The sequence below is a fragment of the Taudactylus pleione genome, unplaced genomic scaffold (genome assembly GCF_031769625.1).
Source record: "Taudactylus pleione unplaced genomic scaffold, aTauple2 ptg000791l, whole genome shotgun sequence".
NCBI lineage: Eukaryota > Metazoa > Chordata > Amphibia > Anura > Myobatrachidae > Taudactylus > Taudactylus pleione.
This window is the reverse complement of record NW_028285193.1, coordinates 650,386-722,474: the sequence shown is the minus strand read 5'-3', so window position 1 is coordinate 722,474 and position 72,089 is coordinate 650,386.

The following is a 72,089-nucleotide window of genomic DNA, read 5'->3' as shown; positions in this document are numbered from 1 at the left end:
AAGGAAAATTATTTGAGTTCAGATAACCCCTACCCCTTCCCCTTATGACATTAATAGACATACATTTATTAATACTTATTGCTATGGGACTACAGATGTGTCCTCACTTACTGGTTTTCCGTTTGCTATGTGAACTGAGGGCCTGATTCAGGCCCATGCGCGAGCGCTTAGCGCTCGCAAGCGGTTCCATGGCCGGACAGTGTTGATCGACAGCTCGCCCCGTTTGATAGGTGGATCGGAGGGGGGGGGGTGGCGGCTGGCCAAACGGAGGCGTTCCCGAAGGAACACCTGCCGTTTGGGGGCAGCCCTATGAGTGATGTCAGTAGTGAGCTTCCGGCTCTATTAAAGCAGGAAGCTCACTGGGGCTTGCGGCAGACAAGACCCTACCACAGGGGTCTTGTCGCAAGCCCGATGGTCGCGATGGTCACGATGGCCGCTCGCAAAAGCTATGGCCGGCTCCCAAAAAAAAAGCCGCCCTGATTCAGAGCGAGCACACTGAAAGAGCATCCAGCTCTGAATCAGGGCCTGAGACACCAGGTGCCAGAGGCGTCACTGTGTGTGGTGACACCCGATGCAGCAGTTATGTACCAGTTGTGCGCGCCAAAGGTGTTCGCATGCAAAAGGGGGCATGTCCCTTCGTCTGTGAGGCCACGCCCCCTGGTGTGTAGTTTTGGGGGCATTGCCACGTGCCAGATTCATTATGCTGGGGAATTGTTCAGCACTCCAGGAGCTTGTGGGCAGCCTCCAGACTTCACAACTGCACTGCTGTTCGGTGACACCATCCGAGAGTGTGACAAAAAAAACAGCAGAGCAGCCCTGCTATTTTGGTATCACCCACTCGGGTGGTGTCACCCGGTGTGGCTCACACCCCTCTAGTGACCCAACTGCCCAGTGCGACTGAAATTTTGCATAAAACTCTATAAATGTTTCCAGGGGCGTCTTAAGAAAGGAGGGCCTCCGTGTGCACTCACCGTGCGGGGCCCCCTCCTCTCCCCCTTGTGGCCGGCAGCTGACTGACGCGGCTGGCCAGCCACCGGAGCATTAGTGCCCGGAGTCTACTGCGCATGCGCAGAACACCAGAAAATGGCTGCAGCGGCCATTTATCCGGTGTTCTAAGCAGCGCTGACAACCGACGTGGGAGCACGGACAGGTAAGCTTAAAGTAATATGGGTGCAGGGTGTGCGGTGTGGGGCACTCTGGACCTTGGGGCCCATGTGCCCCGCACACACTGCACCCATTATAGATACGGCACTGAATGTTGCACAATTAAGTGGCTATTTGGCGTGACTGAAGCAACTGTACGAAAGGACACATCTGTACTCTACCTATTTCCAGGAGCGCCGAGAGGGGGGGGGGGGGAGCGGGTCCAAATTACCCGGGCCCGGGCCTACTGGAGGGGCCCATCGCCACCCCACTCCCTTCTACATCAAAGCAGCTCAGCACACGCTGCTGTGCGCTAGGCTGCACTGGGAGACTGCTCGCGGCTCCTATGCCTGTGGAGAGATCGATCACACTGATCACGCCCCCCACTGGCTATGCGCCGGGCTGAGGGGCTCACAGCCATGCGACACAATTAGGCCACGCCTCCTTCTTCCCCTGGGCCTGGCTGTCGGCGCCCCTGCCTATTTGACCGAACTTACAGACTCCTGTTGAATCACGGTGTATTTCTATGTGCATGATAAACCTCCACCTACCCGACACATGAGCAAGAGAGCTATTCTATAACTAACTATAACCTTGGGGGAATTTCAAAGCCCAATGTCATTTGTTTCTGTCTTTTGTAAAGCAGAGACCGTTGCTTTCAGAACTGCTAGCATTCATTGTTACAATATTGTAAGTGTTACATTGTTGTCTGCTGAATTATATTCTTAAAGCTCCAAGCACTTGTAGGTGTAAATCCTATCCATCACTCTGTGACTGCTTTCTGCATATTTCCTCACAGTGACATGATACCGATTCGCAGCCTCGGCCTTTGTTTATTGAGACTCCATTGTCATGTAACTGCTGTTTTCATTGCCTTTACATTGTCATTCAAAGCCTTTGTATTGAAATGCATTTTCTGTGGTATGGTGCATGCAGGTATTATTATTACACCTGTACTCTTGCCTTTAAACTGCCTTGGTCAGTAAAACACCACAATTCGGGTTTATATAAATTTTCTTCCGATCCCTAATCGCTTTGTGGTTATATCTAGGGATGAGCGGGTTCTGTTCTCAGAGAACCGAACCCACCCGAATTTTGCAGATCCGAGTCGGATCCAAGCAGGCTCGGAGTTTCCCGCCTGACTCGGTTCTCGAAACCGAGGCAAAACCATAGAGTCGGAAATCTTGCGGTTCGCGAGCTTACGCCTCTATGATCAATGTAGTATATAAGGAGTGGACCATGCGGCGGATGCCATTTCACTCCGGCTGTGGGAGACTGAACAGGGAGGGTGGGTAGTGTAGGGCTGGGAGAGTGGTGCTGTGCTGTCTGCTGATCCATTCTGGGCTGGTGCTGCTGAGTGCTGATCCATTCTGGGCTGGTGCTCTGCTGTCTGCTGTGTCCATTTGGGCTGGTGCTGCATCCATCTGGGCCCAAGTTCTGGACTCCCAAAAATCCCCCCCCCAAAAAAAATATATGTATATTGTAAAAAAAAATATTTATATATATAAGTGTCTTTTAGTGTAATATTTTTCTGTGTGTGCATGTTAGGTTTAACCGCACAAGATCCAGCCAGCTACGCAAGTTGCAACCTAGTGCTGCCTGACTCCAGTCGTGATCAATCGTTGCTCTGGGCCCATGATCTGGAGCATAAAAAAATAACAAGAAATTGTCTTTTTTTAATCTTAACTTTAACTGTGTGCATGTGTGTGCATGTATCCAGTCATCAATCACTGCTCTGGGCCCAAGTTCTTGAGTATAAAAAAAATTAAAATCAATTGTCTTATTTTTATCTTTAACTTTAACTGTCTGTGTGTGTGTGTGTGTGTGTGTGTGTGTGTGTGTTGTGTGTGCGTGTATCCAGCCAGCAAAGAAACTTGCAACCTAGTGCTGCGCCACTCCAGTCGAGATCGATCACTGCTCTGGGCCCAAGTTCTTGAGCATAAATTTTTTTTAAATCAATTGTCTTTTTTTGATCTTTTACTGTCTGTGTGTGTGTGTTAGGCTTAATCGCACAAAATCCAGCCAGCAATGCAATTTGCAACCTAGTGCTGCCCGACTCCAGTCGTGATCAATCAGTAATCAGTGCTCTGGGCCCAGGTTCTGGAGCTGAAAAAACTAAAAATATATTGTATTTTTTTTGTCAATTTTTTTTGGGTGTGTGTCAGCCACACCTGGCTGTCACTATCATCAGCATAGGTGTGCAGGGGTGCTGTGCTACTGTCTGTTGAGGGGCTGCTGCCCAAAATAATAAATAAACAATTTTTATTGTGTGGATGTTAGCCACACCTGTTATCGGCATAGCTGCGCAGGGGTGCTATGCTGCTGTATGAATATTGCAATGAAAATTTATTGGGTTATTGGGTTACAAAAAGTTGTTTTTTTTATCTTAAACATAGCAGAAATGTTATCCTAACAGCTTATAAAGTTATATGCTCGAAAAAACTAAAGCCTATATTTATTTACAAATCTATATAGAGTGGACATCCTAAATTCTAAAACTGTTCTATTCAAAAATGTAAATAAAAGCAAAGATTATAAGTCTAGTGTATTATAGTATGTTATTAGAACAAGCAGAACAGAGCATTAAATGCAACATTTCATTTTAAGGTTTAAGTTTTACGTTGAGTCTGGAGATCATTTAGAAAGCAGAAAAAGAGCTCCACCACAAGCGGCAGATGACTAAACTCACACCCAAAGGTTTAATAGAAATAGATACAACACCAGATCAGTTGTTTACCCTTGAGGATCTGTCTGATTCATCCTGGTGCCCCCAAGACCAAGATTGTGCAAATTCTGCCAAAAGAGAGACTGACACCATGGATAAACATAAGAGTCACCTTCTGGATGTGAATTGTCTCATTTGCATGGGGAAAACCCAACCCTCAGATGAGATGGATCTCAGCCAGTGGACAACATTGAAATTACCATTAACAATTCACAATGGAAGACTACAGTGTGGAGAATCTTTCGTCACAGTCAGGAGAGGCCTCAGAGAACATGAAAAAAGATGCTCTAGGTGCTGAACTTCAAGGGATTTCTCCATCATGTGCTGCAGTGTGGAAAGGTTTCATTCACATGTTTTCTATAAAGCAGTTCAAAGTTACAGCCTTCAAAGTGTCTGGCTATAACACCCACCTTTGCCAGGAATTACAAAAGATTATTACAAGCAAAAGATTAATCTGTCTGGAATCTGTCTGGGAATTCATGGATCATATTTGGCCTGAATGCACTAAGACATCCAGTGATTCTGTCACTGTGTTCTGTAGCCGACTTTATTCCTACCTGAATCACAAACTGAAATACGGAATAGTAAGCACAGACAACATGGAGGCCTTTGTTATTCCGCTGCCTGCATGCCAACCAATACCTCCCAGATTACACCCACTGGGGGGACCAGGTCTTGATAATGACCATCCCCATCTGTTGCTGGGCCTTCTTCTTCCAAACCATCCATCCTAGACTTCCTGTCCAAAAAGGGTGAGCAGGGTACAGAAAGAGGACCAAGATGTCCCCAATGACATTTTTTTCATCTATAATAGATGATGTGGAGAGATAAGAGCTTCAGATGTTGGAACAGGGGCTCCCACCTACTTGGCTTCCCTCCAGAGAACAGAGCTCTGTTCCTCAGGAAATGTCTATGCCTGAGCTGATAGGTAGGTAGTCTCTGTCTGTTGGTAAACACCCTTCAGGAGATGGCAACCCAAAAAAACAACTATAATAATAATAATGTGTCCACTGATGAAGATAACCAGCCTGATCCCTTAACAGCAACATACCCCATATGGCCAACTCATAACATGACACCCAGTTTGCAGCCTCCTCTTCCTTATGACACTAATCAAGTTGCCATGGTTGATCAATCAGCCATGTGTGGTCCACCCAATATTTGTCCTTCTACGTTTATTTCTAACATCATATTCACATATCTAAGAAGTGGATAGTGGGAACAATGGCAATTTGAAGGCCACTAACTAAATGTTTTTTTTAATGTCCCTGTACAGGTTGGAAAATGCCTTTACAGAAGGTTTGCAAAGAATTATTTAAGTCAATTTTTTTTGGAAGCACTCTTCCTGGTCCCCTTCTGGGATGAAAATCCACTCCTAGCTGCAGAAGCAGGCACAGGATTCTCAAGAAAGACACAACGTAAGGCCTTAAATCAGGGGCAGCCAACCTCGGTCCTCGAGAGCTCACGTTTTCCAGATGACCGAGCTGGTGCACAGGTGTATTCATTACTCACCAAAGCATTTAGAAAGATCCACAGGTGGAGTTAATTATTATAGTTTTGATTCTGTGAGGAGACCTGGAAAACATGCACTGTTGGTAGCTCTCGAGGACCAGGGTTGGCTACCTCTGCCCTTAATCTGTGCTGGTTAAGTGGCACTTTGAGGCCACTAACTACGTTTTTTTTATGTCCCTGTACAGGTTGGGAAATGCCTTTATAGAAGGTTTGCAAAGCATTATTTAAGTCAATTGTTTTCTTTTTTTTTGGAAAGCACTCTTCCTGGTCCCCTTCTGGGATGAGAAAATCAACTCCCAGCAGCAGCCATGCTCAAGGACTCTTCTGTGGCAAGGACTGATGTAAATGTACTGTACCACATTTTTTTGTAAATGCCTCCTCCCCTTCCCTTCTCCCTCATACATTTTCTTTGGAATCAAAAAATGAAATTAAATTTACTACCAATCAACCTTTCCTGTCCCTGCCCTACCTTCAACTACATACATACTCCAACTCCCTCAGGCCTCTCTTGAATAATAAGTGTTTCTTGATGTGCCATATTTGAAGTTGAACTGCCATGTGTTTGTGCCGCCCACTGCTGCAACTCAGCCAGCTATCTTGGTGCAAATTTTGGGCCTAAACTAGATGAACAAATCAAAATTGTGAGCTGTGAGGTGGTCAAAACTGACTGGAAACGAGTGGAAATAAATGTTATTGAGGTTATTAATACTGTAGGAACAAAAAAAGGCCCATTTTATGTGATTTTAGCTGTTTTTTTTATTTTTTAAGAAAAAATCCAGATCCAAAACCAAAACACGAAAACAAAACACGGAGGTGAGGTTTTGGCAAAACCGATCCAAAACCAGGGGAGATCCAAAACCAAAACCAAAACACAGGGGTCGACTCACATCTCTAGTTATATCCAGCCTTTTCCAACAATGCTATTTTGAAACAAAAACGTTTTTTCGGATCCCACTCACCACTTATTGGGTTCCCGATCATAAGGTTGTTTGGCAAATTCAAAAATAGGCCATTTCATTCAAGTGGTTTAGTGAATCAGGTACAGTAGGAGTTTTCCAGCCACGGTGCCATGACCCATGGCCTGAGGAGAGAAACTGACTTGACTGGAGGCACTATCGTACATTGAGAAGAATATTTGAATAAGGTAAGGAACCATAACTATGAGGAGTAACATCCCTACTAGGTGCACATAGGCACTGGGTGGCCTGCATTTTACAGTTTTGCAGGGTAGATATAGAGAGATAAAGTGGACGGAGATAAAGTACCAACCAATCAGCTCCTAACTGCCATTTTACCAACACAGCCTGTAAAGTGACATGGGCTGATTGGTAGGTACTTTATCTCTCTCCATTTTTTCTCACTCCAAGGGTTATATTTTCTAAAGTGTGGCTTTTTGGAAGTGAAGATGCTGCCCATAGCAACCAATCAAATTCTGCTTATCATTTATCTAGCACCTTCTGCCGACGCGCGTTTCACTATACAAATAGCTTTGTCACAGGCCAACCCTTGTTACAGAAAGTCTTGTTGGCCTGTGACAAAGCTATTTGTATAGCGAAACGCGCGTCTGCAGTTCCGCTGATGCTATGCACCATCTTATCAAATATTATGTGCTGAAAAAAACCATACTAATTTACTCCGTATACGGAGACGCTGGGGAGTGCAGAGCGGGGTTATATGCATGTCTGCGGGAGGCTAATATCACTTAGATCCCGCATAATGATAACAACACACATTACACATGGGGATATCATTCCACTGATCAGCTTATTGTATATCCATGCTGTGAAAGTTTATATCTGGTGATATGCTGATCCGGCTGGAAGCCAGGTCCCTGTCTACAGCAATTGTAGGAGCTGCGTGATATCATTTATATTCCAGCGGGATGTAGGATTGATTTTTCATATAAGAGGATCTCAATCTATACTGAATGGATGCCAGTGGAATTTATATCTAAGCATAGTGGTATTTATTATTAGACACTACGAACATCATGCATATGTAACAGCACAACATAATCTGCAATCTATGTAATGATCTAAATATAATATTGTTGCGATTATAAGAGTAAATTCTGCAACAATTATATTGCAGGATTACTATAAAGCAGCTGCAGTCAACACACTAAGAATAGCATATTTATTATTAGTTATTATTATATGGTGACAGCATTAGGTAAATTTGGGATGCGAATGAATTTAAGCATCAGCGGTATCATATTTTAATCACTTTCTCATTTCTTTACACATTCTTTTTCTATTTTTGTTCTATTTCGCTAGCTTCACACGTGGTATTAAATATATACATTATTATTTTATCATATGATTTAATAAAAGTTACATTTTATTTTTGATTTATTGCCGGAGTGCACCTAGTCCGAGATTCTTTTCCCACTCACCCATTCCTTGTTCTAATTCAATTTATCTGCATGAAATCTTTGGTAGCACCCCCACTCATTGGACATTATTATTATTATTATTATTATTATTATTATTATTATTATTATTATTATTATTACTATTATTTTGTTATATGTTCAATGAGAGGTGAAGCAATTAAGACCCTCATTCAGACCTGGACGCAAGTGGCCGTTCGTACGTTGGGCGAACGTAAAAAAATATTTAAATTTAGGCACACGCTCGTATTTTTGTTCGCATCAAAACATCCTCCCCAAACTCAGGCGACCCCTCCTCTAACTAAGGAGCGTGCCAAATAGCGAGCGTACATCCCCGAAGTGGTTTGAAGGGAACGCACGCACTAGTACTACCCGGAAGTTGGACTGTGACATTTCGATTAACTGCTCGTTTATTCTGCCTACCTCCCTCAATCGTAACATGCCAATCAATATATCAATTAGCTTAATTGTTTTTTTGTTTTTTTTTACAAAATGCAATAAACTTTATTTATGTCCGTGTTTGTGTTTACCCGCAGAATACGTACGGCTTAAACATTCGCTTTTAATTGTCAAAATACATGTTAGCCCTTATTAAATAATTGGTCTATTTGTTTTTAGACCCTCATATTTCCTGGAGTTCATTTCTTTATGTAAATTTGCTTACGCATGTCACTGCATTAAGCCTATCATAAGTCTCCACAGAATTCTGGCCCTGTCGAACACATGACTCATACACTAACCAATAGAATTGCTCCTGTTAATTTCCTAAATACATTAGCCAATCATTAAATTTGGGAGCACTTTATCAAAATTGATTTTTATGAAAAACTCCATTGCCATCATGAGAGCCTCCGCATTCACCAGGCGCAAGCTGCTGGTGCTTACGGAGGTGATGGATAGGCGGATCACCAGCCAGCCTCCACCCATCACCAACCGCGAGAAGCGATCCGCATATGCGGAGGTTTGGGCCCGCCTGCGCTCCTTCGGCTCACGCCGCCATATCGGGCAGCTGGAGCGCAGGTGGTCGGACCTGCAACGGCGGACGCCCCGCTTGCTGGCATGCTTTCGCATGCAGATCGCTGAAAGTAAGTTTAATGGATTGTGGTTTTCATGTTTGTCTTTGCGGCCCTAACTGCATGGCCATGTTTTCCCTGTCTTTCATATTTATTCATTCTCCTCATATCTGCATGGCCATGTTTTTCCTGTCTTTCATATTTATTCATTCTCCTCATATCTGCATGGCCATGTTTTTCCTGTCTTTCATATTTATTTATTCTCCTCATATCTGCATGGCCATGTTTTCCCTGTCTTTCATATTTATTAATTCTCCTCATATCTGCATGGCCATGTTTTCCCTGTCTTTCATATTTATTCATTCTCCTCATATCTGCATGGCCATGTTTTTCCTGTCTTTCATATTTATTCATTCTCCTCATATCTGCATGGCCATGTTTTCCCTGTCTTTCATATTTATTCATTCTCCTCATATCTGCATGGCCATGTTTTCCCTGTCTTTCATATTTATTCATTCTCCTCATATCTGCATGGCCATGTTTTTCCTGTCTTTCATATTTATTCATTCTCCTCATATCTGCATGGCCATGTTTTTCCTGTCTTTCATATTTATTCATTCTCCTCATATCTGCATGGCCATGTTTTTCCTGTCTTTCATATTTATTCATTCTCCTCATATTTTTTTTCTTTTTTGTTTTTGGGGGTGCATTTGAAATTGTTTTTGTGCGCGGATTTGTGTTGGAACTAACCCCAATTTGTTTCCCATCTTTTAGGGGCCCAGCGAAGACTACGCCGTCAGCGTCCCGCCAGACGGCGATCACGGCCACTCTCCCCCACCCCCAGCCAACACTCCAACTCCACTCCTTCCCCTATTCCCCACTCCTCCCCAGCCTTCCTACACCCTCATCCAGATTTTTCTGGACTCCTTCCCCTCCGTCCCAATTCCCCCTCTCCTCCAACCACCCCTCTTAGAATGACCCCCTCCCCGGAGTCGGTCATTACACCGCCCCGATCTTTGGGGAATGGACCCACCTCCGAGGAGGACGATGGAGGGCCTTCTGTAGCTGGCGTTGGGTCTTCCGGTATGTATTTTTTTGCACTTTTTTATCGTCACAAACAGTTTGTATGTATTCTTGTTTTTTTTGTTTTTTTGTGTTTATTTTCCAAAATTAAGTGGTTTTGGCCGATTGCCGTAACCTGTTACTGCTGTTTTCAACATACACACAGCACACCTGTCGGAATTTGGACATAGGCCTTGTATTTTTGCCCTACATCATTTTAGTGTGATGAGTTTGATTGCAGTTTTTTTAAAATGTTTTTTGTTGTTTTTTTTTTTAATTTATTTTTTTAATGTGGTTTCACTATTGTTGTATTAATCCCCAAACTTTTCTCACCCACAGAGGAACAGAGGCTTCGGGCCAATTTATCCGGCTGTGTGGCCCAGATGCACAGCCAAATCATCGGGGTGCTGGTGGTCCTTGACCGTATGTCGGTCCTCCTTAGGGAGTAGTTGTTTTTTTTTTCCCCATTCTGTAAATAAATTGTTTTGTTTGAAGTTACGTTCTGGCTCATTCGTTTTGTCAAAACCACATATTGTTTACCCTGACATAAGTAGAGTGTTCCTGCAAGGATTTCAAGTTTTGGGCAATAAGAGTGTGTGTTGTATTTTTTTGTCAAACAGCCACAAGAAACACCTAACAGTACAAATCTGATTTTCCTTTTTTGGTGTAGTCACAATTAGATATTTTGACATTTTACAGGTTCCTAGTTGGTGTGCAAGCAGCTTAGGGCAATATTACGAAGCAAAAAGATTGTACAGGCTTCCTTTTGGTGTTGGTTTGGACCCTGAAGAAAGAAAACATTTTTGCTCAAATGGCGTCAGCACTGGATTACCCCTTAGTCAAATGTAACGTGTGTGAACCTGGTTACACTTGGTGGTAACGTTCCAAAAAAGGGACAACATTTCACTCTCAAAACATTTATTAGCAACATAACTGAAAATTCAAAGTGGTCACTCACAAACAAAACACACAGTGATAATCTCAAATACAACACATACCAAAAAACCAACATCACAAAAAAAAAATCAAGAACTGGTTAACGAAGGACCATGCCACATATATGGCATTGCAATAAGTGTTCCAGAATATATCCACAAAATATCCACATACAGGTTTTGTAAGGGTAGCAGGAAGTAGTCATCGTTGGAGTGCCCAAGATTATGTTAAAAAACAGAAGAGGGAGAAAAAAATTAGCCAAAAATTAGATGTTCTCAAACAAACCCAACCACATTAGGTATAAACACTGTTTTTTGGCAAATAATTACCTAAAAAATCTGGCCACCACATCATCGCGTATGGCCCCCCCACATACTGACCTCCGACCAACCTCGGGGGGGCCATCCTCAGGTAAGGCATCCTCTGGCTGCATTGGGATACCACTCCTTATGGCGATGTTGTGAAATATCCCACACAGGACCACAATATTCGAAACCATATCCGGCAAATACATGAGTTCGCCACCAGAGCGGTGGAGGCATCTGAATCGGCCTTTTAAAAGGCCGATACAGCGCTCCATCACTTGCCTGGTGGCTGTAAGTGTGGAATTATACTCACTTTGTGGCCCTGGTGTGGGAGCCAAATAAGGAGTGAGCAGCCAGGGCGTGCAAGGGTAGCCACTGTCTCCTGTGAAAACGAAAAGACAACATCAGGCTCACTCTGTATGAAGCTTAACATTGTTATGTACTAAAGGTCTCCACTTACCCAGAAGCCACGCATCACCAGCTTGTAGGTTGGTTAATTTGTGCCATATCCCTGATTGCCGGATGACGAAGGAGTCATGTGCACTTCCTGGTAATTTTGCATTCAGGGACAGGATCTGGAGGGAGGCATCACATACCACCATTACATTGAGGGAGTGATAGTGTTTCCGGTTTCTAAATATTGCCTCCAGCCGTGCTGGAGGCTGAAGTGGTATGTGAGTACCATCCACAACCCCTATGATGTGTGGGAAGCCAGCTATTTGGTAAAAATTGGCCTTGGCCACACTAAGGGCACCCATATCCAAAGGCATTTGAATAAAATGATGGAGGTGCTTGAAAAGTGCCTCCATCACAGCCCTCAGGATCCGGGAAAAGGAGGATTGGGAGATGCCCGCCACTATTCCCACCGTTGTTTGGAACGATCCTGAGGCACAGAAATGTAACACCGCCATTAATTGCGTAAGTGGTGGAATTGCTGTAGGACTGTCAATTTGCCGCTCAAGATCACTCTCTATTAATTAGAGAGTGTCTATGATGATTTTTGGAGGAAGACGGTATCATCTTAAAACCTCATCATCTGGCATTCCAAAAAGGGTGACACGTGTTTGAAATATCTGGGGCCTTGCACGCCTACGATGCCTACGCCTGGGACGAGATTGAGGTTGGTCGGCTTCCGGGAGCAGGGCCAGAACAATCCGACCCATATCAACCTGAAATGACAACATTGGAATGTCAGCCTTTTTACCCCACCCAATAAAAATACATGTAACTTTGCTTGAAAATACCATCCATTGATGCTTACATGCCGGGGTATTGTCATGATTTGTTGTAACTGCAAATAATAACAACAAAAATATACATCAGTTTATGCTGGCCATGTCATTATCACAAATTTAAGCAAGTCAAAACATAAAAGGGGACACACACACATTTGGGCAAAGAGCAAAACGACGTTATGCACACTACGTCAAATAGAGGCCAAATGTAAGCAACCAATGCTCCAGGCAAAAAAAAACATTTTTAAGGGATGAAGACACATTTCACAAAGCGCTAATTATTTCGCAAATACATGGCACAATAGGAAGTAGTAAAAATGCGCTAATTATTTCGCAAATACATGGCACAATAGGAAGTAGTAAAAATGCGCTAATTAGTTCGCAAATACATGGCACAATAGGAAGTAGTAAAAATGCGCTAATTAGTTAGCAAATACATGGCACAATAGGAAGTAGTAAAAATGCGCTAATTAGTTCGCAAATACATGGCACAATAGGAAGTAGTAAAAATGCGCTAATTAGTTCGCAAATACATAGCACAATAGGAAGTAGTAAAAATGCGCTAATTAGTTCGCAAATACATGGCACAATAACGCCGCATAAATAATGTTCAAAAAACACAGAGTTCGATTTTGCAAAAAAAAACGTTACATGTGGAAGGCCAACCAAAGTTGCGTACAGACAAACAAGAACATTTCCTAAACAGTTTAACACATGAACTTACCAAGAGCTAATATATAAGAAACCGGACCAAAATGTCTTTGGGGCAGAGCCCAAAAAAAACCTAAGAGAGATGAAATGACGGGAAAAACTTATTAGAAAAATCAACACCAGAATGAGAGACAAATTGACCCAAAGTTATACTTCCCCAAACTTACCAAAACTGGAAACAACCAAAAAATTCAAAATGGGAAAAAAAGGAAAGGAAAACAAAGAAAAAACGAAAAAATAAAATAAAACAGAAAAAACGCAATATCCGAAACCAGCCAACAATCAACTCCAACCAACGTAACCTCCAACATTCAATAAACGCCACCTCGAGTCGAGACGGCCCAAGCCATAAATAGTGTTTCGTTTCCCGCACAAATTAAGGAAGGATCAGAGGAACGCCCAATCAATGATGCGGCCGCAAAATAAGGACGCATGTATAAATACGTCACGAGACAAAAACACAATTCTGGTGTATTTCTAGTTTGAACATCACACATGGCTACAAACCAGGGAAACAATGGACAACAGTCAGGCGGTAAGTATTTCATGCATTTTGACTCAATGATTAATTATAAACATAATATTGTGCAAGTTGTGAAGTTGAGAATTCTGCAAATTTACCCAAATAGGTGAGGAGGATGACATGGAAGAGGCTGCTGGGCCCAGTATTCCGGGCAAAGCTGCCAAAAAGAAAAGGCAGCCACAATTCACAAGAAAGGAGATGGAGGTTTTGATTCAGAAGTGTGTGGACATCCTGCCACAGGCAGACAGGAATATGACTGCAAGCCAGAAGTGGAGAATGTGGGAAGAGGTAGCCGTGGATGTCAATAGGGTGGGTGATTATTTCCGTCTAGCCCGGGATGTTAAACGGCGGTAAGTAAACACTTGACCACCCTAAAACCAAAAACCAAATCAAATAAAAATTAATGGTTCCAATTTAACCCACAGATGGCAAGACTTCAAATATCGCCTGAAACAAAAAATGGCACACAGGGCTAGGCATGCAAGGGGGACAGGTGGAGGTCCCACCCCTGTTTCATTGGAGTTTAATGATTTAGAAGAGCTGGCACAGGGGTGTGTGCAGCCTGTGGAGGTGTTTGGCGTGTCCAACATGGATACGGACATGCCAGACTTTGCGGCTCCTCATGTTGTCCCAGGTAAATGTTGTGATGTCACCAACTCTGAAATGTTATTGTGCCAATATGTCGATTCTAAAGTGAGTCTTTTCTCATTTTTCCAACAGAGACACAGGCGGATGAGTCTGCTCCAGAGGGGAGCCTTGGCCACAGAATTTCTGCTCACTCTGCAGGGGAGGAACCAGTACATCCGGCTGAGGACCCTGCAGAAGCCAGTCCAGGGCAATCCCCCTCGCAGGCAGTGTCCCTCCTCACAGAACTCAATTTAAAATCGGATTTCCATACGGAGATTCTGCAGAGGATGGACGCCAGTCTGGTACGGGTGGCTGAGGCCCTGGAGCAAAATGCTGCGGCCAACGTGACCATTGGTCAGGCCCTGGCGGAAAATACCAGGGCCAACATCCGCATCGCCACTGCCCTGGAGCAGCTCGTTCGCCAGCACATGGTGGAGCCGACCTCCCTTCCTGCCGGAACATCAGGATCCTCCACCTCTGGCACAACATCAGCCAATCCTCCAAATGTGCCTAGCCCTGTGCCTAGTCCAGAGGCCACAACATCTGCCTCTGGACAGGCCAGCCCGATGACATCCCGGACCCGGTCTGGCGCCCTCCCTCCCCCAGCCAAACGGGCGAAAAAACGGTGACACCATTGGCTACTTTTCCCACACTCCTTCTGTGCTTGCCTCATATTCCTTTCTGGCCAAAACTTCCCTCTCCTTTCTTGTGAATTGTTTTTAATTTTTACATTTACGTTTAATCAAAAATTATTGTTTGCACAATTAATAAATATTGTGGAACACTGCCCAAAATGTTGTAGTTCAATATGTTTTTTTTTTATGGGTGGATACAAATAAATTTTGCAGAAATGTACGACTTTGTATTCTGACATTCTTTACAAAATGGGTTACTTTTAATCCGGGCCCACAAGCCAACAACGTTCAAAAACACAAATTACACATTGTAAAAAAAGTGCTCGTTAAGGAACGTTTTAAACATTACCTAAGGAGGAATAAGCACCTTGCAAACACAAAATGAGGGACCAAACCTAAACATGATGACATTATTGTTACAATAGTCCAAAAACGAACACATTGTGGCCAAAATACACCCCCTAAGCTGTGCGAGCATTTTGAAGGGAAAGAGGATCATTCAGTGACGTATGAGTTGGTATGAACACATTTGACGTTCGCATTTGTTAATGTATGTACGCCCCAAAAACGCCTCGCCACGCCTGCGTTTTTCCATCTCCACCCCCGTCAACGCCCAAAAACGGCCTGTTCTGTCAATCACATTTGACATGTCACTTCCTGTATGCTATTTGACGAACGACACAAAAAAAACTCGCAATCTGCCGCACGCACATGCGCAGTGTAACACCGACGCATGCGCGGTTACTCAACATCGGAACGCAACGAGCGTACTGCCTCTAACGAACGGCTCTGAATCAGGGCCTAAGTTCACTATCTAAGTTCCAGTGCAGTGGACATACCCATGGTTTCTATTTTCCAAACAGCCTGTAAAGTGGCAGTAAAGGTACATACACGGGAGACGATATCTTTGAACGATATGAACGATAACAATATCGTTCAACGATATATTGTTCATATCGTTCCATGTGTATGCAATGAACGACCAACGATGCGCGCTCCCGCTGGATGATAACGATATCGTCCATCGTCCATGCATGCAGGCCAACCTGGACGATATTGTTCATTTTCCATATGGGAGAACGATCGTTGGTTGTTGATGATATCTTTGGTGTGTGGATGAACAATATTGTTCATCCAGCACACCGGGAATTTCAAGGGAGATCGTTCAGCGATATCGTTCGCTAAACAGATCGTCCCGTGTGTACCCAGCATTAGACTCTGATTGGTTGGTACTTTATAACTCTCCGAGCTTAGATATATCTCCCATGATATGTATCAATCCTTTGAGAGAGATAAATTGGAGAATCGGCTTCTAGCACAGTCTATAAAATGTGATTGGGTGCTATGGGCAACTTCACCACTTTGTATCCCATAAATGTTTGATACATCTCCCCCTATAGAAGGTAAAAAAAAGTATAATCCAAAAATTTGATAATCTATAAAAAAAAACCTGCCAGATGGCTAGATAGTACTGCCATAAAATATCTTTCTGTCAGAGAGGAAGCTTCCAGGGGTCCTGTTCAAGCTGCCAGAGGTAGAGAGGCAGTCAGGGTCCAGCCAGGAGAATACAGAAAGTCCAAGTTTAGACTGTTACTAGATGAACAGAGGGAGGCCAGATCCAGCCATTGGTGTACCCAGCACATTTCATTATAGCATTGGTTCTCAAACTCCGTCCTCAGGACCCCACACAATTCACGTTTTGCTCGTCACCCAGCAGGTGCACAGGTGTAGTCATTACTCACTGACACATTTTAAAAGATCCACAGGTGAAGCTAATTATTTAACTTGTGATTCTGTGAGACCTGAAAAATATGCACTGTTTGAGGTCCTGAGGACCGAGTTTGAAAACCTGTGAATTATACCCCTTTTCCACCTAAATTCCGGGTCTGAATATCTGGATCAGACCCGGAATTTTGCCGGTGCTGACTCGGGATATTCCCGAGTCAGCGCCACACACACCGCAGTCGGGTCTGCATAGACCCGGCTTTTGCGGAGTGAAAGTGATCGCTTGGAGATGACATTATCTCCAAGCGCCACTGAAGCCGAACCAATCGGCCGGCTAGCAGCGCACTCCAGGTTATCGTGACCCGGAGTGCGCTGTTCTCACAGCAGGGTTTCACGGGCTATGCCCGTGTTAAACCCTGCTAGTTACCTGGGTTGGATTGCCGGGTCACTCGACCCGGCGATCCAACTCTCTCCCCTTTTACACCAGGGAGCTGCCCGGGTTAACCCTTCAAAAACCCGGGTTTTAGCTTCGGTGTAAAAGGGGTATAAGAGTATGCACCCAGGGATCTCTAAAGAAGGATACTTTGCATAGTGCCACCAATTCATACTATGCAAAATAGAACTGGACAGTGTTTTTAGTACATGCACCGCTCACTGCTATTCTGAGGGTGGAAATAACTAGGGAGCAAAGTGAAGGGGAGTGCGACTCTCTGCTGCCGTGTTTTGTGCCCATGGAGTTGCTCATGTCCTGGTGTGCCTGTTTATAAAGGCTATGCTGCATAAAGGGTTACACTAGTTTCTACTAATTAGATAATCTACTGGGTGATTTTTCCTATTTCAGTAAATTGAGGATCTTGCTGTTAACTCTTCACTACCAGGGAACCCTGCATTGTATATTGCCTCAATTTAGACTCGCTTTCTTATACTGTATGTAGTACTTATGTAGCTCTGCTAGTATTGCTAGTCTTAAAACAATTCTTGCTGATGTCGTCCTGCTGGTGTATGTAACGAGAGGGTAATTCTGATAAACTTGTCTGACGTTCTTATTCCAGGCTGTTTTTTTCTCCTTGTTTACTAGACACCTGTCACTCTTTTCATCCCTTCAGCAGGTAAGCGGTCCCACAAGCTTCTCTCCATTTTCCAGCTAGCACCCTCTGCTCATTCACTTCTCGTACTGCCCAGTGCTTCACTCCCAGCCTTGACTCTCTCCTTTCCGCCTGCCGTTCAACTGCTGCTCTGAATGACTCCAACTGCCACTCAACTGCTGCACTGCCACCAATATTTTATCAAGAGTCTCTGCTCAGTGCACTGATTCCAGCATCTTCACAAGCATGAGGGCTTTTGCCCTGTCCATAGTATATATATATATATATATATATACATATATATATATATATATATATACTGTATATATATGTATTTATATATATATATATATATACTGTGTATATATATATATATATATATATATATATAGTATCCACTGAAACCAGCACTCCTCCTATGTATAAAGCAAACGCTCAGGTACCTTCCCAAATGATAATATATAGACCACAGAACAGGCGGCACTCGATGAGACTTCACAATAGACAAAAAAACAACAACTCAGCAATACTTAGCTTCTTAAGTTAACGTTTCAGTGTTTCCACTTTTATGTCTTGATAAAAGTGGAAACACTGAAACGTTGACTTAAGAAGCAAAGTATTGCTGAGTTTTTTTTGTCTATTGTGAAGTCTCATCGAGTGCCGCCTGTTCTGTGGTCTATATATATATATATATATAAATATATATATATAATATATATATATATATAATTATATATATATATATATATATATACAGGTTGAGTCTCCGATATCCAAAATGCTTGGGACCAGGGGTATTTTGGATAACGGTATATTCCGTATTTTGGAATATTTGCATATCATAATGAAATATATTGGGAATGGGACTCCAATATACACACAGAATGCATTTATGTGTTATATACACCTTACACACACAGCCTGCAGGAAATTTTATACAATATTTTCAATCATTTTGTGTCTCAAGCAAAGTTTGTGTACATACATGAAATTCATTTATGTTTCATATACACGTTATACACACAGCCTGAAGGTAATTTTATACAATATTTTTAATAATTTGTACCTTAGACAAAGGTTGTGTACATTGAACCATCAAAAATCAAAGGTTTCATTATCTCAGTCATGCCAAAATTATTCCGTATTTCGGAATATTCCGTATTTCAGAATATTTGGATATGGGAGACTCGACCTGTATATATAATATAGATATTTAAGTAGAGATGTGCGGATCTGAAAATCCCCGAAGTAGAGGTTTCGAGTCCAAACCAGGCGCTGACTCATTTATTCCTGGCAAGCTTGCAGATCTATTTGCTAAGCCTTGGATGAAGATAAAGTCGACGGAGATAATGTACCAACCAACCAGCTCCTAAATGTCATTTTTCAAACACAGGCTGTGTCATGGCATTTAGGAGCTGACTGGCTGGTACTTTATCTCCGTTCACTATATCTCCCTCCAAGGCTTAATAAATAGACCCCCTAGAATCTGAAACAAGGCAAAAATGGCATCTTCCCAGCATCGGATCGTATGTGATTTGAATTGTATATAAAATCCCTCCCTTGTGATCGGGCGCCATTTCACACTGGAGGCCGGAGGGAGAAGGTGTGTGAACTGGGATGCAGTACGGGATTCTGAAATGAATAAATAATATGATTTAGGAGCACTGACTGTAAATAACAGCCACTGGGCACTGTACCAGAGGCACTGTGTATAACTGTATACTGTGGGTAGGCTGCAGCAGGAGAGGGTGTGGGCTGTAGCACTCACTAAAGGGGCACTGGGTGCTGCTGCAGCACCGTGAGGCACAAACAATTGAAAAAAAAAACACCATAGAAGTGTACTGTAGGCCTGATTCAGACCCGCTCGCGAGCGCATAACGCTCGCAAGAGGGTCGATGGTTGGGCAGTGCGCACGGGACTCTCTACAAGACGGGGCGCCTGTTGATTGACAGCTCGCCCCATTTTGTAGGCGGGTCGGGGGGGGTGGCTGCACAAATTGAGGCATTCCTGAAGGAACGCCTGCCGTTTGTGGGCGGCCCTACTGACATCACACGTGATGTCAGTAGTGAACTTCCTGTTCTATTAGAGGAGGAAGTTCACTGGGGCTTGCGGTGGACGAGACCCTACCACAAGGGTCTCGTCGCAAGCCCGATGGTCACGATAATCGTGACCATCGCCAGGCCGCCCACACAAGCTGTGGGTGGTCACCCACAGCTATGCGAGCGGCCTGGAGGCTGATTTTTTTTATAAGAAAGCGCCCTGATTCAGAGCGAGCGCTCGTAAATAGCAAGCGCCACTGAATCAGGACCATTGTTTCTTAAGTCTACTGGGACATTTTTTTTTTAATCCAAAAAACAAATAATGATTTTCCACCCTTATGCTAGGGGAGCTGTCAGGCAGTTTGTTGTGTGTTCAGGACCATTAGACACAGTTAATATTATTTTTTTTTTTTTAAATTGTGTTTGTAAGCTTTGTACAAAAATATGTCATTAGGGTGCCACCCTTATACTAGGAGCACTGTTACTCAATATGGATCCATTGATAGAAGAGCAGGAGCAGCAACCCAGTACTAGTGCTGCGACTGCTGCTAGCTGTCTTGATAGTAGTAGTACTTCAACATCTACTAAAGGTGGTCCAGGAGAAAAGTTTAAGAAAGGGCACCTGAAATCTAAACAATATTTCACAATGTTAAAGAAAAAAACATCACCTCTAACAATAAAGGGAACACTTCCTGCCGAAAGTGTAACGTTGCCAATATTCCATACACCACACGCAGGGCAAGGGAGGCCCATGGACTTCCTTTGCTAGTGGTGGTCCCGCTACTGATATTTCATGCACTAGAATGCCTATTGCAGAAGCCTGGGCCGAAGACAGACATCTTCTGAAATGTCACATGCAACACCTTCTTCCTCTAATTCTACATGTGTCACCTTTAAAACAGGCAAACCAGTTTACCAAAACTAAGGCTGAAGAACAAACTGTGTGTTCATAAACTTCACAAATCCCTATGGAGAGTCTAAGTGTGTCCACAAGTGCTATGCCTGATGATGACTCTGTGTCTGACATTTCTGACCCTGTAAATGTAGAGAAGCCTCCTTTCACCATTTCCACACCCTCTGTATATGTTGGGATGAGCATCAGTAAAGATGTTCACTGTTACGGTTCGCGCACAGTTGTGTAAGACCTCTAGAGCCAAGGAGAGGATCTTCCACCAATAACAGCGACCCATAGTGCCTTTAGTGATAGATATTCACACCGGTACTTGGATTTAAGCCTCCAGCAGGAGAGGCTTACACAACCGATGAGGTACAGCAGGATTGCTGACTTGATACAGGATAGAGCTGAGAAGTACCAGTCCTTCCACTACAAAAATTAGCTGGAGTGAGGCTGCAGACAGATAGTAAATTGCACTGGAATAATGGACAAGGTTCACTAGCTGCGGCAAATGGTGATGGTCTCAGGTGTGTCTAGGGACTATGGTGCAAGTGGGTCGCCAGGCATGAAGTGGCTAGACAGTGGGTGATTATTCACTAGCTGTGGAGCAGGAGTGATCTGGACTGTGGTATTGCAGGGTTTCAGACTATGACAGGACAGACAAAGAAATCGAGTGTGGCTAAGCTGCGACTGTGGAGCAGCTGGTTCATAGTCTGTAGTGACCAGGCTGCAGGCTGTGGTATAACTGGACTGAAGACTATGATGCGCCTTTTGTACGCAGGCTGTGGCGTCAGGTCCGTGGATGGTGGTGCGCCCTATGTCGCAGACTGAGGTTCAACAGAGCAAGCACTATAATATGGCTGGGCCACTGACTGAACTAACAGACTAAGGTCCGAGGTGTGGCCTTTAGTGCAAAGGTGCTGCCTTGAGGGCCAAGGTGTGACAAGAGTAGCAAGGTGTGGCCTTGTGGGCCGAGATGCGGCCTTGAGAACTGAGGTGCGGTGCAACAAACCACCAACTGAGGTATGGCAGACAGAAGATCACAGGTGCGGCTTAGAACACAGGGTGGAGGCAACGAGATGGAGAACACTGCTGGCTGAAGCAGATGATCACTGACTGACACAGCTTAGACTAGGTTGTAGTGTGGAAATGCCATGGGCTCAAGAGAGGTAGGCCGCGGCTGCAGAAGTCCGGGTGGTACCAATAGCAAGGATGTGAGCAGGGTGCTCCGAGGGGTACCAACAGCAAGGACATGAGCAGGTAGAACAACAGCAGATGACACCAGGGCGACTTCTGATCAGTCAGACAGGTACAGGAAACTGGTGCCAATAATTACAGAATGCAGAAACTGGAGAACGAGGTGAGACCTGCTAAAACTCAGGCTTCTGAGCACAGGGATAACACATGCTCTGGAAGTCAGGCAATATCACCGACAGGAAGTGTAGAGCTGGGTGTAACTTTTCAGAAGCAGGGACCAATGAGAGCAATCCCTGCAAAGAACCTCCCTAATGACTGAACGGTTTGCAGTTGAGAGCTGCACACAGACTAACAGACAGGAATGCAGCTATAAGCTGCACACAGACACAGACAGAGATCCAGCTGCCTGCAACAGCTGGAAGTGGAACAAAGCATGATGCAGCGTACCAGTCGTCTAATACGGCCGGAACCTGCCACCACGATGATCCGCTGCTGCGGGTCATAACAGTGACTTAGAAATAGACGATGCTACTGTGGAAGTGCAACAGGAGGATGAGGGGGATATTTGTGCATCTGACCTTAATGAGGATGTTGATGATGAGGATGTTGTTTGTGTAAAAGCAAGTCAGCCCCTAGTGCTTGGTTGTGATAAAAAGGTCATTGTCATACCTGGCAATAAGACCAAAAAAGCCACCTCTTATGTGTGAAAATATTTTTACGCAAATCCTAATAACATTTGTCAAGCCACCTGTACCTTAAACATCTAGGAACCTTCTGCCTGTTACGTCATTTGCAGCGAGAACATGCAAATTCTTGATTCACGAAAAACAAATATCTTGTAAAATAATAACAAGCAGTTCAGCAATGTGATGTAGTTATATGCACAATCCTGACGCTGGTTAAGGAGTTATGACAGGCGTCAAGATACCGACGCCTATCATAATCCCGACGCCAGAATACAGAACGCTGAGGGCCCGATCGAGGCGCAAGTTCTGTTAGCCGCGGAGGGGGGGATGGGTTAGGTTTAGGGCACCCCGGGGGGACTTAGGGTTAGGCACCCTCCCGGAGAGGGTTAGGCTAGGGGAAGGGGGTTTAGTGTTAGGCACCCCCGGGGGGGAGATTAGGGTTAGGGAGCGGGGAGGGGGGTTCGGTTTAGGCACTAACATGGGGAGGTTAGGGTTAGGCACTAGGGGGGAGGTTAGGGTTAGGCACCCCTAAAGGCGGGTTAGGGTTAGGGAGGGGAGAGGGGAGGGTTAAAGTACTTACCTCAGAGTGTCGGGATTTCAGCCTGTTGGTCTCTCCTTGTCGGGATTTGAACCGGCGGCTAAACAGCTTCCGGTAATACAATCCCATTCCTTCAGCAACACATGACAGCAGCATAGATAGATTCCAGCAGTACATATAATCTCTACCACCAACACCTTCAACTAGAGATGTGCGCCGACCCTCATGTTTTGGTTTTGGATCTGGATCTCCCCTGGTTTTGGATCTGAATCTGGTTTTGGATTTTTTTCCTTGGTGTTTTGTTTTCATGTTTTGGTTTTGGACCTGGATTTTTTTCTTAAAAAAAAAAAAAAAAAAAACAGCTAAAATCACATAAAATGGGCCTTTTTTGTTCCTACAGTATTAATAACCTCAATAACATTTATTTCCACTCGTTTCCAGTCAATTTTGGTTACCTCACAGCTCACAATATTGATTTTAATAATTAAAGGGCCAAAAGGTTGCATCTAGCTTGCTGGATCAAAAGTAGGGGTGAGCGGGTTCGGATTTCTGAAAAACGAACCCCCCCCGAGCCCCCCCGATCCAAGGCCGATCCGAGTCAGGCTCGACTTTTCCCGCCTGACTCGGATCTGAAATCGAGGCAAAACGTCATCATCCCGCCTTCCGGGTCTCACGGGCTTTGGTTCCTATATAAGGTACCCGCGTCGGCGCCATTTTCTCACTCGGCTGTGGACAGTGAAGAGGGAGGGTGGGAGTTAGGGCTGGCTGGGCTGTGTAGTGTAGTGTAGTGTAGTGCAGAGTAGTGTTGTGCTGTGCTGTGCTGCGCTGTGCTGCTGTTGTCCATAGGGGCTGTGTCCACTACTTCAAAGTCCATAGGGGCTGGCTGTGTTGTGCTGTGCTGCTGTTGTCCATAGGGGCTGTGTCCACTACTTCAAAGTCCATAGGGGCTGGCTGGACTGTGTTGTGCAGTCAGTTGTCCATAGGGGCTGTGTCCACTCCAAAGTCCTGTGCAGTGTCCCAGTCCTAAAGGGTTGCTGTAGTGTTGTCCAGGGGGTGCTCTGTCCGTCAGGGGTGCTCCCCCCAAGTGCTAAAAAAATATATATTTTTTCTGTGTTTGTGAATTGTGTGTGCAGTAGCCGCACATGCATCAACAAAGTAGTGCCAAGCGTGCACCTGTGTCATAAGTAAAGGGCCGGCTGGCTTGACCGTTAAAGGGTGCTGTAACCCCCAAAGTACACTCCAAACCAAATAAAAAACTATTTTCTGTGTTTGTGAATTGTGTGCACTGTGGCTGCACGTGCATCAACGAAGGAGCAGCGCTAAGCGTGCGCCTGTGTCCCATAAGTAAAAAGCCGGCTGGCTTGTCCATTAAAAGGTGCTGTAACCCCCAAAGGGCACTCCAAACAAAATAAAAAAATAAATTTTTTTGTGTTTGTGAATTGTGTGCGCAGTAGCCGCACGTGCATCAACAAAGTAGTGCCAAGCGTGCACCTGTGTCCCATAAGTAAAAGGCCGGCTGGATTGACCGCTAAAGGGTGCTGTAACCCCCAAAGGGCACTCCAAACAAAATAAAAAAATATATTTTTTTGTTTGTGAATTGTGTGCGCAGTAGCCGCACGTGCATCAACAAAGTAGTGCCAAGCGTGCGCCTGTGTCCCATAAGTAAAGAGCCGGCTGGCTCATTTCTTAAAGGGTGATGTAACCCACAAAGTGCACTACTCTCCAGCAAAAATAAAAAAATATTTTCTGTGTTTGTGTGCGCCTTAGCCGCACGTATATATCAATATAACATAAATGGAGGACCAAACTTTCTCCGATAAAAATAAAATAGGGAAAGATCAAGAACCACTTCCTCCTAGTGCTGTTGCTGCTGCCACTAGTCATGACATAGACGATAACATGCCATCAACGTCGTCTGCCAAGGCCGATGCCCAATGTCATAGTAGAGGGCACATACAATCCCAAATGACAAAGGGCCTGATTCAGACCCACTCGCGAGCGGCTGTCCGCTCGCAAGTGGGTCGATGGTCTGCACTGAGCATGCGCACGACGGAGGGAGCTCCGTCGTGCGCATGCGCCAGACGCGACGAGCGAAGGACTTTCCTTCGCTCGTTGTGTCTGATCAAAGGGAGCGTGCTGTCGATGTTGATTGACAGCACGCCCCCTTTGGTGGGCGTGACGGGGGCGTGCCTCCCTGACGGGGGCGTTCCCAAGGGAACGCCTACCGTCAGAAGCCGGCCCACTGACATCACTAGTGATGTCAGTGGGAGTGATTTTGGCTCTGATAGAGCCAAAATCACTCTGGGCCTTGTGGTTGAAAACCTCAACCGCAGGCTCCGGCTCGCAGTGGCGATGGTCGCGATGGTCACGACCATCGCGGCCATCAAACTGCATGCTTGTATAGGCTGTGGGTGGTGACCCACAGCTATACGAGCGTCCAGGAGGACGCTCCATAATTATGGAGGGCGGCCCTCATTCAGAGCGTGCGCTCTGCTCAGAGCGTACGGCTCTGAATGAGGGCCAAAGTTCAGGAAAATGACTTTGAAAAAAACATTTAAATCATCTGAAGAGAAACGTAAACTTGCCAATATGCCATTTACGACACGGAGTGGCAAGGAACGGCTAAGGTCTTTCCCTATGTTCATGACTAGTAGTTCAGCTTCACATGATGATGGAAGCCCTCCTCCTGCTAAAAAAATTAAACGAGTTAAGCTGGCAAAAGCACAGCGAAGAACTGTGCGTTCTAAGAAGATATCACAAATCCCCAAGTGTGGTGGCGGTTGCGATGCCTGACCTTCCCAGCACTGGACGGGAAGAGGTGGCTCTTTCCACCATTTGCATGCCCCCTGCAAGTGCTGAAAGGAGCACCCACAGTCCACTTGCTGATATGCAAATTGAAGATGTCACTGTTGAAGTACAACAGGATGAGGATACTGGTGTAGCTGGAACTGAGGAGGAAGTTGGCGTGGAGGATTCTGATGGTGATGTGGTTTGTTTAAATCAGGCTCCGGGGGAGACAGTTGTTGTCCGTGGGATGAAAAAGCCCATCGCGGTCATACCTGGGCAGAAGACCAAACATTCCACCTCTTTGGTCTGGCAATATTTCTATCCAAATCCGGACAACAACTGTCTTGCCATATGTACCATATGTAAAGGTGAAATAAGTAGGGGTAGGGACGTTAACCACCTAGGAACATCCTCCCTTATACGGCACTTGCAGCGCGTTCATAAAAAGTTACTGTCAAGTTCAGAAACTTTGGCTAAAACCGTAAGCAGTCCAGGGACACCTAAATCCCTTTTTCCTGTTTTATCCAAGGAATCGGTGGAAGAGGAGGATGAGGACGACATCTTGCCTCTGTAGAGCCAGTTTGTGCAGGGACAGATTAATTGCCAGCTTGTTTTGTGGGGGCCCAAACGAACCAATCATTTCAGCCCCAGTCATGTGGCAGACCCTGGCGCTGAAATGATTGGTTTGTTAAAGTGTGCATGTCCTATTTATACAACATAAGGGAGGGTGGGAGGGCCCAAGGACAATTCCATCTTGCACCTCTTTTTTTTCTTTGCAGTATGTACTGTTTGGGGCCTAGTTTTTCAAACTGCCATCCTGTCTGCCACTGCAGTGTCACTCCTAGATGGGTCACGTGTTTGAGCCGCCCACTCGTGTCGCTTAGCATAGTCATCCAGCTACCTTGGTGCAATCTTTTGGCCATAAAAACACTATTGTGAGGTGTGAGGTGTTCAGAATAGACTGGAAATGAGTGGAAATTAAGATTATTGAGGTTAATAATTGCATAGGAGCAGAAAAACCCACAAATTCTGTGATTTAAGCTGTTTTTATGCTTTTTTTCAAAAAAATACAGATCCAAAACACAAAACAAGAACCCAAAACACGGAAGGGTTGTTTTGGCAAAACCAATCCAGATCCAAAACACGAAGAAAGATCCAGATCCAAAACCAAAATATAAAACACGAAAAGTGGCCGGTGCACACCCCTAATCAAAACTGATTGATATAATTATTAATAGAGTTGAGGACTGTGCAAAGATGATGGTTGGGATACTCTTGAGGATTGAAGGCATGGGCCTTCATAGAGGACAAGGAAGTTGACGGCCTTGCATTATCATGATGACTGCTGGCGGCAGCTACAACATGTGGTTCTTGGCCTTGCTCTCCTGTCATGTGACAGCCCTCCATATTTGCTGCGGTCTTGAAGCAGTGTCACAAGCACCAATAGTGTAGCCAAGGTGCAGTTACAAAATTCACACACGTGCAGTCGTGCGCACACAGAAAACAAATATACAAAAGACACCTTTTTTTTTTTTTCGGGTCCAGAACTTGGGCCCAGAGCACAGATTGGTGACGACTGGAGTTGGGCAGCACTAGGTTGCGTTGCCGACTTGCTAGATCTTGTGCGGCTAAGCCTAACAAGTGCTGCGATTGCTTCCGATGATACTTGATTTTACAGATGGTTGCCTACACTTCCTGGACATGATGTGGGAAAGTGGGCGTCTTAAGACAGGCTGGCGGGCGACTGCATACACACAGCGATCGCACGCCAAGACATAGAGGACGTGATAATGCCTTGCCGTGTGATCGCGGATTTGCATACTTTGTGTGTAAACACATCTATCGAGCGGGACTGAATCGAGCTCTATGTGCGGTGTAATATGAATAAGATTGTGCTACTGTGTGGCACAATTTAAATTAGGAATACTATTGTGTGATCACGCCCTTTTTTTTTGAACTGTCAGAATTGTTCTGTAGAATATTCACCTGTGTCCGCTTCACTTTGAGCCACTTGCTGGCAGAAAATATAAATGAGGAAGTGTCATCATTTTTACGTTGTTTCACTGAAGAAAACATCACAGAAACTGTTTAATTTTCATTTTTGTTTTCAAGCAGCAAATTTGGACCGTACTGCTAATCCTACGGATGTTACTCTTGTAACTGATGATACCTGAGCGCCCCCTTTCTGTTAGCAGGAAACTGCGGAGGATACTCACAGGGTAAAATAGTCAAAGTTTGCAATAAAAGGCCGTCCATTTATTAACCCTGCGTCAGACGCACCTCTGGTACAGGTTTGGGCCTGTTATAAAATCGTCATTAGCACCTAATTAACTCAATTGTAACGCTCTTAAAGTGATCAGTGACCTTCATTAGGATGTACAAAGAGAGAATATATGGAAATCTGATTCACAAAACCACATTTATTAACCTTAAAGCAAGGAAAATACAAAATACTACATTTTAAGAGTCGCAGTGTGACCTGGACAAACCTACATATTTCCGCAAAATACCCACAACCTTTGTCATTTTCATTCATAAATGAGCAAAAGCAAAATACACAAAACTGTGAGAAAATAAAAAGAAATACGTACCTTCAAAAGTGGGACGAGTTCGGGCGCAATGAGCCTGAGAGGCCAAGAAGGTCACTACTGCACTCCACGCAGGTGGCGGGAAAACTGACTAGGGGGGTTTCCAACAGCACCTATAGATAGGAAGATACTAGGAGGGGCAGGCCCCTGCACCCCCTTGTGGCGGAGAGGTGAGCGAGAACAGCTTTGTGGCGCTTGTCAGGCCAGCTGCGCCCGACGCAGGCTTAATTTGAAAATATGCAGCGAGTCTCTATAGATTACATTTTGCATAGAAAGTGCACTTCAGTTGGTGCTATTAGCCCTTTTACAGTGACCCATATTTGAAATGTGGGTACTCTCTTCTTCCACAGGGAGTCTATTTATGACGCAGGTCCTGCTGATTTAATAATATGGCTACTTTGAATCACCAAGAACTCAGGTTTTTTGTTTTTTTTTTTAAACCTTTTTACAACTAGAACCAAATGAATGGACAGTTTTTCCATTTTAACTAATAATCTATTTCTATTTAATTAGTTCACTGTTGATTACAAATTCAGTACATAATTTTTACTAGAATATAATGAATTGGACTTAATATGAAAATATGATTAGTAATGTACTGAGCAGATATCCGATGTTAGAGGCCTGATTTAGTGCTAGTCATCATAAGACAATCTGTGCCAAGTTATAAGTTCAACTTGTTTAAGACATACTTACCGACAATCTGGCAGCCCCCTGTGGGGGCAGCAGGGAGCGGCTTAAGTGGGCCGTTGGGGGGGTGGGCGTGCCAGCATGATCGCGCCATCGCGGTCCTGCCCCCTGCTTTACAATGCCGAAATTACCAGCATTGTAAGAAGGGGGCTGGGCTATGATGAATCACATCATCGGCCCCCTTTTACTCGCTAAATGGGGGGGGGGGTGTGGCGGCCATTTCCGGGAGACTGGCCTACTTTTACGGGGGCCCTATTTTCAGGAGGCTCCCGGCCATCCCGGGAGAGTAGGCATGTATGGTTTAAGACTGATCGCACAGCGCAATTTACGCAACGTAAGCCCATATTTTGTTATATATTTTATGCTTCTGTGCACTTTGCTCTCTCAGAAAGGGATCAGTGGTTTTCACATTTAAGCTCAGTACAGTAAGGGCACGGCAACGCAAGCCACACACACCTCACTTATGCTGGGCATACACTATGCAATTATCTGTCAGATATCTGTCCAATCTGGCTGGTTGGAATGAAAACCTGGTAATGTATGGGAGCAAATGACAATAGAAATTTGCTCCCAAACACTAGAAAATGGACAAGATTTTCCTTCCCAACAGACAGATTTGACAGATATCTGACAGATAATTGTAGAGTGTATGCCCAGCATTGGAAGAGTCTACCTTACACATATCTTTAATATACACTTATTAGGAGGCATATTTTTGTGCATTCCATAGGATGTCTCTGTAACAGGCGTACAGTACCTTGGCTCATGCAGCGTTAGGAGCAGCTAAAAAAAAGGGTAATAAAAAAAAAATCAATTTGCTACTGGAACAAACTGTGGAGTTGAGGTATGAAGCAGTGAATACAGTGGAGATGTGGACCAGTGGAGGAGTTGCCCATAGCAACCAATCAGCTTGTACTGTACCTCTCATTTTATCGCTTGTACTGGTCCACTTCCCCACTGTTTCCACTGCTTCATACCTCAACTCCAATGTTTCAATGCAAGGGATGCAAACGCATTTACTTGTTTTGTATGTGGGGTAAATACTGGCTGCTTTTGCATGTAGCCCACAAACGCTGGACAGCTTTGCTTTTACTGTGCAATTTGGAATTGAGCTAGAACACGCCCCTGTCAAATCTAAATGGCTGCATATTTTATATCTGCCCCACCTGTAGTGAAACATGGTTTTGCCCAGGTGCAAATTTGAAAATTTGTTGCTGTTTTTTTATTTGCTCCTGACTGCATAAGCCCCACAGTAAATGTAAAGTTATCTTCACTTAGGCTGTGCTGTAGAAATGTAAGTGTAATGTAATACATATTTGTGAGCTATAGTCATATTTATTTCATTCATTTAGGTTTGCAGATAAAGAACTATGGAAACCCACCCTAAAGTACATGGATTTAGAACCCCTTAGCAAGAATGTAAGAGGTAATAATATATTGTTTATACTGTATAAGGGGATGCTCACTCTAATTATTTATAACATTAAGGGGTCTATTTATCAAGCAGTGAAAAGTGTGGAGAAGTGGGACCAGTGGAGAAGTTGTCCATAGCAACCAATCAGCTTTGAAGTAACATTTATCAAGTACAGTCTATAAAATAATAGGTAGGAGCTGATTGGCTGCTATGGGCAACTTCTCCACACTTTTCACTGCTTGATAAATAGACCCCATAGTTTGGAGAATGAGTTTTTGCTAACCATAAAATGTAATTAGCTAGAAACATATTCCTCTGGCGACTACTGCACATCAACCTTTGTTTGCAACCGAAAAAACATACGTGCAAAATGCCTCTCATTATTTGCCCAATGCAAGCACTCAGCAATACAAACATGGTTGTAACACAAAAGAATGCTGGATCCAATAATAGCTACTTATTGAACATAGGGCCTAATTCAGACCCGCTCGTGAGCGATGAGCGCTCAAAAGCGGGTCGATGTTGCCCAAGTGCGCATGCGCACGATGGAGGCAGCTCCGTCGTGCGCATGCGCGAGACCCGAATAACGACGGCCAAGCCGTCGTTATGGGTCTCGCACCAAAGGGGGCGTGCTGTCGATGGTGATTGACAGCACGCCCCCTTTGGTGGGCATGCCGGGGGCGTGGCTGCCCATCTGGGGCCGGCCCCACTGACATCACTAGTGATGTCAGTGGGAGTGCTTTTGGCTCTGATAGAGCCAAAAGCACTCCGGGGCTTGCGGCAGCGAGACCCTACCACAAGGGTTTCGTTGCAAGCCCGATGGTCGCGATGGTCTTGACCATCGCGACCATCATTTTGGCCGCTCGCTATAGCACCCACAGCTATGCGAGCGGCCAGGAGGCCGCTCCAAAAAGGAGGAGGGACGGCCCTGATTCAGAGCGAGCGCTCTGTCAGAGCGTCCGGTTCTGAATCAGGGCCTTAGCTTTGAGAGAGATAAAATGGAGATAAATTACCAACTAATCATCTCCTAAAGCTGGGTACACAGCCAACGGGTGGATCGCCAACACTGCGGCGGATCAGGTGAGCTATACAGACTTACCAATCGCCCCCCTCGATGTGTGTTCCCTGATGTCACAACTGAACAGGCATTTGAATTTGCCTAGTAACCAAATAACCATAATAATCTGTAATATGAATAAAAATGTATTGTTGATTTTATATATAAAAAGCACAAAGGACATGTACATAAAAGTATATAAGACACTAGAATTCAGTACTCAAGTATATAAAACGTAATTGTGGCAATAATTAAGTATATAACCAATGCCAGACAAGTTTAAACCAAACATGAAACAATGTATTTAAAAAATAAATAAAAAAAATAATAAATTGTATCTTCATAAATGAGCAGTGGTTGAATCAATATATCCGACTGTAGGATATGGTCCTGATTCAGAGGCGCTCACTCTGAATCAGGGCGGATTTAAAAAAGAAAAGATCTGCCTCCAGACCGCTCGCATAGCTATGGGTGAGCACAGCTTGTGCGGGCGGCCTGGCGATGGTCGCGATTATCGCGATCATCGGGTTTGCGATGAGACCCTTGTAGTAGGGTCTCGTCCACCACAAGCCCCAGTGAACTTCCTGCTCTAGTAGAGCAGGAAGTTCATTTGAATTGCTGATATATCACCCAATGTGTACCCAGCAGTGGCATCACTATGGGGGTGCGGACTGTACCAGGTGTCACCCTTGGAGGGGGTGACACCAAAATCCTGGCTCCTCCTCAGTGACAGAAGCCGGGTTCTGCAGTGACATTCTCCTGCAGCTCCAGATGGCCTCAACCTCAGACAATCAGATGTTCAGGTTGCTCAGCGCCATCGGTGGAAACGCACACAGTGTGACGTGACATCATCGCACCCGCCTACTCTAGTATGAAGAGGAGCTAAGGAGGGAACAGCGATGGCCGCAGCAGCCAGAAAGCAGTGAGAGGATGCTGCCAGTTACAGTCAGCTACTGCTGCTAAGGGAGGAGACAAGGGGCCCCGGGATATGATTTTGCAAGACTCCAATTCATAGGTGAGTTGACCTCTCTCTTACTAGTTACCCCACAATAACTAGTAGCCAACAATACTAGCTACAACATCATGTGGTGATTTTATTTTATTGTTACATCTACATCAGCCGCTTAGGATTGCCCCGATCACGGTGTAATGATTAGCATTACTGCCTTACAGCACTGAGGATGAGGGTTCAATTCCCACTACGGCCCTAACTGTGTGGAGTTTGTATATTCTCCTTGTGCTACTCTGTGTTTCCTCCGGGTGCTCCGGTTTCCTCCCACACTCCAAAAATATACTGGTAGGTTAATTGGCTCCCAACAAAAAATGAACCCTAGTGTATGTGTGTGAGCATGTGGTAGGGAACATAGGCCTTCATTCAGACCCGGTCGCAAGCGCAGAGCGCTCACAACCGGGTTAATGATTAGGCCCTGCAGACGCACTGCGCGAAATTCTCTCGCTCCGGAGCTCTCTACGTTTTGTAGGCGGGCCGGGGGGGGTGGCTATACAAACGGAGCCGTTTTGTGGGCGGCCGCACTGACATCAGCAGTGATGTCAGTGGGGAGCTTCCTGCTCGAGCAGAGCAGGAAGCTCCCTGGGGCTTGCGGTTGCCGAGACCCAACCTTAGGGTCTCGTCGCAAGCCCCGATGGTCGCGATGGTCTTGACCATTGCGACCATCAATCTGGTCGGTCGCTAAAGCTGTGGGTGTTAACCCACAGCTTAGCTAGCGACCAGGAGGCAGCACTAGAAAATTCAAGCGGCCGCCCTCATTCAGAGCGAGCGGTCGCTTCTTGCGACGCCTCTGAACGAGGGCCATAGATTGTAAGCTCCACTGGGGCAAGGACTGATATGAATAGCTAAATATTCTCTGTAAAGCGCTGCGGAATATGTGTGCGCTATATAAATAACTGGTAATATATACATATATATATATATATATATATATATATACATGTATATATATGTACACACTCTGGTTGAGTCCTGAGTTCTGGGGGGCCCGTAAACATTATGCTAAGGAGCCATCAAAATTCTAGTTATGCCTCTGTCTTCCCTTAAATACTCTATAGAGACATGGATACATGCAAACAAATAAATGCAATATTAATTATAAGACAAAAAAAGGTAACACCTAGCTAGTAATGATCTTTCAACCATTAAACCATCAATGCCTAAACTGTCATTAAAAAGGCTGAGGAAGGAAATTCCCCCGGAAACAACTGTGATTCTGCATTATTCTTTTATGGACATAGATAGCACTATGCTCTAATAAATGACTGACATAAAGGTTTATCAGTCTGAATAATAATCATTTGTTATATTGCAGGCATAGTACAAAGGCAATATATATCCGTATATGTGCTGAACAGAATGTACAGGACACAGCGTTGTAATAACATTAACTCTACACTGGAAACATTTCATAACTGGGAATGTAATATAATAAACGGGAAAAAAAGCAAAAAATTCTCAAAACTACATTTCTTTTGAAAATGATGTTTTTGAAAAAGTTCTACAAAAATGTAGGGAAAATGTACACTATATATTAGCTTTTGTATTCATTTTTAATTTGTTGGGGCCAATTGATCATTAGATTTGCATATCAATTCCAAATTAGACTAATAGGGGTATTCAATATGGGAGCGAAAAGTCCGTGCTGGACTTTTCGCTCCACATCAGAGATTTTTCAGGGATAAAGTATCGGGCGTGCGCCCGCTTTATCCCCGTATTCAATATAAAATCTACGAAAACGGGACCTGGCGAAGTGGGATTTGCGATAAACTATGAAAAGAGCACTTAGGTTATTTTTTTCGTTTTTTTAAGTGGTCACATCAAATTAGGGTACATGAAAATGGGTACTAGCATATTTTTATGTCCCTAAAGTAAGTTTTTAAAAATTCTGCAACTATGCACCTGCTGCTAATAGCCTATTCTAGAATACACCTGCCGCATACTTGCAGAATAGCCCTGAACCTATTTCCCTATTTTTAAACACTTTTTTCCCATTTTTTTTTCCACCCCAATTTTTAAATGAATTTTTTGGGGTGTCCCTATTTTTTTTTTTTGACACAGTTATTTTTAAAATTTCATTCCCAGGGGTGCAGGCTATTTTTTTTAAGCCTGCACCCCTAAACCCCAATTCTGCACTTTTTTTCGCCACCTATTCAGTGGTGAAAATTTATCCACGTTTTTTTTCAAAGACTTTTCGAACCTGCGAAAAGTCTTTGAAATTGAATACAGTGTAAAACTAAAACCTGCGATAATGATGTCATAGGTGCGATATTAACGCAAAAACTGAGTTTTCGCTCCATATTGAATTCCCCTATAAGGCTGAAAAGCAGAAAAATCCTTCATCTATATTGCGCATGTCCTAGATTATGAAATATATAACATTTCTCTATACTGTTAGAACACAAAAAAGAACTAGTCACTTTGAAGACTTAAGCTGCATACACACGTAACGATTTTAGTAACCAACGATTTTCATTCAGAGTTTCCCTTCAAAAAGTGAACGAAAATCGTTAAGAAAAATCGTTGGTTACTAAATTAATGAACGATTTTGTCAACGATTTTCAGGAACAATGAACGATTTTTTAATCAAGCATACAGTGAATGGACATCGTTCATCGTTCATTCTGTACAACGTGAATGATTTTCTGAATTAAAATCGTTATGTTGGACAGTCAGTATGGATGATGAACTACAAACTACAAACGGGAGCGTGCTTGGACAATTATCGTTCACCCCAAAAAATTAACGATTTTTTAAATTATTTAACGATAACGACTTCGTTATAGTTAGATCGTTCAAAAAATCGTTACGTGTGTATGCACCTTTATAGTTCACAATTCTAATTAAAAAAAAACACACAAAGGCCGGGTACACACTACAACGATGGGCAATCGGGGACAAATTCCCTTCATCCCGGACCACCCGTGATTGCCCGTACACACTGCTCACTTTAATGAACAACGGAACGATATCTAGCTCCATTCTTTAATAAACTCCAGCACCAAGTGCACAATATCTTCTGATTGGTTATGCAGCACGGATGACCAAAATATATTGTGTGGGACCCGTGGGAGTGCGCGATTGTGCATACGCACTGTACGATATGCACCATTAGACATTCCAATCTGCCTGGAAACGTTGAATCGTGCAGACATGGCCGGCTCCAGGGGGAGCCGCGCCCTGTGCAGGACTTATGCACTCATTGACTGCACTCGGCGAAGGGAAATGGGGGCATGGTTTAATAAACATAGACCATGACCCCTAAATGACGTTATTTGGGGGCGTGCCTGTATGGCGCACCTCAAGTTAAGATCAGGCTGGGGGCAAGCCCAGGACTACGTCAGTAGCTAGGCTGTCCCCAGCTCTCTTCCTGCACTGAACATGTGCGGCATCCATTCCTCTTCTCCGGGGCCGGCACCATCGTACATCTGCAGCGGTGGATGTACCCAACCTCCCGACCGCCCGCGGGAACAGCGGGGCAGTGCCCAAAAAACTGGACTGTCCCACTGAAATCGGGAATAGCTGGGAGGGGTGCGCCCCTGTTCGACCGCACTGGTCAAACATGCCTCAAGCTGGCCCTTAAGACAGATATTGTTAGTAGTGTGTATGGCAATTCACACGGGTTGTCCGTGTGAATTGCATGTTACGGTATGCTGACCTTACTGTAAGAAAATCTCTATTTCCAAAGGAATCTCCTTTCCTTTAGTCTCAATTGTTTTCCTAGTTTTCTGCCAGAACAATGAGGTTTATAATATCTGTAATAATTTTCAGTGGGAGGCTGCATTATTTGTTTCAATACACAACTGTTTCCAGTAAAGTGATAACATCATAACTTACCACTTATACAAATATTATTGACCAGAGCCTATATATACACTCATATATTAACTTGTATGTTACTGTATAATGGGCTTAATAGTAGAGATGCAAAGTACACAACACTCAACTGATTAGAGGTATCCGGCCAGGTTTGCAGCCTATTTGAGATGTAACAGGAATACAGAATCCCTTTAATGTTACAAATCTCACTGATGCAGGTGTGCAATTAAAAAAGTCCTTCTGAATAAAGTTGTTACAGGACTGTGGTACAGTATATTGTTTAATATTAATGTATTCCTCAAAATGTGGAATGAAAATGATTCATTAAATGTACTGTATATACAATACTGTAGTTCCCATCAGGCTGACGCATTTTGCGGGATGCAGCCTGCTTCATCAGGGGTGGAAACTTATTGTAATGTATTCAGGTTTGTGTCCAAATGACTCAAAAGGTCCTCCCACAATCTTTCATTTAATCTGCACAAAATGCATTTTGACCTATAAGTGGTGATATCTGATACTCCTCACCCCTCTCTCAGCACCCCCTATATAGCAGTAAGAGGTAGAGATGTGCGCTGGACCATTTTTGCTGGATTTAGATTTGGCTCCGATTCGTCTTCCGGTTTTGAATTTGCATTTTTTTTTCAAAAATTTAAATCAAAAGCTAAAATCACGTAATTTTGGCCTTATTTTGTTCCTAGAGTATTACTAACCTCAATAACAATAATTATTTCCAGTCATTCCCAGTCAATTTTGACCACCTCACAGCTGTGTAGAGTCAGACCTCTTTTACGCACGCGCTCCAGGGTAATACAGCGCACTGGGGAGCAGTACAAATACAACAATTAAATTTTTTTTAACCTTTAGTATTTTATTCACTTTTTTTGTTGACAAACATGGAGTCACACTGTTAACACAGTGGGTGGGGCCTGTGGAGTCAGTGCAGCACCATTGTGACAGAATAAAACTAATTAGACTAAGGGGACTGGATACAGCTTGTGGATGGACACAGCACAGCCACTTAGATGGACACAGTGACAGCACAGCCCCTTAGAGATGGACACAGTGAAAGCACCACAGCCCCTTAGAGATGACCACAGCCCCAGCAGCACAGCCCCTTAGAGATGGACACAGCCCTAGCAGCACAGCCCCTTAGAGATGGACACAGTCCCAGCAGCACAGCCCCTTAGAGATGGGCACAGTCCCAGCAGCACAGCCTCTTAGAGATGGACACAGTGAAAGCACCACAGCCCCTTAGAAATGGACACAGTCCCAGCAGCACAGCCCCTTAGAGATGGACACAGTGAAAGCACCACAGCCCCTTAGAAATGGACACAGCCCCAGCAGCACAGCCCCTTAGAGATGGTAACACCCCCAGCAGCACAGCCCCTTAGAGATGACCACAGCCCCAGCAGCACAGCCCCTTAGAGATGGACACAGTCCCAGCAGCACAGCCCCTTAGAGATGGGCACAGTCCCAGCAGCACAGCCCCTTAGAGATGACCACAGCCCCAGCAGCACAGCCCCTAAGAGATGGACACAGTCCCAGCAGCACAGCCTCTTAGAGATGGACACAGTCCCAGCAGCACAGCCCCTTAGAGATGGACACAGCCCCAGCAGCACAGCCCCTTATAGATGGACACAGCACCAGCAGCACAGCCCCTTAGAGATGGTAACACCCCCAGCAGCACAGCCCCTTAGAGATGGACACAGCCCCAGCAGCACAGCCCCTTAGAGATGGACACAGTCCCAGCAGCACAGCCTCTTAGAGATGGACACAGTCCCAGCAGCACAGCCCCTTAGAGATGGACACAGCCCCAGCAGCACAGCCCCTTATAGATGGACACAGCACCAGCAGCACAGCCCCTTAGAGATGGTAACACCCCCAGCAGCACAGCCCCTTAGAGATGGACACAGCCCCAGCAGCACAGCCCCTTAGAGATGGTAACACCCCCAGCAGCACAGCCCCTTAGAGATGGACACAGTCCCAGCAGCACAGTCCCAGCAGCACAGCCCCTTAGAGATGGACACAGCCCCAGCAGCACAGCCCTTAGAGATGGTAACACCCCCAGCAGCACAGCCCCTTAGAGATGGACACAGCCCCAACTGCACAGCCCCTTAGAGATGGACACAGTCCCAACTGCACAGCCCCTTAGAGATGGACACGCGGCAGCATAGCCCCTTACGGATGGACACAGCCCCAGCAGCACAGCCCTTAGAGATGGACACAGCCCCAGCAGCACAGCCCCTTAGAGATGGACACAGCCCCAACAGCACAGCCCCTTAGAGATGGACACAGCCCCAGCAGCACAGCCCCTTAGAGATGGACACAGCCCCAGCAGCACAGCCCTTAGAGATGGACACAGCCCCAGCAGCATAGCCCCTTAGAGACGGACACAGCCCCTTAGAGATGGACACAGCCCCTTAAAGATTGACACAGCCCCTTAGAGATGGACTCCAGCCCCACTTGGACACCACAGAGCAGAGCGCAGCATGCAGAAGCATGACTGGACTGGAGTGAAATGGCGCCAAGTCCCGGCCACGGCTCCTTATATGGAATCCGACATTGGGAGGATGACATTCGGCCTCAAACTGACATCCGAGCCTGGCGGGAAACCCTGAGCCAGGACTTGGATGGGGCTCTGATTAACAAGTTTGGAGCGGTCTGGATTCAAGGTGCCCCGGACCACTCTGCTCTAGTAACAAATACTAAAACAATACATTTCATGAAAGAAAGAGACGCCTATCTGTAATAACATTATCAGTAAGCATTTTAAAGACAAAATAAGGACAGACATGATAATAAAGGCAGATTTTCAGGCAGGACACAAAACTCTGCATCTTTTAATACTATTATAATGTACAGTAACAGATCCATTATTTCTTTAAAATTAATAATTAAATTCATTAATTAATCACATTTCTAGAACAAAACCAGTTGCCTGTAAGTATCCAGGTGCTTATTAGCCACAAGGCTGTTTCCTTCATAGAACACTTTCCCCACGATTATTATGTGCATACAAGTGTTATAATATGATCCGTACGTGGGCACTGTGTACATAGATCATAGATAAAAATGAGCCATTTCACCATATGACAATAAAGGTGCAGCTGGCATCGCTAATGGCACTTTATATTATCTCTAGTAATACATTTGTATTTGCAGCACTTGCAGAGCCCGTCATTATAACATATCCGTTTATTTTTGTTTGTTGACAGGGGAGATGTGTAGGGCACGAGCATGTCCAGACACGACCCAGGAGAAACATAAAATTATAGAACAGAGGGCCTGATTCAGACCCGGACGCAAGCGGCCGTTCGCTCATCCGCCGTACGAGCGGAAATATTTAAATTCAAGCGTTCGCTCGTATGTTCGCTCGTTGCTAATTTTCCGCCCCATAGTCTCCCAACCCTTCCTCTAGCTAGCGAACGTTCAAAATAGCGACCGTCCGTCTCCTCTTTGGTTGCAGGGGACGCTCGCACAAGTCAATTCCGGAAGTGGCCCTGTCAGTTTTCGATTGCCTGCTATTTCATTCAGCAAACATACTTGAATCGTTTAATGGCAATCACTATATTAATTACCTTAATTGCTATTCACATGTTTGCAATCCTGTTTTTTTTTTCATTGTCAATAAACTTTATTCTTGTCAGTGTGTATCATTTGTACCGCAAAATACGTACGGTTTCACCAATGGGATTGTTTGTCGAAAATAAATGTTTTTTGGAATGATACTATTGTTTTGCGTTGTTTTTTATAGGCATATTTTAGTACTTTAATTTTTTTATTTAAATTAGCTTACGCATGTCACTGCATCAAGCCTATCATAACTCACAATATATTTGTGAGGCTGTAGGTCACATGACTCATACAATAACCAATAGAATGGTTCCTGTTAATTTACAAAGTACATTAGCCAATCAAATTTTTTCTAGGGCCTTTATTAAAACTGTTTTGTGTTAAAAAAAATCATTGCCATCTGTTTCACTGAGGTGATGGACCAGAGAATAACCCATCATCCTCCCCCCATCACAAACCTCTGCAAGCCGATGGCGTACGCGGAGGTGCGCCGCCGCCTGCGTTCCATCGGCTATCGCCGAAATATCGGCCAACTGGAGCGCAGGTGGTCGGATTTGAGATGCCGAACCCCACGCCTGCTTGCACTTTTGCGTCTCCAGATTGTGGAAAGTAAGTGTGTATGTGTTTGTTTGGTTTTTTTTGGCCCTACCTGCGTGTGCATGTTTACAGTATAGCCCTGTTTGTTAATTTGGGCCCTACCTGCGTGTGCATGTTTACAGTATAGCCCTGTTTGTTAATTGTGGCCCTACCTGCGTGTGCATGTTTACAGTATAGCCCTGTTTGTTAATTTTGGCCCTACCTGCGTGTGCATGTTTACAGTATAGCCCTGTTTGTTAATTTGGGCCCTACCTGCGTGTGCATGTTTACAGTATAGCCCTGTTTGTTAATTTGGGCCCTACCTGCGTGTGCTTGTTTACAGTATAGCCCTGTTTGTTAATTTTGGCCCTACCTGCGTGTGCATGTTTACAGTATAGCCCTGTTTGTTCATTTTGGCCCTACCTGCGTGTGCATGTTTAAGGTATAGCCCTGTTTGTTAATTTGGGCCCTACTTGCATGTGCATGTTTACAGTATAGCCCTGTTTGTTAATTTGGGCCCTACCTGCGTGTGCATGTTTACAGTATAGGCGTTTTTTTTTTTTTTTAGGGTATTTAACAAAAAAATAAAATAAACAAAAAAGCATTGTAATTAAATATGCTTCTCTCCATCATTTAGGGGCCGAGCAGATAATGAGACGGCGCAGACTTCTGTCTCGACCCCTATCCCCCACTCCCACCCTTCCCCAAATTCCCCCTCCACCCCAGATCTTGCCGACTGTCAGTCCCCTCCCTCTCCTCACCTTACAATCCCTCCAACTTCCCCCTCCCCTCAAACCCCCCCTCTCTTTTCCTCACCCTCCACTTCCTCCCAAATTACACCTCCTCCTTCCCAGAGCCACTGGCCAACCTCAGAAGAGGAGGATTTCAGTGCTCCAGGCCCAGGCACCATTTGGCCGGTATGTTTACATTTTAAACTATGGTTTTTTGGGGGGATTTTTACATTTGTGTTGATGTTGTCCTTTTGCCTGTGCAGTTCAAAATAGTAAAGTAGTTCCATTGTTTTTGATATATATCTTTGTGAAACAATGTCAAGGATGTTTTCCCCTTACACATATGACACATGTCCAAACACTCACACTTGTGTCTTTCTTGTTAAATGTTGTATTTTTGCCCCCTTATTTTTATTTTTTTTGGATTTTTATTTTTTATTTTTGGGCCCTTATTTGTTTTGAATCTGTTCGTTTTGCATTCCTTTTGTTTTGGGCATGTTTTGGTATATTGTTTTTTTTGTTAGCGATAGTCTGAATTGTTGGATGTTTTTTAAAATATAAATGAAGGTATAATTTTACTAATCCACACATTTTTTTTACCCACAGAGGACCAGAGGCGGAACGAGGCATTTGCTGCGGGATTAATGGAGCTACGGGGCCATGTCCTTGCAATGCTGGTCTCATTGGACCATCTTTTGGCGAGCCTGCGCCACTAATGTTTTGTTTTTTGCCAAATCAGTTTTTGTAAAAATAAAGTTTATTTTGATTTATTTCAGTCTCATTCCTTGTGTGTAAATCTTAGATTGTTGAACCTTACATAAGTATACTATTTGTTCATGATTTTTAAAGTAATGTAAATTTGTTTGTCAAAAGCTCAAGTAAGTATGTAAGCTTGCACATTAAACACATAACAATACCAATAGGTTTGGAGAATTAACCTCAAAATTAGAATAATTTTTGGTGTGGGTAATGTTACATTTAAAGCTACCTGCTTAGGCTAGAATTGCAAGCATACTGATTCACCATAATACCTTTGGTGTTTGTATTTTAGCAACAAAGCAGGGTACTAAACTTTTCAAATTAAGAAATTACAGTATTAGGTATTAAGCAACTTTGCATTTTTAGAAACAGGTTACACTTGGTTGTAATTTACGATGGAAATGGTTGGTTAACGTAAAATAAAATTTTAATGCACAGAAATAATAAACACCAAGTGAATTGACACAATAAAATCAAACATTGAAAACACACACACAAGTCAAAACCACACCAAAACCCCCCAAAAAACACAATCAGGAACTGTTTGAAGAAGTAGCATGCCAACATGAATCCACAAATGAGGAGAAGAAATCATTGTTCACGAAGTTATATAGAAATGTGTTGATCAGGTAGTAGGCATGGATTTTTAGGGTCATTTGAGGGATTAAAAAACAAACAAACAAAAAAACCGGTTATAAGTGTACTTTAAAATATTATATGTCTACATTGTGGCAATTAAAAAAATTTGTGGAAATAATTACCTAAAAAATCTGGCCACATCTTCATCGCATATGGCCCCCCCACATACTGACCTCCGACCAACCTCGGGGGGGCCGTCCTCAGGCACGGCATCCTCTGGCTGCATTGGGACACCACTCCTTATGGCGATGTTGTGAAATATCCCACACAGGACCACAATTTTGGAAACCATAGCCGGCAAATACATGAGGTCGCCACCAGAGCGGTGGAGGCATCTGAATCGTTCTTTTAAAAGGCCGATACAGCACTCCACCACCTGCCTGGTGGCTGTAAGTGCGGAATTATACTGACTTTGTGGCCCTGGTGTGGGAGCCAAATAAGGAGTGAGCAGCCAGGGCATGCAAGGGTAACTACTGTCTCCTGTGAAAATATTAAAAAAAACATCAGGACCATTGTGTAACAAGCTTTGCATTGGTTTCAACAGAAGGTGTCAACTTACCCAGAAGCCATGCATCACCAGCTTGTAGGTTGTTTAATTTGTGCCAAATCCCTGATTGCCGGATGACGAAGGAATCATGTGCACTGCCGGGGAATTTGGCATTCAGGGACAGGATCTGGAGTGAGGCATCACATACCACCATTACATTCATCGAGTGAAAGTGCTTTTGGTTCCTAAATATAGCCTCCAGCCTTGCTGGAGGCTGAAGTGGTATGTGAGTGCCATCCACAACCCCTATGGTGTGTGGGAAGCCAGCAATTTGGTAAAAATTCGCCTTTGCCACATTAAGGGTACCCATATCCAATGGCATTTTAATAAAATGATGGAGGTGTTTAAAAAGTGCCTCCATCACTGCCCTCAGGATCCTTGAAAAGGAGGATTGGGATATTCCAGAGACTATTCCCACAGTGGTTTGAAAGGATCCTGAGGCACAAAAATGTAACACCGACATTAATTGCGTAAGTGGTGGTATTGCTGTAGGACTGTCAATTTGCCGTTCAAGATCACTCTCTATTAATGAGAGAGTGTCTATGATGATTTGTGGTGGAAGAAGGTATCGCCTTAACACCTCATCATCTGGCATTCCAAAAATGGTGACACATGTTCTATATATCTGGGGCCTTGCATGCCTACGAGGCCTACGCCTGGGATGAAGTTGAGGTTGGTCGGGTTCTGGAACCAAGGCCAATATAATACGACCAACATCAACCTGAAATGTTTTGCCAGGTAGTTATTGTTTTAGACAAATGTGTTAAGAAAAATATACTTATCTTTTCAAAGCAAACCAAAGATGCTTACAGGCCTGGGACGTGTCATGTGCAAACCAACTAACATTTCAAAAGTAGAAAATATTTTTAAGATTAATTTAATAAACTATGAATGAAAACAAATATAGTTTTAGAAAAAATAGAGAAGGGAGCACACATTAGTTCTCAAAATCGTATGCTACATTTAGTGGTAAGACATGATTTTACACAGAAAAATTAAAAAAACATTAGTTCGCTAAATAGTACGCTACTTTCACAGTTAAATAAGGACACATTAGTTTGCTAAATAGTACGCTACTTTTACAGTTAAAAAAACACATTATTTCGCTAAATAGTATGCTACATTTAGTGGTAAGACATGATTGTTCACAGAAAAAAAAACATTACTTAGCGAAACATATGCTAAGACCAACACATCGAATTTGTAAATTCATGAAACCAAAAACACTTACCAAAAACAGACAAATATCCCAAAGTTATAAAACGTCACTGGATCACTGCCAAAATAACTGTAAAAAAAAAAATATATATAAAAAAAATGGAAACTATTTACTATTAATTTTTAAGGTGGATTTTTGAAATACTTATCAAAAATTCAAATAAAAAAAGCCAAAAAAAACACAAAAATGCTAACGGAAAAATAACCCAAAAATATCAAAAATAACAACTACTCCTTCGAAACAACCAAAAATCACCAACAATCCACTACACCGCAAAACCTCCAACAATCCTAAAATGCCACCTCAACTCGAGTCACACCAAGCCATAAATAGGCTTTATTTTCCCACTCAAATTAAGGACGGACAATAGGAGCGCACAAGGAATGATGCGGCCGAATAATGCTGACGCATGTCTAAAAACGTCACTGAAGCCCCAAATCGGTCTGCTACATTGAGAAAAAACAATGAGTACAGAGCAGAAAAGTACTAGCCAACAGGCACCATGTAAGTGTTTTTTTTTAATGGGAAAATGCGTATGTTTAACATTACATTTTACTAATTTTTTTTTTTAACATTTTAAAAAAAAGGTGTGGAGGATGCCATGGAAGAGGCTGCTGGGCCTAGTAGGCAAACTAGGGCCAAAATAAAAAGGCAGCCACAATTCACAAGGAAGGAGATGGAGGTTTTGGTGCATATGTGCAATGACAACCTGGCACAGGCACCAAGGAATATGGGTGCAACCCAGAGATGGAAACTGTGGGACGACATAGCCAGTGCTGTCAATGGTGTGGGTGAGTTTGAACGTTCAACCCGGGAGGTCAAACGCCGGTACGTAAAAACTACATTTTAGTAAAAAGTGTTTACAGGTCAAAATACTGCAGGAATAATGCCAAATTTGAAACCAACAGATGGAGCGACTTCAAATATCGGCTTAAACAAAAACTGGCTGATAGGGCTAGGCATGCAGGGGGGACAGGTGGGGGTCCCACCCCTGTGTCACTTGAGCTCACAGATTTGGAGGAGCTGGCCCAGGGGTGTGTGCAGGATGAGGAGGTGTTTGGCGTGTCGAACATGGATACCGACATGCCAGACTTTGCGGATCCTCATGTTGCCCCAGGTAAATGTTGTAATGTTAACAACTCAGAAATGTGTTTTTGACAATATCTAGATTATAATTTTACTCTTTTCTCTTTTTTCTCTCAGAGACACAGGCGGATGAGTCTGCTCCAGAGGTGAGCTTTGGCCGCAGAATTTCTTCTGGCTCTACAGGGGAGGAAGCAGTAGATCCGGCTGGGGACCCTGTGGCAGACAGTCCAGGGCATTCCCCCTCGCAGGCAGTGGCCCTCCTCACTGATCTCAATGTTAAAATGGATCAGCAGACCGAGATTCTGTTGAGGATGGACGCCAATCTGCTACGGGTGGCGGACGCCCTGGAGCAAAGTGCTGCGGCCATCGTGACCATTGCTAAGGCCCTGGCGGAAAATACTGGGGCCAACGTGCGAATAGCAAATGCCCTGGAGCAGCTCGTTTGCCAGCACATGTTGGAGCCGGCCTCCCTTCCTGCCAGAACATCAGGACCCTCCACCTCTGGCACAACAACAGTCATCCCTCCAAATGTGCCTAGCCCTATGCCTAGTCCAGAGGCCACAACATCTAACACTGGCCAGGCCAGCCGAAGGACTTCCCGGACCCATTCAGGCTCCCTCCAACCCCCGGCCAAACGGCCTAAAAGGCGATGACAGCACTGGCTAATTTCCCCACAATCCATATCTGTGTTTGCCCCATATTCCGGCATGCCAAAAACCTCCCTCTCCTTTCTTGTGAATTGTTTTTATTTGTGTTTAAATGGCACTTATTTTGTTGCTGTGTGGCCAAAATGATTTCTTCATTTTGTTCCCTGAAAAAAAATATGTTTACTTTAAAAAAAACTTTAAACCCCCCCCCCCAAAAAAATCATAAACTTTGGAACCAAATTTGCCAAATTCTATTGTTGATTTATTCACAAACTGGTTAAAAGGTAATCCCTCTAACAAACTTACAAACAATACAACGGAAATAGAAATATTTAATACTTTTTAGACAAAAAAAGGGTTAAAAACAATTTATGAGTTTTTATTAACAAGTTTTCCTTGAAAAAGTCCCCCATGTGGACGAAACATGTTGGAGCCCAGACCACTACACAAGCCACCAGCCACCTTTCATCAATAGAGCCAGAGGCCAGAAAGATTGCCGGAGGCACAGCGGAGATCGCTGCATGCTGAGCTGCAACCCCCGCTAACAGACTGGGTACAGTGCGCTGACAGCAAAAGTGGGAGCGAGAACAGCATCAAGCGGCACATGTTCACCAGCAACAAAGGACAACGCCACTTTTAGGGTAAGATAGGGACAGTTACCCGTTTGCACTGCACCAAAGCAGCGGGCACCTATCATTCCCACGAAAGGAGTGTAAACATTAATGCTTAAATATCACTGGTACTTTATCATTTTCAGTTAATTTTGCACTAGCCACATTTCGTTTTTGTTGTTTGATTTTATTTTATCTTCATTTCTATTCAGAGTAACTCATCCTCTTTTCTTCTTTTTTATTTTATTTAAGTATTTACATACCTCCTTTTTATTTGTTCGTTTGGTTTGCAGTTTGATTATTTATTTATTTATTCACTTTTCTGTGGACCAGCAGGTATCAATAGTAATTAGTACATACAAATCCAAAAAAAAAAAAAAAGCGCTTCTTGCATTAACCACTTCCACACTATTTCAAGTAGTGACAACAGAAGCAGCTATAAATTTCACAGGTGCACTACTAGATTATCAACCAGGTCACATTCCCTAGAGTTTTTAAAAAAAACTAGGTCACACATAATGACCTCACCTAATCTCCCCAGTGCTTCTATCGCTATATATATTTATAAAATGGTCCCTGATGAGAAAATAGTGCGTATATCAGAGTGCGATCGTGCACCCAAGAGTGGTATATATATAGGAATGGGATTGAAATACCTGAGGCTGTTTAGGCCGACAGGATGAAGTCCCGACTGGGGCAGGTCAATACCCTAACCCTCCCCTGTCCTCCCCTAACCCTCCCTTAGTGGTGCCTATCCCTAACCTCCCCCATAGTGCCTAACCCTAACCTCCCCCCAGGGGGTGCCTAACCCTAGCCCCCTCTTACTGCTCATTAAAACCTAACCTCTCCCTGGGGGTGCCTAAACCTCCCCGCTAGGGGTGTCTTACCCTAATCTGCCCCTCAAACCTAACCCTAACCCCGCAAAACTCCCCAATCCTAACCCTCCCCTCCCTCGGCATTCCGGCATCAGAATTAAGATAGGTGTCGGTATTTCAACGCCTATCTTAAATCCCTTGCCGGGATTCCAATGTCGGCCGCCGGTCTCATAACTACATCCCCAAATATATATATATATATATATATATATATATATATATATATATATATATTGTGATAGAAATACCTGTGAAGTGCTAAATTGAGTGTACATTTGTCCAAGGTTTCTGACCTATGTCTTTTAAACCTCCAGGAAGTCTGTATCTGTTTTGGAGTTTTTGGCTTTAAGAAAAAGCAGGATAATGGGTCCTGGGGGTGTGGATTTGAGAAGAGAAGGTAGGTCTCCATCCACAGGGATCATGGATAGGGCCGCTATAGGAAAGAGGGGAGTGGGTACTGATTACCTGGGCCCAGACTTGCTGGGAAACCCCAGATGAGGCCCGAATGCATCGTTCCCCCCTCCTTCTTCTTCTTAGTTCTGCAGCAGCAGCCAGCACACACTGCTGTGTGCTGGGTGGCAGTAAGTACAGGGTGCCTGCTGCTGCTACCGCAGAGCGTAGCAACAGTCTTCTCTGCCCACACCTGATAGGAGAGGGGAGAGCAATCTCAATGAGTGTGCCCCCCCTAGAATTGCCCTGGCTGTGGTTCACAACAACGCCCCCCTGTGGAGTGCATGCCACAAATGCTGTTTTTTGTATTTTTTTGGTCCACAACTCTTTACATTATCTCAAGCCCTTTGCCAGTTCCCAGGCTTGGTCAGGCTTGCTACAGCCCTGCTCATGGAACAAGCAGGGCCGGATTTATCATTAGGCAACCTAGGCGCCTGCCTAGGGCCCATCGGGACCCGAAGGGCACGTGGTTGGGTCCCCCTGAAATCCGGCCTTGGAGATAACCTGCTGCTCTGTATTGCACTGCTGCTGCTGGCATGGGCCAGGAGAGGACACACCCACAGGCAGGACAGCAGCAGCAGCATGGTAGGGACCCTTCCTCTACTATGCAGGGGGAGTCAGAAGTGGAGTTACAGTCCTTCAGCTGGGAGCCGCTCAGCCCGGTGAACCAGTCACCACTGCAGCGCAGCGCCACCTCCTGCTCTGTCCACTCCTCACCTCCAATCATCTCATTCTCCACCCCTGTGACGCATGCAGTGTGAGCAGCTACAGTCACAGTGAATGAAGCCAGCCTCCTCCGGCCCGCAAACCTCCGCTCCCTGCGCAGTGTAGCCAGCCCCCTTTCCCCGCAGTGTGTGCTGATCTGGCCAGCCCCTGCAGTCACATGAGTGCGGCCAGCCACCTCCACTGCAGCTGCCCTCCGCAGTGTAGCCAGCCCTCCCTCAACGCAGCGTGTGCTGATCTAGCCTCCCCCCCTCCTCAACCCTGCGCTACGGTAGCCAGCGATTGCAGTAACAGTGAATGCTTCCAGCCTCTGTCTCCATTGCATCCCCCCACCATGTACCAGCCCCCTCTGACCCCCCGCAGCTAGCCTCCCCTGTGATGTAGGAACCACTGGAGACAGACTCACCCCCGAGTCATTCCACCTCCCAAGTGAGATTCATGGGTTGATAATACAGGACACTGGTCTTCTGCCCCTGAAATCAGGGGCAGGAAAATTACCCAGCAAAGACAGGCACTTTGGGTAATTTTAACTGGAAAGAAAAAACTTATAGTGTTAAATAATAAAATAACACTTTCTCTCCAGAGTATGAAAATCCCGTGATCGCACAGCAAGGCTTTAGCATGCCCACTATGTCTTAGTGTGCGATCGCGGTGTGTATTTGGACGCCCACCAGCCTGTCACAAGTCGCCCACTTTCCCTTAGTAATACACGTCATCTCCAGGAAGTGCATGCAACAATCGGTAACATCGAGTAACATCGGACCCATACGCAGCACTTATGGCTGACCATACCCTACCGCAAGCACTGCGAGTGCTTCAGTGTGTAATTCAGCCATGTGACGTGTACTATGACGCTGTGTCTTATTTATGCACGCCTCTGAAATGGCGTTAAGACGCACAGACACGCCTGCGTTCGCACCACCACTCTCCCGTTTTCTTTGACCACCCCCTATCACCCCCCACAAACGGCTCGTCCTGTCTCTCATTCTAGCAAGGCATCTAAGTACATGGGGCGATCGCTTCGCGATCGCATGGACTAGTTCGCGCACGCGCACTACGTTGCATACGTATGCGCGCACTGCAAACATCGGCAGGCTACATGCGAACGCAGCCTAGCGAACGGGTCTGATTTAGGCCCATAGTTTGATCTTCATTGTGACTGAAATGTCAGTAGGAAAAAACATGCACTAAAAACCCTCAATTGTGAGCATATAGTATATACTATATATAGTAGCAAGCATCGCAAGCTGCAAGCAGATCTGTACCAGTTACATATGTGCCAGGTGTATGTCGGGCACACGTCACAAACATTTGCACATATCGATCCATATGTTTTGAATGCGAAAAAGCTTTCGCATTAACTTTAAGGGGCATATTTATTAAAGAATATTTGTGGGATATCCACCAAAAATCCCCTGGATGTACAGTATGTACAGGGGATCGCTGAAATGGCGAATTTACCAAGCTCCGGAATGCGAGGCAGCACAGTAGTGCCCTGGGGTGCCAAAGCAGAAAGTAAAGAGTCCACATTTTTAAATGATGGTTTTCACTCTTTGATTCCTATAGCACAACGCTCTTCAGTCATGTCATGGGTTTGGATTAATAATTTATGGTCGTATCCTGGGAAAAAATTAAATCAAACATTTAAAAGCATGAATTGACTTGTAGGCACTTAGTGTTCTGGGTGGGTCCGGTGCTAAAATAATTAATCTGGATTAACTCAAAGGATACATACTAATTACCAAGGATTTTACACGTCTTACTGTATTTTAATATTAAAGCCCAAAACAAATCCAGTAGACTTTGGATGCTAATTGGGGAGTGAGGAGAAAGTGATACAATACATAACTTTAACCATTATTTCTGTTCAGAACATTTGAAAAAAGAAAAATAAAGTCTGACAACAGTACTGTATGTAGTATCTAATGTCAGCTTCATGAATAGAGAGGAGGAAAGTCCTTTCATGAGGTGCACATGGGCTTCAACAAAATGGCCAGTAGTGAATTTCCCTTTAGGCACGTGCCATACGCCATTTTGAGTGGAATGGTAGGAGGACATGCTTATGGTATGGTACAGTGGAAATATTTTGTAGTTACTGGGAATTGGAAGGCCCAATCTGTGTGCGAATGGATCTGGAGGCTGGCCTATCAGACAACGGGCCTGGCCAGTACCTGGCCAGTTATTATCTCCTGCCCACAAACCTAGTTTGAGTTTGCAAAGATGTCTCCAAAGATTGGAATGTAAGTGCGCACCTTACATTGTGCAAGGTGGTCCAGGGAGGCGCTGTAATAAAAAATAATTTGTTTTGAGATGTACATGCTAAATCGATAAAGTAAATGATCTTTATTTCACTTGGAACCTATGATATCGCTGTGTGATGAGGCACTCTGTGCCTAACACCTCAGTGATGTCATTGGTCCTTATTACATTATTGGTAAGCAGAATTCTTATTAATATTGGTTCAGCACACAGAATGGCTTTCCCCTTTTTGAGCAGGTACAGGTACACTTTAAATAGCTTAGTACTAGAGTATGGAAACTGTAAGCATTTTACTTCATTTAAAGGGGAAAATGAAACCCCTGAGCCATATAGCACAATATTTCATTTGGGATAAGTATAAAATGTCAAAATACACATGTCAAAAAATAAATTCCTCACCTCCTACTTTGTATTAATCCAATGTATTATTTGTCGATGCCGCTCTGTGACGCCACAATCCTCTCATTCCCACGCCCGCTGTGTTAGTTTTACTTTACACAAATCTCATTTCCAAATCAAAACTTCTTGTCTAATCTTGCAGGATCTCTCTTGCTGAGGCTGCCAGCACTTTCCCTTTCTAACACATTCCGCAGTCTTGTTTGTATTGATTACTCACTTCATTACCACAGCTGCGCATCAGCATCAGAGCAGTTACTACAATCTTTGTGTCTTTCCTTTTCTCTCCAATCTGTTGGATAATATTGTTATTACCCTTAGGGGCCTTTTCGTTATAACTTAAGCCCCCGTTACGCATGCAAAAACGCTAGTTTCCGGATATTTTAAGTAACCGGTCCACTCATTATTAGGGGACCGGCAGGGGCGCAAACAACGGGGAAATGTCCGCCACGGCCATTTTCCAGTCATTTTACAGCACCGGATGCCCGCGCCGATGTGAGACTCCGGAGAGGTAATATTATTATGGGTGCAGGGTGTGTGGTGCGGGGACCCCTTGAACCCAGGGGCCCGTGTTCCGCGCACACCCTGCACCCATTATAGATACGTCCCTGGGGACCGGTAGGTCCACTTGGCATTCATCAAACTTCGAAAACTGAAAGTTTTGAGAATTTGCTTATGGATAGCCCTGATCCTTCCTGTGGAAAGGAGGGCTGGGGTTGCGAAGAGGGAATCTACAGCTGATCTTGGGGTGTGCATATGTGTAATCTCAGGTCACGTATGCACAGTAGGCTGGATATGCACCGGTAAGTATCATTCCTACTTCTGTAGCAGTGATACTGGTCATGGGGACAGCTGGATTTCAGAGTAATATTGAAATGCTCCGGTACTTGAGTATTGGCTAATGCAATTTGCGGCGAGTTGATACTTACTTCACGGCCCCCAATAATGGACAGGCCCCTCAGTACCTTGTCCACCTTCTGATGACTCTAACTTATTGTCTTATGCATGGCAGTAAGTTAAAGACATTGTCGATGGCATCATCTTTCCAGCAAGGTATTTGGAAAAATGGCGTGCGCCTAGAAGGTAGCAAAGACTCGGGAACATCTTTCTGAATACACCATCGGGAGCAAGGGGCCACTAATATTGTCCACCAGCCAATCAGCGGCAGCTACTATAGTAACTGGCCGCTGATTGGCTGTGAGTGGCCTGGCTGTCAATCAACAGCCAGGCCACTGATTGGCTTGTCGATTAGCTAATCAGCAGGCCACTCACAGCCAATCAGCTGCCAGTTACTATAGTAGCGGGCGCTGATTGGCTGGCAGTACTACAAGTGCAGGAAACCTCGTGGGTCCTTTCACTTGCGGAGAAGAGCCATATGTTTATACTAGGGGTGTGCACCGGCCACTTTTCGTGTTTTGTGTTTTGGTTTTGGATCTGGATCTTTCTTCGTGTTTTGGATCTGGATTGGTTTTGCCAAAACCACCCTTCCGTGTTTTGGGTTCTGGGTTTTGTGTTTTGGATCTGTATTTTTTTGAAAAAAAGCATAAAAACAGCTAAAATCACAGAATTTGTAGGTTTTTCTGCTCCTATGCTATTATTAACCTCAATAACCTTAATTTCCACTCATTTCCAGTCTATTCTGAACACCTCACACCTCACAATAGTGTTTTTATGTCCAAAAGGTTGCACCGAGGTAGCTGGATGACTATGCTAAGCGACACGAGTGGGCGGCACAAACACGTGACCCATCTAGGAGTGACACTGCAGTGGCAGACAGGATGGCAGTTAGAAAAACTAGGCCCCAAACTGTACATAATGCAAAGAAAAAAAGAGGTGCAAGATGGAATTGTCCTTGGGCCCTCCCACCCACCCTTATGTTGTATAAACAGGACATGCACACTTTAACAAATCAATCATTTCAGCGCCAGGGTCTGCCACACAACTGTGGCTGAAATGATTGGTTCGTTTGGGCCCCCACAAAACAAGCTGGCAATTAATGTGTCCCTGCACAAACTGGCTCTACGGAGGCAAGATGTCATCCTCATCCTCCTCATCCACCGATTCCTCACCCTCTTCAGTGTGTACATCCTCATCCTCACAAAGTATTAACTCGTCCCCACTTGAATCCACCACCACAGGTCCCTCTGTACCTTCTGGAGGCTGGTCTCCCTGGAAGAGCTGATAATTCATTTTGATGAACATCATCTTCTCCACATTCTGTGGAAGCAACCTCCTACGCCTTTCGCTGACAAGGTTCCCGGCTGCACTAAACACTCTTTCGGAGTACACACTGGAGGGGGGGCAACTCAGGTAAAATAGAGCCAGTTTGTACAGGGGCCTCCAAATTGCCTCTTTTTCCTGCCAGTACAGGTATGGACTGTCTGACATGCCTACTTGGATGCTGTCACCGATGTAATCCTCCACCATTCTGTCAATGGTGACAGTATCATATGCAGTGACAGTAGACATGTCAGAAATTGTTGCCAGGTCCTTCAGTCCGGACCAGATGTCCAAACTTGGTCCTGCCTGCCCTGCATCACCGCCAGCGGGTTGCTTAGGATACCTAAGTTTTTTCCTGGCAGCCCCAGTTGCGGGAGAAAATGAAGAAGGAGCCGTTGACGTGTCACGTTCCGCTTCAGCTGACAGTGTGTTCACCAGCAGGTCTTTGCACCTCTGCAGGCTTGTGTCGGCCGGAAAGAGAGACACCACATAGGCTTTAAACCTAGGATCGAGCACGGTGGCCAAAATGTAGTGGTCTGATTTCAACAGATTGACCACCCTGGAATCCTGGCAAAGCGAATGAAGGGCTTCATCCACAAGTCCCACATGCCAAGCGGAATCGCTCCGTCTTAGCTCCTCCTTCACTTTCTCCAGCTGCTTCTGCAAAAGCCTGATGAGGGGAATGACCTGACTCAAGCTGGCAGTGTCTGAACTGACTTCACGTGTGGCAAGTTCGAAGGGCTGAAGAACCTTGCACAACACGGAAATCATTCTCCACTGCGCTTGAGTCAGGTGCATACCCCCTCCTTTGCCTATGTCATAGGTGGATGTATAGGCTTGTATGGCCTTTTGCTGCTCCTCCATCCTCTGAAGCATATAGAGGGTTGAGTTCCACCGCGTCACAACCTCTTGCTTCAGGTGATGGCGGGGCAGGTTCAAGAGTGTTTGCTGGCGCTCCAGTCTTCGGCACGCAGTCGCTGAATGGCGAAAGTGGCCAGAAATTTTTCGGGCCACCCAAAGCGTCTCCTGCACGCCCCTGTCGCTTTTCAGAAAATTCTGCACCACCAAGTTTATTGTGTGAGCAAAACATGGGACGTGCTGGAATTTGCCCAGATGTAATGCCCGCACAATATTGGTGGCGTTGTCAGATATCACAAATCCCCAGGAGAGTCTAAGTGGGGTAAGCCACTGGGCGATGATTTCCCTCAGTTTCTCTAAGAGGTTGTCGGCGGTGTGCCTCTTACTGAAACCGGTGATACACAGCGTAGCCTGCCTTGTAACGAGCTGGCGTTTCTGAGATGCTGCTACTGGTGACGCTGCTGCTGTTGCTGCGTAAGGTGATACATCTACCCAGTGGGCTGTCACAGTCATATAGTCCTTAGTCTGCCCTGTTCCACTTGTCCACATGTCCGTGGTTAAGTGGACATTGTGTACAACGGCATTTTTCAGGACACTGAGGACACTTTTTCTGACGTTTCTGTACAGTCTCGGTATCGCCTGCCTAGTGAAGTGGAATCTAGACGGGATTTGGAACCGGGGACACACTACCTCCATCAATTGTCTAAATCCCACTGCACTAATGGCGGATACCGGACGCACGTCTAACACCAACATAGCAGTCAAGGCCTCAGTTATACGTTTTGCTTCAGGATGACTGCTGTCGTACTTCATCCTCCTCGCTAAGGACTGTTGGAGGGTCAATTGTTTAGTAAAAGTAGTGGTGTTCCTACTTCCTCTCTGGGATGATGAACGACTCCCAGCAGCAGCAGCAACAGCAGCAGCGGCAGCAGTAGGCGTAGCAATGCAGGATCCTCCGGAGGAATCCCGGATAGGAGAGTCAGTCATGCCAGTGATATGGCCTGCAGGACTACTTCCGATCCTGACTAAGGAGGAAATTGACGAGGAGGGAGTTGACGGTGTGGTTTGCAGGCGCTTGGATACAACAGGACAACGGGATTTAGGTGTCCCTGGACTGCTTACGGTCTGAGCCAAAGTTTCTGAACTTGACAGTAACTTTTTATGAACGCGCTGCAGGTGCCGTATAAGGGAGGATGTTCCTAGGTGGTTGACGTCCCTACCCCTACTTATTTCACCTTTACATATGGTACATATGGCAAGACAGTTGTTGTCCGGATTTGGATAGAAATATTGCCAGACCAAAGAGGTGGAATGTTTGGTCTTCTGCCCAGGCATGACCGTGATGGGCTTTTTCATCCCACGGACAACAACTGTCTCCCCCGGAGCCTGATTTAAACAAACCACATCACCATCAGAATCCTCCTCGCCAACTTCCTCCTCAGCGCCAGCTACACCAGTATCCTCATCCTGTTGTACTTCAACAGTGACATCTTCAATTTGCATATCAGCAAGTGGACTGTGGGTGCTCCTTTCAGCACTTGCAGGGGGCGTGCAAATGGTGGAAAGAGCCACCTCTTCCCGTCCAGTGCTGGGAAGGTCAGGCATCGCAACCACCACCACACTTGGACTCTCCTTGGGGATTTGTGATATCTTCTTAGAAAGCACAGTTCTTCGCTGTGCTTTTGCCAGCTTAACTCTTTTGATTTTTTTAGTGGGAGGAGGGCTTCCATCGTCATGTGAAGCTGAACCACTAGTCATGAACATACTAGGGATCGACCTTAGCCGTTCCTTGCCACTCCGTGTCGTAAATGGCATATTGGCAAGTTTACGTTTCTCTTCAGCTGATTTAAATGTCTTTTTCAAGGTCATTTTCCTGAACTTTGCCATTTGGGATTGTATGTGCCCTCTACTATGACATTGGGCATCGGCCTTGGCAGACGACGTTGATGGCATGTTATCGTCTATGTCATGACTAGTGGCAGCAGCTTCAGCACTAGGAGGAAGTGGTTCTTGATCTTTCTCTATTTTATTTTTATCGGAGAAAGTTTGGTCCTCCATTTATGTTATATCGATTTGATATATACGTGCGGCTAAACACAGAAAATAATTTTTTTTTTGGTTTGGACTGGAGTGTACTTTGTGGGTTACAGCACCCTTTAACGGTCAAGCCAGCCGGCCCTTTACTTATGACACAGGCGCACTCTTGGCACTACTTTGTTGATGCACGTGCGGCTACTGCGCACACAATTCACAAACACAGAAAATAATTTTTTTTTGGTTTGGACTGGAGTGTACTTTGGGGGTTACAGCACCCTTTAACGGTCAAGCCAGCCGGCCCTTTACTTATGACACAGGCGCACGCTTGGCACTACTTTGTTGATGCACGTGCGGCTACTGCGCACACAATTCACAAACACAGAAAATAATTTTTTTTTGGTTTGGACTGGAGTGTACTTTCGGGGGTTACAGCACCCTTTAACGGTCAAGCCAGCCGGCCCTTTACTTATGACACAGGCGCACGCTTGGCACTACTTTGTTGATGCACGTGCGGCTACTGCGCACACAATTCACAAACACAGAAAATAATTTTTTTTTAGGTTTGGACTGGAGTGTACTTTCGGGGGTTACAGCACCCTTAACGGTCAAGCCAGCCGGCCCTTTACTTATGACACAGGCGCACGCTTGGCACTACTTTGTTGATGCACGTGCGGCTACTGCGCACACAATTCACAAACACAGAAAATAATTTTTTTTTTGGTTTGGACTGGAGTGTACTTTCGGGGGTTACAGCACCCTTAACGGTCAAGCCAGCCGGCCCTTTACTTATGACACAGGCGCACGCTTGGCACTACTTTGTTGATGCACGTGCGGCTACTGCGCACACAATTCACAAACACAGAAAATAATTTTTTTTTTGGTTTGGACTGGAGTGTACTTTCGGGGGTTACAGCACCCTTAACGGTCAAGCCAGCCGGCCCTTTACTTATGACACAGGCGCACGCTTGGCACTACTTTGTTGATGCACGTGCGGCTACTGCGCACACAATTCACAAACACAGAAAATAATTTTTTTTTAGGTTTGGACTGGAGTGTACTTTCGGGGGTTACAGCACCCTTAACGGTCAAGCCAGCCGGCCCTTTACTTATGACACAGGCGCACGCTTGGCACTACTTTGTTGATGCACGTGCGGCTACTGCGCACACAATTCACAAACACAGAAAATAATTTTTTTTTTGGTTTGGACTGGAGTGTACTTTCGGGGGTTACAGCACCCTTAACGGTCAAGCCAGCCGGCCCTTTACTTATGACACAGGCGCACGCTTGGCACTACTTTGTTGATGCACGTGCGGCTACTGCGCACACAATTCACAAACACAGAAAATAATTTTTTTTTGGTTTGGACTGGAGTGTACTTTCAGGGGTTACAGCACCCTTTAACGGTCAAGCCAGCCGGCCCTTTACTTATGACACAGGCGCACGCTTGGCACTACTTTGTTGATGCACGTGCGGCTACTGCGCACACAATTCACAAACACAGAAAATAATTTTTTTTTGGTTTGGACTGGAGTGTACTTTCGGGGGTTACAGCACCCTTTAACGGTCAAGCCAGCCGGCCCTTTACTTATGACACAGGCGCACTCTTGGCACTACTTTGTTGATGCACGTGCGGCTACTGCGCACACAATTCACAAACACAGAAAATAATTTTTTTTTAGGTTTGGACTGGAGTGTACTTTCGGGGGTTACAGCACCCTTAACGGTCAAGCCAGCCGGCCCTTTACTTATGACACAGGCGCACGCTTGGCACTACTTTGTTGATGCACGTGCGGCTACTGCGCACACAATTCACAAACACAGAAAATAATTTTTTTTTGGTTTGGACTGGAGTGTACTTTCGGGGGTTACAGCACCCTTAACGGTCAAGCCAGCCGGCCCTTTACTTATGACACAGGCGCACGCTTGGCACTACTTTGTTGATGCACGTGCGGCTACTGCGCACACAATTCACAAACACAGAAAATAATTTTTTTTTTGGTTTGGACTGGAGTGTACTTTCGGGGGTTACAGCACCCTTAACGGTCAAGCCAGCCGGCCCTTTACTTATGACACAGGCGCACGTTTGGCACTACTTTGTTGATGCACGTGCGGCTACTGCGCACACAATTCACAAACACAGAAAATATATATTTTTTTGGTTTGGACTGGAGTGTACTTTCGGGGGTTACAGCACCCTTAACGGTCAAGCCAGCCGGCCCTTTACTTATGACACAGGCGCACGCTTGGCACTACTTTGTTGATGCACGTGCGGCTACTGCGCACACAATTCACAAACACAGAAAATAATTTTTTTTTTGGTTTGGACTGGAGTGTACTTTCGGGGGTTACAGCACCCTTAACGGTCAAGCCAGCCGGCCCTTTACTTATGACACAGGCGCACGCTTGGCACTACTTTGTTGATGCACGTGCGGCTACTGCGCACACAATTCACAAACACAGAAAATAATTTTTTTTTGGTTTGGACTGGAGTGTACTTTCGGGGGTTACAGCACCCTTTAACGGTCAAGCCAGCCGGCCCTTTACTTATGACACAGGCGCACGCTTGGCACTGCTTTGTTGATGCACATGCGGCTACTGCGCACACAATTCACAAACACAGAAAATATATTATTTTTTTAGCACTTGGGGGGAGCACCCCTGATGGACAGAGCACCCCCTGGACAACACTACAGCACCCCTTTAGGACTGGGACACTGCACAGGACTTTGGAGTGGACACAGCCCCTATGGAGAACTGACTGCACAACACAGTCCAGCCAGCCCCTATGGACTTTGAAGTAGTGGACACAGCCCCTATTAACAACAGCAGCACAGCACAACACAGCCAGCCCCTATGGACTTTGAAGTAGTGGACAACAGCAGCACTACACTACACTACACAGCACTAACTCCCACCCTCCCTCTTCACTGTCCACAGCCGAGTGAGAAAATGGCGCCGACGCGGGTACCTTATATAGGATCCATAACCCGCGAGACTCGGAAGGCGGGATGATGACGTTTTGCCTCGATGTCAGATCCGAGTCAGGCGGGAAAAGTCGAGCCTGACTCGGATCGGACTCGGATCGGGGGGGCTCGGGGGGGTTCGGATTTCAGAAATCCGAACCCGCTCACCCCTAGTTTATACACATATAGTTTTTCTGTCCCATATGGATTGGTATGGCAGTTTGTTTTATACAATTCCCGGGGTGCTACTAGAGAAGAGGGACAACCTGCGCAAAGGGTTACGTGAGTGTTTAATTTTTTTTATCCAAACAGCAGAATTCTACTGGACACAAGGAAAAGGTGAGTATACAGTAGCGTGAGTGTATGTAAGAAATTTATACTTTCAATGGTTTGTGAGTCCCCTACACTCATTTTTCTCTATATTTTTTTAACCAGGACTGGCTCACAGAGCCCGGTGCTGGTTCGTTTGATACGGGGGACCCCTACACATTTTGCTTCCCGTATTTTTTTAGCCAGGACCAGCTCACAGAACTTGGGGCTGGTTATGGTTTTAGGGAGCGCACCATTTATTTGAGTTTTTTAAATTAACCCTTTATTTGCTTTATTACAGTCAGAAACATGCAGGTGTCACACTGATCTGTCTATGTCACTACTCAGGAGGGAGTCTATTTTAAAATTCTACTTTGGACCGAGTTTGCTTAATTTACACTTGTGATTAAAATCATGATTCTTGGTTATATTCCTGTCTATGGAAAGTACCTGTGAGTTTGCCCGATGGTGTATTTATTTCTATTTATGATTTCACCCGCGTTTTGCAGAGAGAATCATGATTTCTCACCTGTGTTTGTCTTTAGTAAATTTCCCTAGTTGGAAAAAAATGGGCAAACACACCCAAGAGTGCAATCTCGGACCAACACGATTCATAGTAAATTTACCCTTATGTCTCAATTGGAATGGGTGCCACTTCCTTGGGGTTTTCTTAACTTGACCACAGCACCCTCTCAGCTTCACAGTGCTGCCTTCTCTGTTTGTTTCTCGTTTTCTTCTGGTTTTGACCGCAGTGTTGGCTAGGCTTTCTTCCATTTCTGTTGTCCTCTTTTATGAGGAACTCATCCTCGCTGGATGGCCGCCGACACACCTGCTCAGCTAAATATAAGCTGTCGTGAGGACATGAAATGGTGATGTGGCAAGCCTGGATTGGCTCACCCTGTTGGACCAATTGAAATGCCTTCAGAAAGCACCACTTAGACCAAAGCAAATCCTCCCCGATTCTCATGGTCCAGGGACGGAAGGAGTCCTCACTGAGGAGAACTTTAGCAAATGATGCATTTGATGCGGCCTGCTTATGCAACTTAGAGCTACTATGAGCGAAGCAGAATTGTACGCATCTCGTTCGCATCCCGCTAGGGCTGGTGCCAATGCAGATAATAATGATGACGGCTACTTTCACAACTGCCGGCCTGGGGCTTGGGCGGTCCCATGGATGGATTTCAGCTTTGTAATTGTGATCGCTTTATGACCGTCTCTGAATCGGTCAGCAGAGTGGTTAGCACAGCTGCTATTATCATGTCCATGGATTCAATTCTGACCAGGACCATATCCGTGTGGAGTTTGTATGTTCTCCCCATGTTTCCATGGGTTTCTACTAACCACTGCTCTGGTTGCCTCCCACGGTGAACAAACATATGGGCAGGTCATTTGGCTGCTAACAAACCACAGTGATTCATGATATAGTGGTGGATACAAATATGTTTCACTTTCACTTTAAATATGCAGATTTGCACTTCGTATGCCCACAAAAAAAAACCATACACCTACATCTATAAGCAAATGTGAACCTTGCTCCTTCTATTTCCAGAGGTGGAACAGGAAATAATTGTAAGAGAAGACATGTGTCACTGACCTGAGCAGAGGGGTTTCCAGTCAATAGATCTATACTAAATGGCAGACAGGTACACACAAAAGGGGGACATGGATGATGATAGACCGGTTCAAAAGGTCAACATGGTCAAAAGGTCAACACAAATATGTTTTCACCTGTCGACCTTTTGTCCCTGTCTGCCTTTAGACTGTCTACAATTTGGGGTCAATCTAGACATGGGGTGGGCAATAAACAGCCCTCCAGCTGTTGTTGAACTACACATACCAGCATGCCTTGCAACAGTTTTAGCAGGGCCAAATAGCAAAACTGTGGCAGGGCATGCTGGGAGGTGTAGTTCTACAACAGCTGGGGGGTATCTTATTGCCCACCCCTAATCTAGACATTGTCTATCTGTTTATTGTAGATGTTTTATACCAAACCCAGTAGAGGTGGGAGCAAGATCCATGTTGCTTCAACTAAATGGCCACCAGGCAGAAGTAAAGGGCCATCCACAGTAGTAATAAGATGCCTGTCCTCTGACTGCTTCTGGTAGCCATATGATGTCACAAGAGCTGCTAGACTACTGGAAAACATGCGGTGAGGTCAACAATCGGCCTCTTCATCATACTGGATGTGGAGGTGGAGATTCGAGCATAGGGACAGTTTCTTTGTAACTGGGCCACACTACCACCAATCTATTGTATTCTCACTCCATTGTGCATGGTAACCTGTAACCTGAGTGCCATAACCAAAGACCAAGGGGCCCATTTATCAACAAGTTTTATCATACGCAACAAGTTTTAAAACTCATTGCGTATAGTAATGGTGCACCAGTCAATCAGCTCCTAACTGTCATCTGTTTGAGATTGGCTTGATTACCATGTATCATTCTCAATGGGTTCTAAAAACTTGTTGTGTATGATAAAACTTGTTGATAAATGAGGCCCCAAATGTGATAACTGGGCAGCCCTTTGTTCAAAGTGTTTTGAACCTGCCCATCATTACCCCCAACAAACGAAGGGAAGATTAATTTATCATCACCAATAAGTTTTATATTTCATATTTGGTAGTCAAATATTTAGTAATACATATTGTATCTTCCTTTGATGCTTCAGTATTGGAACTCAATCTGACATGTGTAAATAAACATCTATCATTAAGCAGAGCGAGGAGTTTCCATGTCAGAATGTGTTCCCATCATTAAGTGAAATCTAAGCTTTCCTGTCTATTGTAGGGTCCTTCAGGTGAGGGATTATCAGAGAGCAGGCACATGAAATGTCACCACGAACGCTCAGGAGAAGCTGATATATTTTGCTGTAAAGCACCAACAAAAGTAAAAAAGTGAACTATACAATCTGTCAACACCGACACAAGCAGCCCTGTATTCCCTAACTGCCAACATTCTTCCTTTGAATAATCTGACAAGGTCTTTCAAGTGTTACACACAGAGCACAAACACACAGCACAATGGGTAGCAAATGGTTTTGTAAAATTCTTGAAAATAAAGCTTAACAGTGTTAAAAGAAAGCAGGGTCGCTCACCTGAAGCTAGAGCTACACATCTCTACCTACCATTACTAATGTTGGGCCTACTTCAGAGATGTACGGTGTTGCAACTGCCGCTGTGATTTCGTGTGCTGAGTAATTGTTTGTTAAATGGCACCCTCCCGTATCAGTCCTGAGATGGTCACCGGAGCCCTCGCAGACAGCACAGGAACGGCGTATACATTCGCAGCCCATACGCAGGTACTGCGGTAATCAAAATAAATGCTTTAAATAACAAATATGAAATATCACATTAAAGACATATCAATGCCAAATATGTAGCAGTATTTAAATGTATTTAAACTGCAACGGCAGTAACAGTAATTGTATCCAAATCCCCACAGATCCACAATGTAACCAACTGAGTCCTCACAACTGCGTCCAGCTAAAAAGAATGTCTCTGTGTGTAAATTAATGCTAGATCCACACACTTAATAAATAAGCTTGGTGTTGTTTTTAGAGAATGAAAAAATATATATATAAAAGATCACCTTATAGGAACCGTAATCAATTAGTGCATTGTTCGAGTGGGCACCATAATAACAGTAAATCTCCACTACAGGTATACCTGTTCTGTGCACAGCTGATGTAGCTCCTCAGTAATGTTGTGAGCTCAGGGCCCGATTCAGACCCGCTCGCTAGGCTGCGTTCGTACGCAGCCAGCCGATGTTTTGCTTTATGCGCATACATACGCATCACAGTGTGCGTGTGCGAACCAGTGCGAGCGATTGGGAAGCGTTCGCTCGTTGCGCATAGACAGCCCGGCAGAATGAGTGACAGGATAAGCCGTTTGTGGGCTTTGACAGGAGTTGGCCCCTAGAAACGGGGGAGTGGAGGTGCGAACGCAGGCATGCCTGAGCGTCTTAACGCCGTTTCAGAAGCGTGCATAATTAAGAGACAGCGTCCTAGTACACTAGGTTGTATTTTACACTGAAGTGCTCGCAGTGCTTGCGGTAGGGTATGGTCAACAACAAGCGCTGCGGATGCATCCGATGGTACACGATGGTACTGATGGATGCATACACTTCCTGGAGATGACATGCACAAGTGGGCGTCTTTAGACTGGCTGGTGGGCGTCTGCATACACAAAGTGATCGCACGCCAAGACATAGTGGGTGTGCTAATGCCTTGCCGTGCGATCGCCTGCCTTCCCGAATTTGCATGTCTCATGTAGGCGATATGGATATAGACAATTGAATTCATGAATCCAGTAGACCTCTGTTTTCCAGAGTTGCTTAAAGCAATCTCCTCCCCTACTGGTTGCTTTAATGTGTTCATTCCCTAAAATCTTTAGGCTTTCTGGATTGCAGTCATTAAGAGAAACAAAGTATCTGGAGACACTAGTGTGTCATTACTTTATTTAAAATATTCCTCTTATGTTCACCGAACCTCGTCCTCAAATTTCTAATTGTTCTGCCAACATATAATAGATCACATCTACATTGTAGTAAATAAATGACATATTGCGTAATGAACCAAGTGAGTAATCCAATTGTCGCGCACAGTGGCGTCCTTCCCCGCGGTGTCACCTGGTGCAGGGCGGGATATTGTGCTCACACCGTAGCCGCGCGCCACCAAAAAGAGGGTTGGCCTTGCGGGCAGGGACTGATGTGAATGGCCAAATATTCTCTGTAAGTGCTGCAGAATATGGCCCTGATTCAGAGCCGGACGCTCTGACCAGAGCGCTCGCTCTGAATCAGGGCCCACCTCCATTAATATGGAGCGTCCTCCTGGATGCTCTTATAGCTGTGGGTCACCACCCACAGCATATACGAGCGTGCAGGATGATGGTTGCGATGGGCTTGACCATCGCGACTATCGAAACTGCGAGCAAAAGCCTACGGTTGGGTTTTTCAACTGCAAGGTCAGGAGTGATTTTGGCTCTATCAGAGCCAAAATCACTCCCACTGACATCACTAGTGATGTCAGTGGGGCCGGCTTCAGACAGTAGGCGTTCCCTTGGGAACGCCTACGTCTGGCAGGCACGCCCCCGGCACGCCCACCAAAGGGGGCATGCTGTCAGTCACCATCGACAGCACGCCCCCTTTGATGAGACACTCCGAGCGAAGGAAAGTCCTTCGCTCGTCGGATCTCGCGCATGCGCACGACGGAGCTCCCTCCGTCGTGCGCATGCGCAGTGGGGACCATCGACCCACTTGCGAGCGGACAGCTGCTCGCGAGTGGGTCTGAATGAGGGCCTATGTGCGCTATATACTGTAAATAACTGGTAATAAATAGTAAATAACTAAGGGTGTGCTGTGTGTGGCCGATTTTTACTTAGCAAGTCCCACGTAGCAACGTGTAATGATTGCAGACCTGGCCATAAGCCAAGAATTCTCTTTTCTTTTCTTTTTTCTTACCTCTCCTGAAGTCATGAATGGATTTTATTTAACAATTGGATTTAAAACATTTTTTTTAAAAATAATCAGCAATTGGTTTTATTTTCTTCCAAATCAACAGCAACATGTGCAAAATGCTGAGCTTGAGAGATTTATGTCTTTTTCCACCTCAGTAGCGATGGAACTATGTAATTAAGACAGAGTATCTTGGGATATAGAATTTCACGTGGACTCAGCAGTGAGGCACAGTATAAGGACAGCTTGAGGCTAAGACTGGAGAAAGTGGAATAGAATGATAAGGATTACGGCATGCTTGTACTGCTACACAGATGACAGCGGTAAAGCCGGCAGAGGTCCTTTTACACCTTAATATTCTACGGTGATACATTATTGCTGTCATGTTTTCTGCTAAATCGATTTTTGCACATTTTCAAAGCATTTTCCATGCACTAAAGCATATTTCAACTCCAACAGGTCATGTTTTCGAGATTTCTGTACGTGGAACAATGGTGTAACTAAGATATTTGGAGCCCAGGGCAAGTTAAAAAAAATAGAGCCCCCCCCCCCAAGTCTGCGTGCGCTGAAAAAGTGGGCGTGGTCACTGAAAAATGGGCGCGTCGACATGACACACCATCGTTTATCGTCACTCTGAGAACATTCCTTTCCATTCCATATGCACCTTAATGCCCCTAGTAGTAGCGTCCCTCTTGCAATGCGCTCTGTAGTAGTGCCCCTTATGCAATGTCCCTGGTAGTAGTGTCCCTATTGCAATGCGCTCTGTAGTAGTGCCCCTTATGCAATGTCCCTAGTAGTAGTGTCCCTATTGCAATGCGCTCTGTAGTAGTGCCCCTTATGCAATGTCCCTAGTACTAGCGTCCCTCTTGCAATGCGCTCTGTAGTAGTGCCCCTTATGCAATATCCCTAGTAGTAGTGTCCCTATTGCAATGCGCTCTGTAGTAGTGCCCCTTATGCAATGCCCCTTGTAGTAGCGTCCCTCTTGCAATGCGCTCTGTAGTAGTGCCCCTTATGCAATGTCCCTAGTAGTAGCATCCCTCTTGCAATGTACTCTGTAGTAGTGCCCCTTATTCAATACCCCTAGTAATAGCGTCCCTCTTGCAATGCGCTCTGTAGTAGTGCCCCTTATGCAATGTCCCTAGTAGTAGCGTCCCTCTTGCAATGCGCTCTGTTGTAGTGCCCCTTATGCAATACCCCTAGTAGTAGCATCCCTCTTGCAATGCGCTCTGTAGTAGTGCCCCTTATGCAATACCCCTAGTAGTAGTGTCCCTATTGCAATGCGCTCTGTAGTAGTGCCCCTTATGCAATGTCCCTAGTAGTAGCGTCCCTCTTGCAATGCGCTCTGTAGTAGTGCCCCTTATGCAATGTCCCTAGTAGTAGCGTCCCTCTTGCAATGCGCTCTGTAGTAGTGCCCCTTATGCAATGCCCCTTGTAGTAGCGTACCTCTTGCAATGTACTCTGTAGTAGTGCCCCTTATGCAATACCCCTAGTAGTAGCGTCCCTATTGCAATGCGCTCTGTAGTAGTGCCCCTTATGCAATGCCCCTTGTAGTAGCGTCCCTCTTGCAATGTACTCTGTAGTAGTGCCCCTTATGCAATGCCCCTAGTAGTAGTGTCCCACTTGCAATGAGCTCTGTAGTAGTGCCCCTTATGCAATGTCCCTAGTAGTAGCGTCCCTCTTGCAATGCGCTCTGTAGTACTGCCCCTTATGCAATGCCTCTAGTAGTAGCGTCCCTCTTGCAATGTACTCTGTAGTAGTGCCCCTTATGCAATGTCCCTAGTAGTAGTGTCCCTATTGCAATGCGCTCTGTAGTAGTGCCCCTTATGCAATGCCCCTAGTAGTAGCGTCCCTCTTGCAATGCGCTCTGTAGTAGTGCCCCTTATGCAATGCCCCTAGTAGTAGCGTCCCTCTTGCAATGTACTCTGTAGTAGTGCCCCTTATGCAATGTCCCTAGTAGTAGTGTCCCTATTGCAATGCGCTCTGTAGTAGTGCCCCTTATGCAATGTCCCTAGTAGTAGCGTCCCTCTTGCAATGCGCTCTGTAGTAGTGCCCCTTATGCAATGCCCCTAGTAGTAGCATCCCTCTTGCAATGTACTCTGTAGTAGTGCCCCTTATGCAATGCCCCTAGTAGTAGGGGATCGGTATGAAATACCGCCGGCTCTCTCGCCGGCAGTTCGAATCCCAGGAGCGGCCGGCCGACAGAAGCAGAGTTCCCCGCAGTGGAAGCCCGACAGTGCTGGAAATCCCAATCGTCCTAAAGGTAGGTAAAAACTAACCTAACCCTAACCCTCCTTAGGGGTGCCTAACCCTAACCTCCCCCCAAGTGCCTAAACCTAATCCCCCCTCTAAGTGCCTAACCCTAACCCCCCCCTCCCGGCTGCCTAAACCTGTCCCCTGGGGGGGTGCCTAACCCTATGTCCCCCTGGGGGTGCCTAACCCTCCCTCCCCCAAGCCTAATCCTAACCCTCCCATGGGGGATGCCTAACCCTAAGTCCCCCCCGGGTGCACTGAATCTAAACCTCCCACTCCACGGCTATCTGCTCACGGGTCCCGGCAACCTTTCGATCGGGATGCCGGGCGCCTGTCTCCTGGTGTCGGGAAAATTACAGGCGTCTAGATATAGACTCCTGTCATTTAACCCTCGTCGGGATAAAGCAGTCGGGAAGCCGGCTGTTGGGATTAAGACAGCTGGTTTCCCGATTACATCCCTAGTAGTAGTGTTCCTCTTGCAATGCGCTCTGTAGCAGTGCCCCTTATGCAATGCCCCTAGTAGTAGTGTTCCTCTTGCAATGCACTCTGTAGTAGTGCCCTTTATGCAATGCCCCTAGTAGTAGCGTCCCTCTTGCAATGAGCTCTATAGTAGTGCCCCTTATGCAATGCCCCTAGTAGTAGCGTCCCTCTTGCAATGAGCTCTGTAGTAGTGCCCCTTATGCAATGCCCCTAGTAGTAGTGTCCCTCTTGCAATGAGCTCTGTAGTAGTGCCCCTTATGCAATGTCCCTAGTAGTAGTGTCCCTCTTGCAATGCGCTCTGTAGTAGTGCCCCTTATGCAATGCCCCTAGTAGTAGCGTCCCTCTTGCAATGCGCTCTATAGTAGTGCCCCTTATGCAATGCCCCTAGTAGTAGCGTCCCTCTTGCAATGCGCTCTGTAGTACTGCCCCTTATACAATGTACCTAGTAGTAGCATCCCTATTGCAATGTGCTCTGTAGTAGTGCCCCTTATGCAATGCCCCTAGTAGTAGCATCCCTCTTGCAATGCGCTCTGTAGTAGTGCCCCTTATGCAATGTCCCTAGTAGTAGCGTCCCTCTTGCAATGCGCTCTGTAGTACTGCCCCTTATGCAAAGCCTCTAGTAGTAGCGTCCCTCTTGCAATGTACTCTGTAGTAGTGCCCCTTATGCAATGTCCCTAGTAGTAGTGTCCCTATTGCAATGCGCTCTGTTGTAGTGACCCTTATGCAATGTCCCTAGTAGTAGCGTCCCTCTTGCAATGCGCTCTATAGTAGTGCCCCTTATGCAATGCCCCTAGTAGTAGTGTCCCTCTTGCAATGCGCTCTGTAGTAGTGCCCCTTATGCAATGTCCCTAGTAGTAGTGTCCCTCTTGCAATGCGCTCTGTTGTAGTGCCCCTTATGCAATGTCCCTAGTAGTAGCGTCCCTCTTGCAATGTACTCTGTAGTAGTGCCCCTTATGCAATGTCCCTAGTAGTAGTGTCCCTCTTGCAATGAGCTCTGTAGTAGTGCCCCTTATGCAATGTCTCTAGTAGTTGTGTCCCTCTTGCAATGCGCTCTGTATTAGTGCATAAGGGCACTACTACAGACCCCTTATGCAATGCCCCTAGTAGTAGCGTCCCTTTTGCAATGCGCTCTGTAGTAGTGCCCCTTATGCAATGCCCCTAGTAGTAGCATCCCTCTTGTAATGCGCTTTGTAGTAGTGCCCCTTATGCAATGTCCCTAGTAGTAGTGTCCCTCTTGTAATGCGCTTTGTAGTAGTGCCCCTTATGCAATGTCCCTAGTAGCAGTGCCCCTTAAGCAATGTCCCTAGTAGCAGTGCTCCTTATGCAATGTCCCTAGTAGCAATGCCCCCTGTTGTAGTGCACATTATGCAATGCCCCTGTTGTAGTTCACATTATGCAGTACCCCTTATGCAATGCCCCCAGTAGTGCCCCTTAATATAGTTCCTCCAGTAGTGCCCATTATACAGTGCCCCCAGTCAGTGTTGGACTGGGGCATTATGGGCCCTCCGGGGGAGTGCAGTGACAGGATCCCATGCTTAAGGGGTGGGGCCATGCACCAGAAGGGGTGTAGCCAGCCACCACAGTTGCTTGGCTAGCCATTAGGCAAATCTTGGTGTAGTTCCTATAGAAGCAATCCAAGAACCTAAGCTTATCGGTGGCCCTGCTCCACCAGGTAACTGACCCCCTAATAAAGTAACAATGTACAATTCAGGGCACAGTCTGGAACATGACACCTAGAGGAGGGGGTGGGGCCCTTAAGCAGTGGGGCCCACCGGGGAATTCTCCTGTACCCCTGTGGGACAGTCCAATTCTGCTCCCAGTAGTGCTCCTTATACAGTGCCCCCAGTAGTGCACCCTTATTCAGTGCCCCCAGTAGTGCCCCTTATGCAATGCCCCCAGTAGTGTGCCTTATGCAATACCCCCAGAAGTGCCCCTAATACCGTGTCCCCATTAGTGACCCTTATACAGTGCCCCCATTAGTGCCCCTTATACAGTGCCCATTATACAAACCCCCAGTAGTACCACTTATGCAGTGCCCTCAGTAGTGTCCCTTTTACAATTAACCCAGTAGTGCCCCTTATACAGTGCCCCTTATACAAAACCCCCAGTAGGACCACTTATGCAGTGCCCCCAGTAGTGTCCCTTATACAGTGCCCCTTATACAGTGCCCACAGTAGTGCCCCTTATGTAGTGCCCCCAGTAGTTCCCCTTATGCAGTCCCCCCAGTAGTGTCCCTTATACAGTGCCCCTTATACAGTGCCCCCACTAGTACCCCTTTTGCAGTGCCCCCAGCAGTGCACCCTAATACAGTGCCCTCATTAGTGCCCCTTATGCAGTGCTCCCAGTAGTGCCCCTTATAAAGTTCCTCCAGTAGTGCCCCTTATACATCACCCCCAGTTGTGCCCATTTGCAGTGCCCCAAGTTGTGCCACTTATACAGTGCCTCCAGTAGTGCCCCATAAAAAGTGTCCCCAATAGTGCCCCTTATGTAGTGCCCCCAGTAGTGAACCCTTATACAGTGCCCCAAATAGTGCCCCTAATACAGTGCCCCAAATAGTGGCCCTTATACAGTTCCCCAGTAGTGCCCCTTTGCAGTGTCCACAGTAGTGTCCCTTATACAGTGCCCCCAGTAGTGCCCCTTATGCAGTGCCCCTAGTAGTGCCACTTATACAGTGCCCCCAGTAGTGCCCCTTATGCAGTGTCCCAAGTAGTGGTCCCCCCTATGCAATGCCCCCAGCAGTGCCCCTTATACAGTGCCCCCGGCCAGTAGCGCCCCTTATACAGTGCCTCCGGACAGTAGTGCCCTTTATACAGTGCCACCAGCCAGAAGTACCCCTAATACAATGTCCCCTGCCAGTAGTACCCCTTATACAGTGCCCCCAGTAGTGCCACTTACATATATAATACAAATACACACACAAAACAAAACATAATACTTACCTGAAATCCAGCTCCTGTGTCCACAGGGTATGCAATCGGGAAGCCGACTGCCTAGAAACCGGCAGCCGGCTTCCCGACTGTCATATCCCGGCAAGGGTGAAATGCCGGGTGTCTAGATGTAGATGCCCGCATTTCCCCAATGCCGGGAGACTGGCACCCGGCATCCCGATCGTAGTGATGCCGGGCGCCGCAAGCGGACAGCCACGGGGGGGGAGGGTTAGGTTTAGGGCTCCGGGGGGGACTTAGGGTTAGACACCCCCCTGGGAGGGTTAGGGTTAGGCTAGGGGGAGGGAGGGTTAGGGTTAGGCACCCCCTCGGGGGACTTAGGTTTAGACAGCGGGGAATGGGGTGGTTAGGGTTAGGCACTTAGAGGGGGGATTAGGGTTAGGCACTTGGGGGGGGAAGTTAGGGTTAGGCACCCCTAAGGAGGGTTAGGGGGGTTAGGTTAGATTAGTAGATACTCACCTATCCACGATCGGGATTTCCAGCTCTGTCGGGCTTCCGCTGCTCCGAACTCTGCTCCTGTCGAGCTGCCGCTGACGGGAATCGCCGAAATACCACCGCATGGCCGGCAGTATTTCATACAGATTCCGTCCACAGTCATCCGCTATTCCGACCTCCCGCTCGGCACTGTGGGAGAGATGTCTTGACGTCTCTCCCATCACCCACTGCGGGAGCCGGAAGGTGGAGTTCATGAGTGAGCTCCAGCCTGGCTCTGGCCCTGGGTGCAGCAGCCAATGAGAGTCTGTCTGACTCTCATTGGCTGCTAAAACAAAAACACCGCCGCCAGGTAGTACACTCACTGTGTCCCCCCAGTAGTGTCCCTTATACAGTGCCCCTTATACAGTGCCCCCACTAGTACCCCTTTTGCAGTGCCCCCAGCAGTGCACCCTAATACAGTGCCCTCAGTAGTGCCCCTTATGCAGTGCTCCCAGTAGTGCCCCTTATAAAGTTCCTCCAGTAGTGCCCCTTATACATCACCCCCAGTTGTGCCCATTTGCAGTGCCCCAAGTAGTGCCACTTATACAGTGCCTCCAGTAGTGCCCCATAAAAAGTGTCCCCAATAGTGCCCCTTATGTAGTGCCCCCAGTAGTGAACCCTTATACAGTGCCCCAAATAGTGCCCCTAATACAGTGCCCC